The 60948-nt window shown below is 33.9% G+C and overlaps 7 protein-coding genes and 1 pseudogene across 9 annotated transcripts; 4 read left to right on the forward strand and 4 right to left on the reverse strand.

The window, feature by feature from the left end:
- Positions 1–3229: 3229 nt before the first annotated feature.
- LOC25496759 (putative pentatricopeptide repeat-containing protein At1g12700, mitochondrial) lies at positions 3230–4272 on the reverse strand (annotated as a pseudogene).
- A 7178-nt stretch (positions 4273–11450) lies between these two features.
- LOC120576115 (pentatricopeptide repeat-containing protein At1g62930, chloroplastic) lies at positions 11451–12059 on the reverse strand. Its single transcript, XM_039827111.1, has one exon. It carries the CDS (start codon positions 12057–12059, stop codon positions 11451–11453), a length of 609 nt encoding a protein of 202 aa, XP_039683045.1.
- A 7389-nt stretch (positions 12060–19448) lies between these two features.
- Positions 19449–20057, reverse strand: LOC120575818 (pentatricopeptide repeat-containing protein At1g62930, chloroplastic). The gene has a single exon (XM_039827112.1). The coding sequence runs from the start codon at positions 20055–20057 to the stop codon at positions 19449–19451; it is 609 nt and encodes a 202-aa protein (XP_039683046.1).
- A 4546-nt stretch (positions 20058–24603) lies between these two features.
- Positions 24604–28412, forward strand: LOC25496760 (putative pentatricopeptide repeat-containing protein At1g12700, mitochondrial). Its single transcript, XM_024786575.1, has 3 exons — positions 24604–24953; positions 26815–26919; positions 28043–28412. Exons 1-3 carry the CDS (start codon positions 24604–24606, stop codon positions 28410–28412), a joined length of 825 nt encoding a protein of 274 aa, XP_024642343.1.
- Positions 28413–29296: 884 nt separating this feature from the next.
- LOC25496763 (triacylglycerol lipase SDP1) lies at positions 29297–32672 on the reverse strand. Its single transcript, XM_013597464.1, has 3 exons — positions 31254–32672; positions 30702–30845; positions 29297–30241 (listed from the first exon to the last, which is right to left on the reverse strand). Exons 1-3 carry the CDS (start codon positions 32670–32672, stop codon positions 29297–29299), a joined length of 2508 nt encoding a protein of 835 aa, XP_013452918.1.
- An 8473-nt stretch (positions 32673–41145) lies between these two features.
- On the forward strand, positions 41146–42813 carry LOC25496764 (pentatricopeptide repeat-containing protein At1g62670, mitochondrial). The gene has a single exon (XM_024786576.2). The coding sequence runs from the start codon at positions 41146–41148 to the stop codon at positions 42811–42813; it is 1668 nt and encodes a 555-aa protein (XP_024642344.2).
- Positions 42814–46159: 3346 nt separating this feature from the next.
- On the forward strand, positions 46160–50100 carry LOC120576116 (putative pentatricopeptide repeat-containing protein At1g12700, mitochondrial). The gene is made up of 3 exons (XM_039827113.1): positions 46160–48121; positions 49120–49204; positions 49577–50100. The coding sequence occupies exon 1, from the start codon at positions 46160–46162 to the stop codon at positions 47858–47860; it is 1701 nt and encodes a 566-aa protein (XP_039683047.1). The 3' UTR covers positions 47861–48121; positions 49120–49204; positions 49577–50100.
- Positions 50101–56512: 6412 nt separating this feature from the next.
- LOC25480323 (pentatricopeptide repeat-containing protein At1g12775, mitochondrial) lies at positions 56513–60538 on the forward strand. 3 transcript variants are annotated; one of them, XR_003008480.2, is made up of 3 exons: positions 56513–58293; positions 59292–59349; positions 60070–60538. XR_003008480.2 is itself a non-coding variant. In XM_013587231.3 (2 exons), exon 1 carries the CDS (start codon positions 56652–56654, stop codon positions 58278–58280), a length of 1629 nt encoding a protein of 542 aa, XP_013442685.1. In that variant the 5' UTR covers positions 56513–56651; the 3' UTR covers positions 58281–58293; positions 60070–60538. The 3 variants fall into 3 exon arrangements, 1 of the variants encoding a protein (XP_013442685.1); XR_005646667.1 differs by having other exon boundaries at positions 56513–59349; XM_013587231.3 differs by lacking the exon at positions 59292–59349.
- The last annotated feature ends 410 nt before the right edge of the window (positions 60539–60948 follow it).

The following is a 60948-nucleotide window of genomic DNA, read 5'->3' on the forward strand; positions in this document are numbered from 1 at the left end:
CTCCGGCGCGGTGGCGCCGCCGCGATGACTCGCCGGCCGCCGCGCCGGAAACTGAGTTTCACGGTGGTGTTCTTGGAACCCACCGGAAACTTCATGAGAAAAAGAAGAGAGAGAAGAGAGAATACGTGAGAGTGGGAGAAGAAGAGAGAGAGAAAGAAAGAAAAAATGAAGGAAAAAGGAAAGAATGGGTATTTATACCCCTCTTCTTCAACAGATCCAATCAAGGCCGTTGATCAAATCAACGGCCGAGATTTGTTCCCCAAGGCCCAATCCTCCTCATTTTATTTCCTGCACCCCCATTTACTGCTCATACACCCCCAGCATCTCATTTTTTTTTAATTTCCTTTTCATGCATTTTTTTAATTTTCTCTCTATTAATCCAGAGTGCTCTGGTCCCCCGCATTTTTAATTTCTTTTTCATGCATTTTTATTTTTCTCTCTATTAATCCAGAGTGCTCTGGTCCTAATTACCTGTTAATATTATATTCTTGTTCAATTTAGTTATTCTCCAGAACAATCTGGTCCTTGTTAATTAAATTAATCCAGAGTGCTCTGGTCCAAAATTAACTGTTAATATTATATTTTTTAATTATAATTATTCTCCAGAGTGCTCTGGTCATTGTTAATTAAATTAATCCAGAGTGCTCTGGTCCTAAAGTAACTATTAATATTATATTTTTGTTAATCCAGAGTGCTCTGGTCCAAACTTAAATGTTAATATTTATTTATTTTTGTTTAACTTAATTACTCTCCAGAATATTCTGGTCCATGTTAAAATAATTTCACAATTTAGCTTAACTTCATTTTTCTCATTCTGCTTATATAATGTTCATATTTTTATTCAAAAACAACAAAAACATTCAAATATCAAAAATTCATAAAAAGAACTTTTCACAATAAACCTTGATCTTAAATCAAGTGACCGTCTTCTTATTTTATTTTTCTTAATCAAATTTCCAATCAATTCTAATTCAACTTCAAGTCAATTTTCTTCAATCTAAAAAACACAAATCAATTCTCATTTGCCACTTGGCTTTTTATTTCAAAATCTTTTTCAAAACTAATAAAAAACACTCAACCAATCAAACGTCAATTTCTACCCCGAACTACGAGGTTTTGATCCCTCACGGGTACGTAGGCAGAGGACCTTGTCCTTCCAAATCAATTAAAAAACATTTTCCTTTTTTTTCTCTTCAATTAAAGTCAATTTTCTTTTCCTTTTCAACTCATCATTCAATTCCATTTTCATCTTTTCAAAAGCAAGCAAGTTATAGCACAAGAAGTTAAATAAAATCAAGAGGTTCTCGTAGAGTACTACGAATATTTAGGGTGCTAACACCTTCCCTAAATATAACCAACCCCCGAACCCTAAATCTCTTCGAAATGGGTTGTTTGGAACTTTTTCCCCTAAAAAAAATTTGTTCAGTCGTGAGTAAAAAAGTGAGTCAAAGTCAATCAAGCGGCCTTGACATCCAAAAATGGCGCGACAATACTGATTCAATGATGATGATTCTTCAAAGAATCACTGAGAATCCATGAAAAATAGCTTGAATTTGTGTAGTTTCTGTTTCTGGAAAAGGTTAGGTTTACGCCATTGATGAATGTTGAAGCTTTTTCTGTTTTGATTTGTAACTGACAAGAGAGAGTGTGACTCTGTGTTTATGAGTTGGCACTTGATGAATGGAAAAACGTGTGAAAATCAATGCCACTGTGTTGCTCTTATAGCTGACAAGTGTACTGTTTGGCCAATGGAGAACTGACACGTATCCTGGACTTGCTCACTTGGGCGCTGCTTGCTATTTTTATTTAAGGACCAATCTGCAAATTGTGAAAATGACAAGGACTGGACTGCAAAATTAAAAAAACTTGGAATGAAACAAATAAAAAAACAGTTTGGACAAAAATGCAATTTTGGGACCTCAATTGAGGGACCAAAATGCAATTAAAAATAAAATTTTGAATAAAAAACAAAATTTGACCAAACGTAAAGTGAAACAAAAAATAAAACTGACAAAACGGACTAAAACGAACCAATGGCTTAAATGAGGTACTTCAAAGTAACCTCCCCATGCCAAAATTTTATGTGAAATGACCAAAATGCCCCTAGGGCTAAAAAAAAATGACCTAAACAGACTCAAATTGACTCTGACACTGACTCAGATGCAAGTTTGAAATGAATTTAAACAGGGTTTACTGATGAAATGTTAAAAATGAATTTGAAAAGACTCAGAGACAGTCACAAGGATGAAAATGGGTCCCACTGCAGGAAATGACCAAAATACCCTTCTGCATGACTTTTTGCAAATTTTGAAATAAACTGTAGAAAAAGCAATGTAATGATTCAGAGACACTTTTGAATGACTTACAAGACAAGTAAAGACATTTTGAAAGGTTTTATGCAAGAAAAACATAGGTAAAATTGTGATTGAAAATACTGCGAGGTGGAGACAATTCGAACTGTGCAGTTGAAATTTGTTAATTGACAAAGTTTGAAATGAAGTTGGGCCCAGTATTTTTAGGTCCAAAAACAGGGTATAACATTGACCAAAACCGTAGATAGTTTGGTTTGTAAGCTAAGTTGTACTATAGATAATTAGACTAGTTTATAAGTTCAAAGTATGATGAATATATAACCTATGAACAAGTAACTTGACTAAAATAATGTTTAAATCGATTTTTCATCCTGGAAGACGAAAGGTCACACATTGTTGAGCATAACCGTAGATAGCTTGGTTTGTGATTAAGTCTTGCTATTGTTAATTAGACTAGTGTATAAGTCAAAGTAGGATGAATATATAACCAATTAACAAGTAACTTGACTAAAATATTGTTTAAATCAAATTTTCATCCTAGAAGACGAAAGGTCACACCTTATTGATCAAAACCGTAGATAGCTTGGTTTGTAAGTTAACTCTTACTATAGATAATTAGACTAGTGTATAAGTCAAAGTAGGATGAATATATAACCAATGAACAAGTAACTTGACTAAAATAATGTTTAAATCGGGTTTTCATCCTAGAAGACAAAAGGTCACACCTTATTAACCACAACCGTAGATAGCTTGGTTTGTAACCTAAATCTTACTATAGTTAATCAGAATAATGCATATGCAAAAAGTAATTTAATACTAAGATATTTGTACTAAGATATGTGTACATGAACCAATATATATTAAATTACTTTAGGTTAAAACTAATATTTGAATCATAACGGTATATGTGTTGACAGTTACTTATAGCCCTTGACTAAAAGATCCTCAAAAATATTTTGTGCATCATTTACTCTTCCACCTTTACACAATCCATCAATAAGAATGGTGTATGTGTACATATTTGGTTGAATTCCCAGGTCTTTCAATTTTGTTAATAATGTGATTGCCTTGTCAACCTGATAGTTTTTGCATAAAGCATCCAATATAGAACTCTAAGTAATTATATCAGGTGGCTGACCTCTATCATGCATCTCATCAACTAGCTTCAAAGCATAAGAGATTTTTCCAGATTTACACAAACCATCGATAAGGGAATTGTAAGTTACCACATCAGGAATTAATTTTCTACAATGCATTTCTTCAAAGAGATTTATGGCTTCATCGACCTTTTTAATCTTACAAAACCCATTAATCAAGATATTGTAACTTTGAATAGCAGGATTCACTCCCTCCTTACCAATTTTCCATCAACTCGTCGGAGCAATTCAAGGGCTGCTTTTGTTTCACCAACTTTACACAAGCCATTAATCAAGGTTCCATAACCAACTTTGTCCAAATGAAATCCCATCGCAATAACCTTATCATGAAAGTGCAATGCTTGATGGATGTCACCTTTGAGACAAAGACCCTTGATGAGTGTAGTGAAGGTTATGGTATCTGGCTCGTAACCGTTTTTGAGAATCTTTGCCAAAACAGAAAAAGCAAAAGGGGTGTGACCCAATTGACAGAAAGAATTGATGAGGATGCTGCAATTGACTAAGTCAAGTTTGATTCCCACAAATTCCATTTTTTGAGAAAGGGAAACAACGTTGTGGTAATGTTTGGATTTGACGAGGGAACTTAAAATCTTACCAAATTTGATGTCAGGTGGAGTGGGATTCTTATGGAGCAAGTGATTGAACATGGAAACAGCATTATCAACATCATTGGTTGAAGTTGAAGAAGAGGATAAGGAAAAAGAAGGAATGAAATAGAAATGAGTGTTGTTTAGAAATTGAAAAGGATTAAAATTTTTGGGAAGAAAAAGAGAAACAGGAACAACACAGTACCTCAAAAACATTTTGTTGAATAATGAAACATTATTGTGACGTTGAATTTATGAAGAAGAAGGAAACATTGCTTGTTCTTCATCTGCTAAGTTTTAGGATGTCTTGATCTCAGTTTGTGGTCATTCTAAAAAATACTTTAAATAGTAAGAAAACATATTTATAGCAATAATGATTCCAAATCCATGGTTTTAACATAAAGTAATTTAATATATATTGGTTCATGTACACATATCTTAGTATAAAATTTAATATATATTGGTTCATGTTGTTGGAACAAAATGTGTTTCACAATGAACCTTAATGAGTTTTGATGATAACAAGGTATTAAAAATTGTCAATTGGTTATTACTAATAATTGTTTAAGTATACAGGACCAAATGCTAGTCAAGTAATTTCAATAGGTCTTGGAAGAACAATGGAAAGCAAAGGAATTCGTAGCATCTGAAGAAAACTGCGTCTGAAGCTTAAAGTGCTTCTGAAGCTGAAGTGCATCTGAAGTGATGACGTCATCAGAAGCAGAAGCTCATCAGAAGCAAGGTTTTCATCAGAAGCGATATCATCACCAGAAGCTACATTTAATCCGTAAATTCAAACTGAAGATCCAAGGTAGCTGTTGCTCATTTCAACCTTATCTAAGAAGAACGAAGAATTGAAAGGGAGGTATCAACGGTCATTTGGATAGCACTGAGTATTTGTCCTTCGTTAACAGAGTTGACAAAGTACAAGTGTACAACCACTACCTCCACTACTCTGTTTTGTCCACGCTACAAGACAAGACAACAGCTATGCCTGCAGAATTTGTGCCTTCAAGATGGGAATGAATTTGAAGCTAATTCCTCAAAGGACTACACCCAAATCAGGCAAAGGATTACTGGTGAATGATCAAAGGATTTGAAACGACTCTTTAGACGTGCTAATCATCTCAACGTCTCTTTCACACCTCTATATAAAGGAGTGAAGACTTGAAGTTTGTAGATAGAGATACACAAGTTAAAAAGCACCAAAACTCTGCCAATTTGATTCTACAAAGCACACTGAATTTCTGCACTGATTTGATACATCTTAGAAATTCAAAAGTCTAGAGTCTTTAACGTATTGTATTGTGAACACCACTGATTGTATATCAAGTGTTCAAGTCAAACTTATTTCATTGTATTTTTGTTTGATCAGAAGCCTCTTGCCTGCGTGCTTGAGCATTAGAAGACTCTTGCTTAGTGCTTGAGCATTGGAAGACTCTTGCGTGTGTGTTTGAGCATTTTTGAGAAGTTTCATACTTAGAGAGTATTGAACATTTTGTAATCTTTGTGATTATAGTGAAATCTCCTTGGAAGTGCAAGGGGGACTGGACTACTTCCGATTTGTGGAAGGAACCAAGATAACTACTTGTGTCTTGCTTTTCTTTTCTCTGCTTTGATCTTTTCCGCTGCATATCTGATTCTGATCATTTCATCAGAAGCACTCACAAACTGCTTCTGAAGTTTTATCAGAAGAAGAATTTTTAGAGAGAAGAAGAAAACACAATTCAACCCCCCCTTCTTGTGTTTTTCTCACCTTCACATGTACACATATCTTAGTATAAAATTTAATATATATTGGTTCATGTACACTAAGCTTGGAAGACGAAATGTCACACCTTGTTGACCAAAACCATAGATAGCTTGGTTTGTAAGCTAAGTCGTACTATAGATAATTAGACTAGTGTATAAGTCAAAGTATGATGAATATATAACCAATGAACAAGTAACTTGAGTAAAATAAGTTTTAAATCGAGTTTTCAGCATGGAAGACGAAAGGTCACACCTTGTTGACCATAACCGTAGATAGCTTGGGTTGTAAACTAAGTCTTACTATAGTTAATTAGAATAATGTATATGTAAAAAGTAGGATGAATATTTTTAGAGAGAGAAATGAGCTCATTTTGTTGAGAAATCACAAGTTTGTAATGAATTGTTCTCTTTCAATTCTTTCTTGCAAGGCTTCCATGATAATGAGTAGTTGAATCTCCTTTGTTAAGATTAGAGGTACTTGATCTTAGCTTAACATGTAATCTTCTATGAATTTATGAAGAAGAAGGAAACATTGGTAGTTCTTCATCTGCTAGTTTTAGGATGTCTTGATCTCAGTTTGTGGTCTCTTTTTGTCGGATGGATTCGCGGGAAACAATAATTGCGGGGCAAAATTTGACACATGACAACTTCCTTTTAAAATAAAATTAAAGTAAATTTCGCTTTCTTTTTTCCCCTATTCTTTTTTTTTTTTTTAAGAATTCCCCTATGGTGATTTCATAGTAAGATGGTACAATATGGTGATTTCATAACCAAGATGGTACATACTCCAAATAAAAAAAGATAACTATGTTTTCATTTTATAAGATAAAGAATTAAATTGGGAAAAAAGAAGAAGATAAAGGACGAAAGTGTTACCTAAAATTAATTTAAAGGACGAAATGTGTAATTTTTATAGCCCAGTAGTACTATTAAGTACTCCCCTGGTTTCCACTTTTTTTTTCCTTTCTATTGTCTTGTTTTAGGTCTATTAGAATCGGGTCCTCTTGCTTTTGGTGTTAAGTGAGTGTTTTTTTGGGAGGATGGTTTAAGGTCTGTAGTGATTTTCACCTTTGGATGTATCGCATATATATGACACCTTGTATTTATTTTTTAAAAAATTTAAATAAAACATTGTTCTTTAAAAAAAAACACTTTTATTTTATTACGAGCCTATTTTCACTTATAGAGCCCAACCTCCATATTCGTATGAACGCCCTGAATGATCTTATAAGGATCTCTTTGGTTCACGTTATAGGAAGACAAGATGTGATAAAACTATCATATCCTAATTGCTATTTGGTGCACCAATAAAAGATGATAACTTAAACTCATTTCTAATTGTATCATACTCATCATTTGCTATCTTTATCCTTAGTTTTTTTGGATTAACAACCTGATAGCATAAACTATAAATTATCAAACGTGTGTATCCTATTTCTATATTCTCACAATACCTTCTTCGACTGCCGTTGCATCTACCTTTCTTTATGTTTTTTTCTTTTTCCTCTAAAAAAATGTTTTGTTCTTTTTTTCATTTTTTTTTCTGATTTTCTTCCCAATCGATTTCAACTCCAACGAAATTTTGCTGCTTTTTTTCAACATGATAGCAAGCTCTACTACACCTTTCAAAACCTTTTTTTTATTCTTTTATTTTAAACAAAACATTTCTTTTCTTCTGTTTTTTTTTTTAATTGTTTAATCTATTTTGAGAAATTCTTGTGTAGGAACGAAATGGTCCTTGTCTTGTCTTTGTCAATGTCTTTTGTATATTATTTAGTGGTTAATGACATAATGCCTTTTGGATCTTTTTTTTTTTTTTTTTAAGAAATCAAAATGATATATAAAACCAAATGACTATCCTCCCGGCACAAGGTGTACCTGAGAAGAAAGCCAAAAATTACAAGAGTATTTTAACAACAAAAACAACAATTAGCCACAACCCACACATAAGAATGGGTTTTGGCACCAATGATGAAAACTATCCTGAAAAACTAAAGCATGAGCTTTGAACCACCAAATGCCTTTTGAATCTTATTTGGTACGTTAATGATTTAAAATGCAAAACAACTAATAGAGTCAGGAAAACATTTGACAAAGACAGAGACCATTTTGAGTTATTAATAAAGTTAGGGACCAATTTGAGAATTTGATACAAAGACAGGAACCAATTTAATAGTTTCCTCATTTTCTAATTATAAAACTTAATATCTACCAAAAATATAATCTTACCCCTTCTTAATTTTTTGATACGTCATTAAAATCATATCTTATAATTGAATATTTTTCAGCTTATTTATACACAAAAGGTAATGATTCCTCCGTTGTTTCTCTTTATAACCAATTGAATTTCTGTGTTGTTTAATAATTCATTGATATATAGGTAATTATTATTTTTTGCATGGGATTAAACCTGTATGTCATTATGTTGTATATTTTATATTGTATGCAAGTTGCTTGTTTATTTGCTTTGGAATTTAAGAAGGGATAAACCTGCTTTGGGGATGCTTTTTAAGAAGGGGTTAGAGCATATATGTCTATTTCAATTAGTTGAAAGGGAAAACATTTGATTGTAGCTGTTAGACATCTCTTATTTATAGAATTGAGTAAAATCCAACTTAAACATTAAAATATTATCAAGACTTATTAGGTCATCCACAACAAGCCGCTCATGTCACGCCCCAGATGTCGGGTCTTGGGCGTGGGTGTGTTAAGAGTTGGGCGAGTTATGAACTGATAAATTGTCTATATGTGGTAGGCATCACCTTATAAGCTATATTATGTAGGATTGAGTTAGCTTAACCGGAGGCTCGACTCTGAGGTAAAAATAGGCCCTAATAAAATAAAAAAATATAATTTTTTTATAACAACAATTATCGATTTAAATTGAAAATAAGATCCGTAAAAATTAAAAAAAAAAAAAGTCACTATTGTAACTAACACAGAAAAGATCAATATTCTAATCAATAATATAAAAATACAACTTCAAGCGAATATCTTTATCAATTTTCTAGGTTGTTATTATTATCCTTAATTTGTACAAAAGCAAAAATAAAAGGTTTATAATGTTTTTTTGGAGAGAATATTAATAATGTTTGTTCTTTCAAAGAAAAAAAATTATACAGTGTTTTTATTTGTAAAGATATAGCCAAATATGTTAAGGAGAATTTGGTTGAATTGGAGAGAGGATAGACGAGCCTCAAATCTATAATAAATTATGTCCAAAACAAAAAGTACTCTCATATTAAAAAAATAATTAAAGAAAAACATGAGTTAATTAAAGAATGAAAAAGGAAAAGAAAAATTGAGTTCCAAGGGTTGAGAACCCACAACCCTAAACACTTCCAACACACACATATCCGCTAAGCCACTTCAGAATGTTTGATACATTTAGCACACCATTTATATATATTATTTATTTAATGCACTATATACAAAAATAAAAGTATTTGGGCCCCCAAAATTTGGAGGCCCAACTCATTAGAGCTGTTTGCACCCCTAAAGGCCGGCCCTGACTTTAACCAAACCTTTAAGAGTAAAAATTGGCTACTTTGGAGATCCCTTTAACACAATTTGATTCTAGGTACTATTATTGTACGATTGTAATACTTGGAGAATAGAAGTGCAATTAAGCGCAAATTTCATGGTTGAAATAGAAAATCGTGTAATTTTAGGCGTTTTAGGATGCAATATTGATTGTGGAAAGGTGAAGGATGGTAATTTGTTGGTTAAAAATTTGTGACATAACAAAATTTATTCACAACATCCAGGATGGAGATAGAAGCTGATTACATTGGACTTCTATTAGTCGCATCAGCAGGCTATGATCCTCGTGTGGCTCCTAATATCTTAGAGAAAGTCATTGATCGTGATTCTATGCTTACAGATTATCGCACTACTCAGCATCAACCTCGCTCGCTCGAGCCGAGACAAAATATAGAGCCATATCGCTTACTCATTCTAAGGAAATAAAAAGAGCTGAATCGCTTGCTCAAGCTCAGGTAATGGATGAAGCGCTTACTATATATAAGAATGTAAGATCTTGACATGGGGTTGAAGGTTTTCTTTAGGACTACAATAATTGTTTTGTGAAAGTATACTGAAGAATTTAATTCTCAAAGTATACTGAAGAATCACTTCATTTTTTATTTTTTTTTAAAACATGTGTTCAATTTAACTTGCAAAAATGTTTTCTACAATGTCAGTAAGTGGAATATCTATCTAACTATAACAGTAATATGATTTCAGAAACAGTGGCTAGTAACAACATGTATATATTTTCAACTGATATTGTTGATATTGGCTTCAAATTTGTGGTCTGGAAGAACAGAGAAATCGTGACACGATTTTGGCATCGTGACACGATTTCGAGGTGCCGTGAGCTAGTTTGCAGGACGCCAAATCGTGGCACGATTTTGGGAAATCGTGACACGATTCAGAAACTTGCTCGTTAAGTATCCTTGATAAGGACTGGTCAATCCTTGGGTCAGACTCAAATCGTGACACGATCTTGGGAAATCGTGGCACAATTGCTTCAGAGGAAGACTAGTATATATTGTGTTCTTGTGCTTTTTTGAGATAGAGCTTGGAAGAGCTTAGAGAGAGAACTTGGATAACAAAGGAGGGAACCAAAGGGTTGAGTGTCTTTGTTGAGAGTGTCTCTTGGGTTGGGAAAAACATTGTAATCACCTTGGGTAGTGAGGAGTTCATTAGCTGGAAGGATCTAAAGCTTCCTCTAGTGTCTTCTCTTTAGGGTTCATATTCTGAGAGTGGGGAAATACATATGGGTAGAATCTAGGGCATGTTCTTGTGTATAGCTTGAAGGCTATTGTTTCTTGTAACCCTTTGTAACACTTTCTCATATTGGATTGGAGAGCTGCTCTCTCCCCCAAATTAGGCCATATTGGCTGAACTGGGTCAACAATCTTCTTGGTGTTTTGTTCTTCCTTTTCTTGCTTATCTTGTTTGCTTTGTTATCTCTTTGTGTGGTTTTTCTCTACACTAGTCTAGGGCTGTTTTTGTTGTTGTTAGCTTGGAGACCATTTGGCTCATAGATTATCACTACCTCTTGCTCCACACATCTTTGTTTTCATTGGTGTGAGTTTCAACCGGATTCACAACAGATATTTAAAACCTGAAGAAGCAAAAAGAGTAAGATAATAACCAGAGCATAAAAAAATCAGATATCATAAAAGGACCAAAAGCAAGTGCAGGCTTCAGGAGTCAGGAATATATACTGTCTGAGTAGTTAAACCTTGGATCCAAATAATACATATGTAGCAAAACCAAAAGCATCTATAGTTCTTGAACAACAAAAAACTTCTCAGAGAAGATGAAATTGCCGAAGTGTTGCTTAAATCAAAACAAACTCAATGACATGTCAATGCCCTCAACATATAAACTTATATAAATCAGTCAGAAGATTAAACACCAACTTCGCCAGTCAAAATATAATATAGAGAAATCAAAATGGAAGATATACGAGAAGTATATAGTTTTTGGTTAACATACTTAAAAAAGGCAATAGAAAAAAATTCTTTCCACTAGCAGAGGCAAGTACATAAAATGAAATGATGCTATCAAGTTGAAATATAAATATAATATAAAAAAGTTTATATAGCAAACAATTTGACCTAGTTTCAATCTTATAGTAGACCTCTTGTAATCATTTCACGAATAATTTTCTCCGCCTTATCATTTTCATCTTTATCAAACAGAGAACGGATGATTATTTCATAAGTTACAACGTTTGGAATGCAACTATTGTCTTTCATTTCTAACAACAAAGCCAATGCTTCATCAAACAAGCCCATGTTACACAACCCATGGATCATAGCGGTATATGTGTTGACAGTTATATTATAGCCTTTGACCAAAAGATCCTTAAAGATATTCCGTGCATCCTCTAGTCTTCCACCTTTACACAATCCATCAATAAGAATAGTGTATGTGTACACACTTGGTTGAATACCCTGGTTTTTAAATTTCGTTAACAATGCAATTGCTTTGTCAACCTGATGGTTTTTGCATAAAGCATCCAATATAGAATTGTAAATAATTATATCAGGTGGTTGACCTCTATCATGCATCTCATTGACTAGATTCAAAGCATGAGAGATTTTCTCCGATTTACAGAAACCATCAATAAGGGAACTATAAGTTACCACATCAGGAATAATTTTTTTGCATTGCATTTCTTCAAAGAGATTAATGGCTTCACCCACCCTTTTAATCTTACAAAACCCATTAATCATGATATTGTAGCTTTGAACTATAAGTTTATTAGGTAATTTCGATCCGTACAAACTTGAAATATTAGAATGTTATATTATTAGTAAGTGCTTTTCTTTAGTGGAAAATATAGCTTGACATGGTTACGAGAAAGGGAGTCAAACATCTATTTGAGCACATATCTATTCTAATGTGCATGTTCATTTAACCCACTTGGGTTGTGGAAGGTTAAGATGCAAGCGGTGTTGACACAACAAAAGTGTGTAGAAGCATTGAAGGGTGAAGCGGCTATGCCGGCAACTTTGACACAAGAGGAGAAGCGTGAGATGGTAGACAAGGCAAAGAGTGCTATTGTTTTATGTCTCGGAGATAAGGTCTTAAGGGATGTCGCGAGAGAAGCTACCGCGGCATCGATGTGGGTTAAGTTGGAGTCATTGTATATGACGAAATCTTTAGCTCATAGGCAACTCTTGAAACAACAACTCTATTCATTCAAGATGGTGGATTCTAAATCAATCTCGGAGCAATTGACGGAGTTTAACAAGATTCTTGATGATTTGGCCAACATTGAAGTTAACATGGAAGATGAGGATAAGGCTTTGTTGTTACTTTGTTCATTACCAAAGTCCTTTGAGCATTTCAAGGATACCATCCTTTATGGTAAGGAGGGCACTACTACTTTGGAGGAGGTCCAAGCGGCTTTGAGAACCAAGGAATTGACCAAGTTCAAGGACATGAAGGTTGATGAAGGTAGTGAAGGCTTGAATGTTACAAGAGGGAGGAATGAGCATAGAGGAAAAGGCAAGGGGAAGTCGAGGTCCAAGTCTAGGTCCAAGGGCTTTGACAAATCAAAGTATAAATGCTTTCTTTGTCACAAGCAAGGTCATTTCAAGAAAGATTGTCCGGATAAGGGGGGCGATGGTAGTCCTTCGGTTCAAGTTGCGGAGGCTTCAAATGAAGAAGGTTATGTGAGTGCGGGTGCACTAGTGGTTACAAGTTGGGAACCGGAGAAGAGTTGGGTTTTGGACTCGGGATGCTCTTATCACATGTGTCCTAGAAAGGAATATTTTGAGACTTTGATTCTAAAAGAAGGAGGAGTTGTTCGACTCGGAAATAACAAAGCTTGCAAAGCCCAAGGCATGGGCAACGTTCGTCTAAAGATGTTTGATGGCCGTGAATTCCTTTTAAGGGATGTGAGGTTTGTTCCCAAACTTAAGCGTAATTTAATTTCCCTAAGCATGTTTGATAATCTAGGTTATTGCACTAAAATTGAGCATGGGGTTTGTAAAATTTCACATGGTGCATTGATTACGGTTAAGGGGTCTAGAATGAATGGTTTATACATTTTAGATGGTTCAATAGTAATTGGTAATGCATCGGTAGCTAGTGTTGCATCTCATAATAATTCTGAATTGTGGCATTTGAGGTTGGGGCATGTTAGTGAAAGGGGTTTAGTTGAACTAGCTAAACAAGGTTTGCTAGGGAAAGATAAATTGGACAAGCTAGAATTTTGTGAGCATTGCATACTAGGCAAACAACATAGGGTGAAGTTTGGAAGTGGCATGCATCATTCTAGTAGGCCTTTTGAGTATGTGCATTCGGATCTTTGGGGTCCTTCTAAGACTCCTACTCATGGGGGAGGTTCATATTTTCTTTCTATCATTGATGATTATTCTAGGAGAATGTGGGTCTTTGTTTTGAAAAACAAAAGTGACACATTTGAAAAGTTTAAAGAATGGCACACTCTCATAGAAAATCAAATGGGAACTAAATTAAAAGGTTTAAGAACTGACAATGGCCTAGAGTTTGTTTCAGAGCAGTTTAATGAGTTTTGCAGGTTGAAAGGAATCAAGAGGCATAGAACCGTACCAAGAACACCGCAACAAAATGGTCTTGCTGAACGCATGAATAGGACTCTTTTGGAGCGTGTGAGGTGTATGATTCTAGGAGCTGGGTTACCTAAGAGTTTCTGGGGTGAAGCCGTGACAACGGCTGCTTATTTGATCAATAGATGTCCATCAACGGGGATAGACCTCAAGACACCTATGGAGGTATGGAGTGGGAAACCGGCAGATTACTCCTCTTTGAAGGTTTTCAGAGCTTTGACATATGCGCATATCAAGCAAGACAAGCTTGAGCCTAGAGCTTTGAAATGTGTCTTCATTGGTTATCCGGAAGGTGTGAAGGGGTACACGTTGTGGAAATTGGAATCTAGTGGAGGATCAAGAGTCTTGATTAGTAGGGATGTTACCTTTGATGAGACCCGTATGGGGATGAAGTGTAAAGACCTAGAGACTCTAGTACCGGAAACTATGGTGGAGAAAACTCAGTTTGAGGTGGAGATTCCAAATGAAGAAGAAGAAGATGTAGAAGATGAAGCTTCAACATCGGATACAAGTGGAACTCAACCGGTAGTGGATCCGGAGTATCTCTTGGCTAGTGATAGAGAAAGAAGGACCATTACGGCTTCTAAGAGATTCGGTTATGCGGACTTGGTGTGTTTTGCTCTAAATGTGGCTGAAGATGTGCAAGACTCGGAGCCTAGAAACTTCAAGGAGGCATTTGAGAGCAAAGAGAGCAAGTATTGGTTGAAGGCGGTGAATGAAGAGATGGATTCATTGGAAAGGAACCAAACTTGGAAACTTGTGAAGCTACCTAATCACCAAAGGGTAGTTGGATGCAAGTGGATCTTCAAGAAAAAGGATGGCATTCCGGGTGTTGAAGGTCCAAGGTATAAAGCAAGACTTGTGGCAAAGGGTTTCACTCAAGTGGAGGGGATCGACTACAACAAGATCTTTTCACCGGTGGTGAAACATTGTTCCATAAGGATACTTATGGCTATTGTGAATCAATTCAATCTTGAGTTGGAACAAATGGATGTGAAGACCGCTTTCTTACATGGTGACCTTGAAGAGACAATCTACATGGAGCAACCGGAAGGTTTTGTGGAGGACAAGTCTAAGGTGTGTCTTTTGAAGAAATCTTTGTATGGGTTGAAGCAAAGCCCTAGGCAATGGTATCGTCGGTTTGATGAATTTCTTTTGAAGACCGATTTTGTGAGAAGCGGATATGATTCTTGTGTGTACATGTTGAAGAAGAGTGAGAAAGTCATTCTCTATCTTCTTTTATATGTGGATGATATCTTGATGGCGAGCTCTAGCAAGGATGAGATTATGAAGCTCAAAGAAAGGTTAAATGGTGAATTTGAGATGAAAGATCTTGGTCCGGCAAAGAGAGTTCTTGGGATTGATATCGTGAGGAATCGTGACAAAGGCGAACTTTTCTTATCTCAACTTGGTTATTTGAAGAAGGTGGTGGAGCGTTTTAGAATGTTAAACTCTAAAACCGTGAGCACTCCCTTGGGGCACCACACAAAGTTGTCCATACAACAATGTCCTCAATCCGAGGATGAGAAGCAATTGATGGAAGGTACTCCCTATGCAAGTGGGGTTGGAAGAATCATGTATGGAATGGTTTGTAGTAGGCCGGACTTAGCTTATGCGGTTAGCATTGTGAGTCGGTTTATGGCAAATCCGGGAATTGTGCATTGGCAAGCTTTGAAGTGGGTTTTGAGGTATTTGAATGGGTCTTTGAAGGGCGGTTTGAAGTACACAAGGGCAGCTCAAGATGAAGACGCTTTGGAGGGGTATGTTGATGCGGATTATGCGGGCAATATGGACGCTAGAAAATCCTTATCGGGTTTTGTGTTTACTCTTTATGGCACGGCTATTAGTTGGAAGGCAAATCAACAATCCGTGGTGGCATTATCTACAACTCAAGCGGAGTACATCGCACTTGTTGAAGGTGTGAAGGAGGCCATATGGTTGAAAGGGATGATTGGTGAGTTAGGAATTACTCAAGAATGTGTGAAGATACATTGTGATAGTCAAAGTGCCATTCACTTGGCAAATCATCAAGTGTATCATGAGAGGACAAAGCACATTGACATTTGTCTGCACTTTGTTAGAGACATGATTGAATCAAAAGAGATTGTGGTTGAAAAAGTGGCATCGGAGGAGAATCCGGCGGATGTGTTCACCAAGTCATTACCTAGATCAAGATTCAAGCATTGCTTGGACTTGATCAAATTTGTCGAAGAGTAATTCCCTTTTGGAGAGAGCAGTATGGTGGTTGATGGTTAAACTGACATCACCACCAAATTAGAAGTCAAGGTGGAGAAATGTTGATATTGGCTTCAAATTTGTGGTCTGGAAGAACAGAGAAATTGTGACACGATTTTTGCATCGTGACACGATTTCGAGGTGCCGTGAGCTAGTTTGCAAGACGCCAAATCGTGGCACGATCTTGGGAAATCCTGACACGATTCAGAAACTTGCTCGTTAAGTATCCTTGATAAGGACTGGTCAATCCTTGGGTCAGACGCAAATCGTGACACGATCTTGGGAAATCGTGGCACGATTGCTTCAGAGGAAGACTAGTATATATTGTGTTCTTGTGCTTTTTTGAGATAGAGCTTGGAAGAGCTTAGAGAGAGAACTTGGATAACAAAGGAGGGAACCAAAGGGTTGAGTGTCTTTGTTGAGAGTGTCTCTTGGGTTGGGAAAAACATTGTAATCACCTTGGGTAGTGAGGAGTTCATTAGCTGGAAGGATCTAAAGCTTCCTCTAGTGTCTTCTCTTTAGGGTTCATATTGTGAGAGTGGGGAAATACATATGGGTAGAATCTAGGGCATGTTCTTGTGTATAGCTTGAAGGCTATTGTTTCTTGTAACCCTTTGTAACACTTTCTCATATTGGATTGGAGAGCTGCTCTCTCCCCCAGATTAGGCCATATTGGCTGAACTGGGTCAACAATCTTCTTGGTATTTTGTTCTTCCTTTTCTTGCTTATCTTGTTTGCTTTGTTATCTCTTTGTAGGGGTGTACATGGGTTGGGTAAACCCAAAAAACCCGTCAAACCCACCCAAAAAAACTCAAAAAAGTGGGTTGGGTTGGGTGATTGGGTGGATATGGTTTTAAAAAATGAAAAACCCATAAAAAATAATGGGTTTTGGGTAAAACCGGACCCATACCCAATAAACCAACTTACCCAATAATTTCCAAATTCTAATTTCATTTTCATAGGGAGGAAGAAGAATAACAAATGTTTTGATCATAAATTTAGTTTAATTTCTAAAATTGACACAACACATCCTCTATATTGAAAATAAAAAAAATATTAGAGTTACAAATTATGATGTTGCAATTATAGTTACTTTGATGTTAAAGCAATTTTACGTCATCCAACTTTATTTTATTTCAAGTATTCGATGATCAAATTTTTTATTTAATATTAAAATTTATTATTTTATGATGCTAAAATATAGTGAAAATAGGTTATATAATTATTTTAAGAAAATAAAAAGTTGAAAAATTTTTATGAAAAAAATACAAGGACTCGTAGTTTAATCATTTCATATTAACAAAAAAAAATTTGGGTAACCCACTACCCAACCCAAACCAAACCAGAAATTAGTGGGTTTGCCCAAACCCACCCATTAATTTAACGGGTGGATATTTTACCTAACCCAAACCGGAGTACCCTATATGGTTCGAGTCTTGGGTTTGACCAAATCCAACCCAAATCAACCCACTTACACCCCTATCTCTTTGTGTGGTTTTGCTCTACACTAGTCTAGGGCTGTTTTTGTTGTAGTTAGCTTGGAGACCATTTGGCTCATAGATTATCACTACCTCTTGCTCCACACATCTTTGTTTTCATTGGTGTGAATTTCAACCGGATTCACAACAAATATTTAAAACCTGAAGAAGCAAAAAGAGTAAGATAATAACCAGAGCATAAAAAAATCAGATATCATAAAAGGACCAAAAGCAAGTGCAGGCTTCAGGAGTCAGGAATATATACTGTCTGAGTAGTTAAACCTTGGATCCAAATAATACATATGTAGCAAAACCAAAAGCATCTATAGTTCTTGAACAACAAAAAACTTCTCAGAGAAGATGAAATTGCCGAAGTGTTGCTTAAATCAAAACAAACTCAATGACATGTCAATGCTAGGGGTGGCAAAAATACCCATGCCCATGGGTACCCGCGGGTAAAATCCATCACGGGCACGGACGGGTAGCTAAACGGGTATCCATGGGTATAATTAACGGGTATTTGACTACCCATTATTATATGAATACGGACACGGATTTGATGGTATCCATACCCACGGATACCAATACCCAATAATAAATTAACTTAATTACTAAAATATCCTTATATATCTTATTATTAACCTATTTTTAATTTTTTTTAATTTATATTATTAAGTTGACAGATTAACTTTTCACGTTCTTTCCCCAATCCATGCCTTTATTTTTCTTCAAATCCCATTGAAACCATTATTTTTCTTCAATTCCCATTGCAACCATTATTTTTCTTCAATTCCCATTGCAACTATCCTTCTTATTCTTTAAAACATAAGTCTTTACTCTTTAGTCACTCACCTCTCCCTCTTATCTTCTCATTTGCTTCTTATATGCTAGCTAGTGTCACTGAACCAATCCCACTGCTTTTTCTTTTTCTTTTTCTTTTTCTTTTTCTTTTCTAGGTTCTACAAAATCAAAGTTTGAGAACATTGAATTCAATTCAATTTTGGAAGATATGGATGGTGATATTGACATAATTGGTGAATGACATTGTTAGTAAATGTTATAAATTTTATTTCAACTATCATTGTCATGTTGATTATTTGGATTTTTATTTAGAGATTTATATGTTTTTATTGCAGAAATTGGGAAGTCAAATGAAGTTATTGAAGTTTGGAATGCATGCAAAATTTAGATGTTTATTTGGATATTTTAATGTTTTTATTTTACTTCATGAATTTGTATGAATTATGTAAGAATTATGAATTTTCTATGGATTATGATTTATGAAATTTTGAATAGATTATGTATGGATGTTTAAAAGTAGTTGAAGTTTTTTGTTAATTAAAAAAAGTTATTCTTTGTTCCAAAAACTAAATAAATTCAAAAATTCATGGGTACCCACGAATACCCATGGATACTTCAATACCCATGGGTACCCACATAATGGGTACCCATGTGGGTACGGGGCGGGCATGGGTATCATGTTTATCCAACGGGGTGGACACGAGTATCATACTATCCGTGTCCATGGGTATCCATTGACATCCCTAGTCAATGCCCTCAACATATAAACTTATATAAATCAGTCAGAAGATTAAACACCAACTTCGCCAGTCAAAATATAATATAGAGAAATCAAAATGGAAGATATACGAGAAGTATATAGTTTTTGGTTAACATACTTAAAAAAGGCAATAGAAAAAAATTCTTTCCACTAGCAGAGGCAAGTACATAAAATGAAATGATGCTATCAAGTTGAAATATAAATATAATATAAAAAAGTTTATATAGCAAACAATTTGACCTAGTTTCAATCTTATAGTAGATCTCTTGTAATCATTTCACGAATAATTTTCTCCGCCTTATCATTTTCATCTTTATCAAACAGAGAACGGATGATTATTTCATAAGTTACAACGTTTGGAATGCAACTATTGTCTTTCATTTCTAACAACAAAGCCAATGCTTCATCAAACAAGCCCATGTTACACAACCCATGGATCATAACGGTATATGTGTTGACAGTTATATTATAGCCTTTGACCAAAAGATCCTTAAAGATATTTCGTGCATCCTCTAGTCTTACACCTTTACACAATCCATCAATAAGAATAGTGTATGTGTACACACTTGGTTGAATACCCTGGTCTTTAAATTTCGTTAACAATGCAATTGCTTTGTCAACCTGATGGTTTTTGCATAAAGCATCCAATATAGAATTGTAAATAATTATATCAGGTGGTTGACCTCTATCATGCATCTCATCGACTAGATTCAAAGCATGAGAGATTTTCTCCGATTTACAGAAACCATCAATAAGGGAACTATAAGTTACCACATCAGGAATAATTTTTTTGCATTGCATTTCTTCAAAGAGATTAATGGCTTCACCCACCCTTTTAATCTTACAAAACCCATTAATCATGATATTGTAGCTTTGAACTATAAGTTTATCAGGTAATTTCGATCCGTACAAACTTGAAATATTAGAATGTTATATTATTAGTAAGTGCTTTTCTTTAGTGGAAAATATAGCTTGACATGGTTACGAGAAAGGGAGTCAAACATCAATTTGAGCACATATCTATTCTAATGTGCATGTTCATTTAACCCACTTGGGTTGGTCTGGTGGTATTGGCTTGGGGTCTGGGAGTGTGCTCCTCTTCGAGGTCTCAGGTTCGATTCTTTCCGGTGCCAATTTAGGTAGGTTAATTTAGCTTCCTCAAAAAAAATTTGCATGTTCATTTAAAGCGTTGTAGTGTAGGTGAGTTGGTTGTTATTACAGATTATGGCAGAATCATTCATTTTCAGATTATAGGCCTGCAGCACTGGGGGATATCAATGCATGTTTTATCACAGTAGAAATTTATTTCTTGTCTTTGTTTTCTAATAATGGTCTCAAAGCTAATGACAGTGGCTTTATGGTATTGGATTCTTATTTTATCTAAGTTCGTGTTTATAGCCACATAAGGTCCACTGCCACACACTTATGAGGATTTCCAGGAAATAATTATTCAATATCACTGCCCTGAATCTGTGATTCTTACTAGGTTTGTCAATATTACAAGGCGATTCCAATTTGTTTCCTCTCTTTGTGATTGATTTCATGCTCCTTGTTCAAAGCTTCGTCTAATTCCTGGCCTTTGTTTATACTTGTTTTGCTAATATATATTGTAATACTGCTGAAACAACTGTAAGGCCTTGGATATCCGAACTTTCCTTACATAAGGTGCATTCGATGCTCAACCTAAATGCTACCCTTAATAAAAATATCTCTCAACCACGTTTCTGTAACACCATAAGCTGAGTGGCCACTCCGACTTTAAGGATACATGTTTAATGGAATGATGGGGCCATTTGGCAAGGGAGGTTGCGTATCCATACTAGAGAGGATACCTTGTTTCAAATTATCAATATTGCAAAAAATAGAGAACATGGGTGAAGGAAAGTTAGATTTTTTGAGTGAAAAGAACACAAAATAAAGTATATAGTGATGAAAATTTTGTGCTGGGATCCCGAATATTGTCTCTTGAGGTAGTGTGTGCCCCATTATCCCTCAAATGTCTGCGCTTCTTCTGTTGTTTGCTCCAGATTCTGTTCTGGTTTTTCTTAGTCATTCGACCGAGCAAGATTGTCTGAGGCCTTGTTTCTCAGGTTCTGTTTCTGGTGGTTGTTTTGCTGTTGTACTGTCTTGTTTTGTGGCCTTCACGGGGTTCTGGTTTCGGCTACAACATGCTGTGTTTGTCTGTTTTGCTTACTATGGGTTTCGGGTTGTTTTTTTTTTGTATCGATGTTTTGGTAGTTTCAGCATCCTAGTAGTGGTTGTTTTTTGCTGTGTTTCTCTTCGGGTATTCCGTCTATATACCACATCCGATGTTTTGTATTTCCCTGTGTGGCAAGATTGGTGCATCTCGTGCAGGTTTTGCTTTTCAATATACTTTGCTGATAGCAAAAATGAATGTGAAATTTATGCAAATAATATAATTTGTTCTGCATTAAGCTTTTAGTAAATAAGTGGATACATTGCATAAGCATTAAATTGTGATTTTCTAGGTTGAACTCTAAAGAACAATAGGTTCAAATAATTGACTTTTCTGCTGTTAATAATGCAGTTATTGTTACTTAAGTGGAGGCATTGCATTAAATGTTTAAATAGATAAGTAGCTCCCAATTGATTAAGGCTTGATTGACAAGGTAAAAGTTTTGGTTAGGTGAACATAAGCGACTTCATGAGAAATCCATGGTTTGTGGATTAGTTGCTTTATGCATTGTCATTTTAAGGCAAGGTTTTATGAGATTGAGGGTAACATATACCACTGTCTTTCCCTCCTCATTCTTTAAAAACTATGTGTTGATGTCTGTTTGTCCCTTCGTAATTTTGTTTTTCCTCTCACATTCCTTCTAAATACTTGCAGCTAGAAGATTTTGTTACTTTAGGTGAAGCTATTAAAGATGGTGTTGCAAGCTTGTCAAACAATTGAAAGTACAACCAAAGATTTTTGTTTGAAAATTTTGTGGAAAAAATTATTAGTAGGTTTGGTTAGGATATCTTATTTCATTTTCTTGTTATAAAAAATTGTTGATCCAAATATAATGTTGTGATTTGCTTGGATTTTGTAAAAATACTTGTGATGTGATTTCTAGATTCAATGTGATGGATTGACTACAAAAACACTTATAGATAATCCACTTTTTTTAATCTATTTCAATCGGTAACTTTTTATGATAGAGTCATAATTTTAGTCTAGACAACTTTAGGCACTTTTTACAACGTCTCAAAAATTATAAATGTGACATTTTTCTAATATTATTATGATTTAAAAAGTGTTAGAAAAATATAACTAAGTAACATTTTTTAAAAGTTACCAGTAAGACTGTAAAATGTTACTGAAGGTCTTTAGTAACATGAGTTCACCTAACATTGTTCAAATGTATTGTAACAACTTTCAAATTGTTACTAAATCTCAATTATGTTGTATCGGATACACTATGATCATCCATGGTATTGTTGACTATTACTCAATTTTTACATAGATCTGCTGTTACTTTCCTAAAACCAAAATTAAATAAAGGTTTCAACAATAATTATACATTTATATGATCATCCATTTGATTATTTTCACTAAATTGAGTTTACTATACTTTAAAAACATTTTTGTTTTGAGTCGAGAGAAAAGAGCTATCCGTTAGATGGAGCCACCCCTATGGAAAGGCCACCATTAGGAGGAGAGGCTATCAGCGAGATGGAGCTAGTTCTCGATTCACCCATTTTGATTATTTTTACTAAATGGAGATTTCTATATTTTCTTTAAAGACTTTTATCAAGATTTTCGACAATATATTTTTAAAGGCTTTTGTTATGATTTTCAACGATATATTTTCTAAAGGCTTGTAATCTTATGTTCACCTCTTTACAACATTGAGATTAGAAATACTCTATTCATGATATTGATTTTCACGTACAATGATACAAAGTAATTGCAAGCAGAAATATTCATGTTGCTTCTAAATGTTAGATATGTGATGGCTTGTAGTAAGGTTGTACCAGAAGGATAAACTCACGGTTTAAAAGGTGTTGTAAAACATTTCCCTAATAGTTTGGTTCATTTTATTACAGTTTGGTTAAACAAGCTACAAGCAGCATATTTGTTATGTCGGCGACATTGGACTCAGAAATATTTTTATTTGATTTTAGATTAATAGAATTTTATACGGTTACTAGTTTGTAACTGAACATTAGCTTTTGAGAAACTTAATTACTCGTGCTCATGTGTGTTTCCCTTCTAGTTGGTGGTGATTGTTGTCTCCTCACTAAGTCTTTATGACTTACCCCTTCTTCTTACATTTTTTTCAGATTTAAAGTCAAGTGCGTAGAAAGCTGGTAGCAGAGTTAAAGATCTGTCAATGTAATTTTTTTGGGTAGGTCTACTCTATGTATAAACTGAATGGTCGATGTATCTGCAGCTATTGGTAGTCGACAGATGTTTTGTTTTGAGTTGTATAAACATCTAGTTATGTCACTTTGAGATTTTGCTGATGATACAAGTATATAGACAAGATTCATATCTTGGAAAGTATTCAAAATATAGAGGATACTCTGTCGAAATTTCAGTGGATAACATTATAAGTGAAAGTCAATTTGAAAATTGTTTAAATTATAGTTTGTCAAGGGTCGTCAATAGGCTTTCCGGACTAGGAAGCTCTAGTTCGTGCGCCGATCACGAAATTGAATTTGTTGGGGTCGTGACAATTATTTCGTCAATTTTTTTGTTTATTATTATTATTATTATTATTATTATTATTATATTCACTTGATTTCACCAACTACACCTCTGTTAACTCTGTCTTGGTTAGAGAAAAGGGACATGTGTCACTTGATCCAATAAAGAATGCAAAGAAGGTTATCCTAACGTCGGTCTGCTTTTGGCCCGGATAAAGAGAAAGGATGAATGATGTGAGAGGTAAGAAAGAAGTTGATAATAATATGTAATCTATCCATCTGAACTTCTTCCCCTTCTTCTAGAAATTCTGTTCTTTTAAGTACCCTTCGTTTTACCACAAATATCATTTCTCTTGTAATTTATACAATTGAATCTTCCCTTATTTGAGAACCACATTGATTGGATTTCATTTGGTACATATAAGAACCCTTGCACATTATTATTTCTCTGACTTCCAATATAAAGAACCAAATCCTCCCATCATTTTCCTATTAGAATGTTGTCTTTTTCAAGGCTAAGGAACAATTTCTCTCTTCCATGTCCCAACAATTTCATTCTTTGTAGTTTTATGCTACACTCTCAGCCTAATTCCCATTTACACAATGATGATGCTCATGATCATTATGTTTCCTGGTTCAATCGCATGCTCAATATGAAACCTACTCCACCCATCTTTAAATTCGGTAAGATCTTAGGTTCCCTCGTTAAGCTCAATCATTTCCACACTGTTATTTCCCGCTTTCTCGACTAATGGAACTCCAAGGAATTCAAACTGATGTTGTTAATTTGAGTATCTTGATTAATTGTTTCTGCCACCTCCATCAACTCAATTATGCTTTTTCTGTTTTGGCGAAGATTTTCAAATTTGGTTATCAACCTGATACCATCACAATGACTACACTTATGAAAGGTCTCTGTCTTAGTGGTCAGGTTAGGAAAGCATTGCACTTTCACGATGATGTTATAGAAAAGGGATTTAAATTGGATCATGTTAGTTATGGAACCCTTATCAACGGGTTATGTAAATCGGGAGAAACAAGAGCTGCCCTGCAGGTTCTTGAAAAGATTGAAAGGTTGAACGTTAAGCCTGATGTTCTCATGTACACCATAATCATTGATAGTCTCTTTAAAAATAAGCTCGTAATTGATGCTTATGATTTATATTTTAAAATGCATGTCAAGAAAATTTCTCCTAATGTTGTCACTTACACGTACAACTTTAATATATGGCCTTTCCATTGTCGGTCAATTGAAAGAAGCAGTTTGTTTTTTCAATGAAATGTTGTTAAAAAATAAACCCGAATGTGTATACCTTTAATTAATATATTGGTTGATAGTTTATGTAAGAAAGGAGAGATGAAAAAAGTTAGCAATGCGTTGGCTGTAATGATAAAACAAGAGTTGAACTTAATGTTGTTACTTAATAGTTCTTTAATGGATGGTTATTTCTTGGTTAAAGAAGTGAACATGGCCACATATATTCAAAACTATGCCTCAAAGGGGAATGATTCCTGATGTTCAGAGCTACACTAACATGGTTGATGGATTATGTAAGAATTGAATAAAATGGTGGATGAAGCTCTGATTCTCTTTAAAGAAATGCATTCCAAAAGTATGACTGCTAACACCGTCACATACAGTTCACTTATTGTGAGTTTTTGAAAGGTCTGTCATATTCAGCAGATACTCATTTCCTGGATATGGTTCCATGAGTATATGTTTACTTAGAGCAAAATTACATTTTTGGACTTTTTTAGTTGAAAAATCAAAATAAATTGAGGCATAGTCACAATGCTACGAAACATTCAGATCGTCTAAATGTTTGTTTTTATAGAGGTGTTTGCAAAAAACCAACTCAAAATTCGATTTCTTGATCGAGATTTCTTTGGTTTTGCTATTTTAGTTTTTTGTGCTTTAAGAATTCATTATTATTTCGTCCCTTGGTGGAAAATTATAATTTTACGAGCAAAGACATATTTTAACATCCTAACCATTCCTGTAAAAAACCATGAAAAAATTAAAGAACTATGTTACTTTTTCGGACTTTATATCTATCGTGAAAAATATTAGGTTCAAGATAGGAAGAATCTCAAATTATAAAGACAAGATCTGTATTTCTTTAGTACAGAGTCATTAGTTACACTTCGTGTACATTAACATGCTCAATTTGAATAATTAACTATATTTTTTTTAGTATACGAAATGACTCAATTTTTTATTGTTTGACAAACAACCCAATATTAATTGAAAGTAATGTTATCATTCAAATTAATTTAGTCACGATTCAAAACGATTATAAAAATTATTTTAGTCCAAAAGTAAACCTTCAACCACACGTCAAGCTCTTACTTACATTCTTATATATAGTAAGAGCTTCATCCATTACCTGAGCTTGAGCCAGCAATTCTGCTATTTTTCTTACCTGAGCTTGAAAGAACAATTCAGCTCTTTTTGTTTCCTGAGCTTGAGCATGCAATGCAGCTCTGTATCTTGCCTCGGCTCGAGCGAGCGATCCCGCTGTATATTATCAGGAGAGATGCCGAGTAGCGATAGTCTGTAAGCATAGAATTACAATTAATGACTTGCTCTATTTTACCAGGTTATAATCATCCATTCCTACCAAGTTTTTAGTTATCTTTATATCATTTCTTGATTTTTAGTTTTCAATTCTGATGTAAATGATTAATTTAATCTGTTTCATATATATGAATAACGTTCTTTCTCAAGTTATTTCAGAGAACTTACAAAAATAAGCTGAAAAATCTTATGCCATTAATTAAAAATTCAATTAAGCTAATCCAAACAGGTCGTATGACCAAAAAAATGACGTTTTTTTATTATTATTTTAAAGAATTGTATTCTAGTAAATAAATTGTGGGAAGATTTTAAGAACTAAAATTAGTTCTGAAAAATGACAATTATTATTGTTATTTTTAATAAAAAATGGAATGACAATTGCAGTGACTTGGAAGTGGATTTTGGTTCTGAAGAGAATGCTTCTATTGTATATGCTGCCTTAGCTGTTGCAGAACCAAATCCTCTCATTATTTTCTTAGTGCTAGTTTGGTTCAGCTTTTTCCTAGTCCAGAATCACTTCTACAGCCTCAAAATTGAAAAAAAGCAATTTGTCACATGTTTGGTTCAGCTTTACAAAAGCAATTCTCTTCTCCAAAAGCAATTCTGGTTGAAGCTACAATTTCTAGCTTTTGAGTTAACCAGAATCAATTCTCCATTAAATTTTATATTTTAATTATTACAACCTATTATTTTCCTTTATTGTCCTTCATCAATTATCCTTTTTGTTTGTATTTAATTTGATAAACCAAATTTAATCAAAAAAGTTAACATACCAAATTAGCCCAAGAAAATATTGATGGTTATGAGTTACAAGGTACAATTTCTCTCTTCCAACTGGATCATTATAGCTAAGGGATTTAAACTGGATCATGTTAGTTATAGAACCCTGATCAACGAGTTGTGTAAAACGGGAGAAACAAGAGCTGCCCTGCAGGTTCTTCGAAAGATTGAAAGGATTCTTGTTAAGCCTAATGTGCTCATGTACACCACAATCATTGATAGTCTTTGTAAAGATAAGCTCGTAATTGATGCTTATGATTTATATTCTGAAATGATTAAGAAAATTTCTCCTGATGTTGTAACCTATAATACTCTAGTACACGGATTTTGCATTGCGGGTCAATTAAAAGAAGCAATTGGTTTTATCGATCATACGTTGTTAAAAACATAAATCCGGATGTCTATACTATATTGGATGATGGTTTATGTAAGGAAGGAGGGTGAAAAAGCTAGAAATGTGATGGCTATTATGTTAAAACATGGCGTGGAACCTAATGTTGTTACTTATAGTTTTTTAATGGATAGATATTTCTTGGTTAAAGAAGTGGATAGAGAGAAATATGTATTCAACACTATTTCTAAAAAGGGAGTGAAACCTAATCTCCACATGTACAATAAAATGGTTGATGAAGCCGTGAATCTCTTAAACGAAATGCATTCCAAAAGAATGACTCCTGACACATTCACGTACACTTCGCTTATTGATGGACTTTGCATATCGGGGAGAACCTCTGATGTTTGGGATCTTATAGATGAGATGCATGAAAGAGGTCAACCTGCTAATGTGATCACTTACAATTCTTTATTGGATGCTTTGTGCAAAAACCATCAGGTTTGACAAGGCAATCACATTATTAACGAAGATCAAAGACCAAGGTATTCAGCCAAATTTGTATACATACACATTACTTGTTGATGGAATATGCAAAAATGGAAAACTTAAGGATGCAAAAGCGGTTTATCAAGATCTTCTGATTAAGGGATATCATTTAGATGTTATAATGTATAATGTGATGGTTAATTGGCTCTGTAAAGAGGGTTTGTTTGATGAAGCATTGTCCATATTGTCAAAAATGGAACACAACAATTGCACCCCTGATGTTGTAACTTACGAAATTGTTATCCGTGCTTTATTCAAAAATGTTAAGAATGATAAGGCAGTGAAACTTCTTTGTGAAATGATTGATAGAGGTCTACTGTAATCTAAAACTAGTTGAGATGCTTTCAAGTTACAATTTGCTTTTTTGAATTTGAAAATGACCATCTAATCTTTTTTTATTTTCATAGTAATAAACAAAAAATTAGTGCAGTTGACTCAAGATTACATTTGTTTTCATTAAAAGTTGTACTTTTCTTATAACTGAATTACTATGACTTGTCTTTCTTCACTTCCTCTCCTTTGTCCTCTTGTAAATCTTACAGAAGGGTGAATTAGCAACTCTGAAATCTACCTATGAGTCTCATGGATTGAGTAAATTGGAATTCAAATTAGGATAACTTGGTGGGATAGGAGTGTTAATATCAGCCGTAGAGCCAAACATGTTTGTATTATTTGAGAGCAACATACTTTGGTTTTCTATTGTCTCCATATTTCATTATATGCATTCGACATGATCGAAAAATCTTTCATTATTTGCCTAATTCTTATTTTTACTGCATTGTTGCCTAATTCTGGTTCAGATGCTATAAGTATGATCATAGAAATATTTCATTATATGCATTCGACATAATGGAAAAATCGTATTGTTACTTACAACATTTCAATGTGTTGCACGGATTAAAATACACACTGCAGTGAATCTAAGATGCCTAAAAATTAAGAGAAAATTTGATGTTGACAGCTTTTTTGTTGTCCAACACCGTATATAAATACCGCATAAATATTATTTCATTTTTTGATTAGTTTTCTTCTCTCAAAGTCACATCTATGATGCCTAAAAATAAAAAATAAAAAATATAGAGAACTCTGACAAGACTTTATTTCATGCTATTAACATTTTGGACAGCTAAAACACCAAATTATCAAAGTCACCGAGGTAAATCATTCTTATAACTGAAACTATCACTGTCGACGATGCTCTTATCCTTACCCGAAATCTGTTCTGGATTTATCTATGGGATTAGAATCTGGTGTTTCAGTTAAGGTCCTAGCTGCTGGGGATTCGTTATCTCCGTTTTCGGAAGCTGAGCTAGCAGCATCATCCATCTCCTTCTCTGGACATTCAATGTGGAGACACTCAGCAACTTCATTGTTATAACTATCGTAGTCATGACTTCGACTTGAAGCTGTAAAGTCTTCTTTCTTGACAACACTAAACACAATTCCATTAAGCATTCTTTCGTGCTGCAAAAAATCACCTTCAGTTAGAATTATGCTAGACCCATTCATGACAACCCTGTTGCCATTTTCTCTTGGATCGGATTCTGAGTTCTCGGAGCATCTATCCGGTGTTGTTAATCTTGGACTGTGATACTGAAAATCACGAGGGCTAAAACTAGCTCCCATTCCTCTATTTAGTTCAGTATCAACGTCTAAGTTTTGGACAAAGTCGATGAACCTATCTGCCGAAGTAGTTCTCATCAAAGGACCACCAGATCTGGTCCAAGTATTCAAGTCAGCACTTTCGGATTCACTGTCACTTACATCATGCATGTTTCGGTGGTACTTTGAATTTTTACCAGTGGATCCACCGGAACCACTAACCCCATGATTAAATGAAGCAGCAGTGTCTGCAAGAAAGTCTTCAAGAGATCCTGTAGAATTCTCTCGCGCAATGACATTCCATGATGGAATTCTTTTTATAGCACTGAATTTGGTACTACTTGGAAAACCATGAGAAGCAGAAGCGGCTCTCTCAGCACTTCTTTTGAGTCTTCTCATATGATTGAGAATTGCAACACACTCGTCGAGAGCAAGCTCAATTCCACAATTAGCTTTAATGGCTGAAAGTTTCTCCCAAGTGCATCTTCTTCCTTGGTTAGCTGCCTTTTGAAGCTCCGCATGAGAAGGGTTTTGGATAATTTTTGAGTACTGATACACGACACAGGAAACATACATAAGTTTACCATTATTTCAGTAAATCCTCTTTAATAAATGATACATAAACTCCTTAATTTATTCAAAATGAAAGGGACTCTTTGGCTTAAGAGTATGTTTTCTGTCTTCTTCTCTCATTTTCCCTTTTAATTGAAATCTGGCCATTGTTTTCAACTTTATTACATGCTTTCGAAGATTTTTACAGGAAGCATAAAGACAAGAAAACCAAAAAAGTTGTATTCACTATTTTCTACACAAATCTTCGAAAACTGGAAACAAAATGAGAACTTTTTATCAAACAAGACATAAAAAGTTCATAATTTTTATAAGAATATATTTAAATTTAAAATGACCGCTAATACTTTTTTCTTAAAATTGATATATCAAGATGAAGTTATTTCTTTTATCTTCAAAGAAATATCTTGTTTGTTTAATTGTTCTTGAGCCTCTATACCTGAGCAAGAGTAGCCGGCATAACAACTGTTACATCACCCTCCCAATCTTGAGCAAACAACTTTGCAAGTCCGCCTAATGGAAAACCGAGTTCCAGTATTTGATTGCATCGATGTTTCACCTCCATCTCTACCAGATGAGCCAGCTACAAAATAAAAACCACAAGGGTTATTATAGTTACATACTTAGAATGTTATAGCAGTAGCATACTGCTGTGCAGGTCCATTGGCTAACATGTACGATGTCTTAATGCAATAACTGTTGAGAGATACCACAAATTTTCGTAATCAAGGTGGGGAAAACAGTATATAAAATTTTATCGTAGTGGTTTGGACGTGAGAATTTTATACGTGCATTATTATCAATTCTATGATTTTTTTCGTTCTACATATACCATTAAGTCGTATTTTTTATAAGGAACGGACAATTTGACTTAATGGGAAATGTAGAAGGGAAAAATCATATAAGAAAATAATACAGGAAATGATAGTTCAGACACATCCATATGCATCTATTATCGTCCTTATATAGAGATTCAAGTCCATGAACATACCTTGGCAGCAAAATTACCTCCATAAGCTCGTACAAACTCTTTCAGTCTCAACAATGGTGCAATATGAGGATTGGCCTGACTGACAATAAAATGATTGACATTGAACAACTCTTTCAATTGCATCATAGGAAGATCAATTTCCAAGCTACCATCCCTCCAACGACGCACCTGTGAGGAACCCTCTTCAGGTCCCAAATTAAACGGAGGATGGTAAGGAACAATATTTCCACTTCTATCCTTTGCCATCAATTCTTGAGCCTCAAAAAGACCAGGAAAGGCGCAAGAAGCTGTGACTGCACTCCATATAACAACGTGGGGCGAAGTCAAGTAGTTAAGGCATCTAGGCGGCTCATGCTTTCGTGGGGAGCAAACTGTAATCCCAAGAACTCGACCTGTCATATCGTAAGCTTCTTGAAATGTAAGGTTGCTTGTTAGATGCCTCAACATAATCTGCAACTGTCTGATCTCATGAACTGCACCGAAAGTTGTGACCCTCTTCACGATCGTAAAAATCCCACCCATTTGATCAAAAAACTGTAAGGAGTGTAATGAATCCTCAAAAAAGCTTTGAAGCTCAGGCCAAGACCTAGTAGCAACAATAGAGCACATGATGGATCCTACACTTGAACCAGAAATTATCCTAGGCATAAGCTTATGTTCTACAAGCGTTTTAACTACACCCACATGAAAAGCTCCAAGAGAAGCACCCCCACTTAAGAGCAAAGCAGTCCTCCCAAATGCATGTCTAGTTTCATGCATGAAAGCAAGCTTTTCTTCCAACGCAAGTTCCTCCGTATCAGAATGACAAACCATTCTCAACTGAGTGGAAACCTCATCAATATACTCCTTAATCTGTCTAGGCACATGAAGCCTACCTTTATGAAGCTCAGGGTTACACATATTACCTAGATTTCTAATAAGATCAGCTCTCATACAAAATATAATATCTCTAAGACACCCCTCTTGTCTGCGATGTCGTAATTCTTCAAGCTTGTTCCTTACCAATTCTACATCATAAAAATCTGATTCATTCATCTTTGGTGTCTCCTTATCAAGCATTCTTGATGCATGAGCCCACTCCTCATATGTCAAAGCTCCTCTCATCATATTTCTCCAAAATTTCCTCCTATATGCTAATTCAGCCCTTACCTTAACATTACTGTAACGTCTTAACATGAAAGCAACAATTGCCATAATGGCTAATATCCCCCGAGGGTTTCTTGGATGCAACGATGATATAATCGGTCCCCAAAATTTCCTAAGCCTATAAAACACATCCAGTAACTCTACATATAATTGATACCTTAAATGTGAAATAGATTTGCAGAAAAGAACCCTGAAAGCAATTGTTCGGCCAAAAATTCCCGAAGGGCCAATCGGAAAAAGATCAACGGAAGCTTCATTACTTATACCGTCCATTGCTAACTAGGGTTTGTTTAAATTTATGTGTATTTTTTTATATGGAAATTGGTTTATAAAGGATTTGAATTACACTTTGGATCTAATATACAATGATGAAATTTGAGAAGGGGTCCTCCTTAAAAATTAGTGGATAAAATGAATAAAAAAAAGGACGTTATCATGCATGCATGCATGCATCAAAAATATTATAATAAGAAATTTCTTGAATTCATTATCATGCATGCATCACAATTATTATATATTTGATGGTTGAATTGAAGAAATGAAGGGAACAAAACATACACAAATTTGGATTAAAATGAAGGAAATAAAAAACATGAATCAATTAACATGCACAAATTTGGATATATGGTAAAGGGGATAATATAAGAATAATAAGAAAAAGTTCCCGCTAAGCCATGAAATGAAGGAAGAAGAGGCTTAGCGAGAACAAAAGTCTGAATGAATGAAGAAATGAAAAAAGAATAAGGAAGGTATGAGGAACATTGGGATTTTGGAGGTTGGAATAGTTGTGGTGATGCTTTTGTACAAAGTTTTTGTTTCTATTTAAATTTAATATTAATTATAGTTTTGTCAATAATAACCATGTATATTTATTGCAAAGACAAACATCTAAATCTAAACTATAAACAATTGGTAGTTTACATATAAGCCAAATATAAAAATGTAAACCTCTCAGTTTTCAAGAATTGAATCTATGATTGACTAAAGTTGATCTTCTTTCAATGGGAATCAAACGAACACTGCAACAAGACGTGAAATCAAGCAATGCCGCACAAGACGATGAACAACTCAATGCCACACTTGGACAACAAAATCACGAAAAAACTTAATATATGTGTAAATCACTTGTTTAGAATAAAAGAAAGGGCAAAGAAGATGCAAGGGGTTATTCTAGGTCAAAAATGATTTAAACCTTTTCTCGATGAGTAAAAGAGAAAGAGAACTTAAAGAAAAGATGGAGTTTCTTTCAGTTAAAAAACTAGGACTAATGAGGAGCATCTCTCTACGCCGCCGTCATAAGTTTCTGTTTCATTAATAATCAAAGTTAATATATGTGTAAATCACTTTTTTTTTTTTTTTTTTGAGGGAAAAGTGCTTATAGCATTTCATTAATAATCAAAGTTTCAATACAATTGGGTATATGAAAATAGATAGCGGGACTAGCGAGAAATGTGGCTTCCTTTGCAAGAGTGTGAGCCACCACATTAGCTTGTCGCCTAACAAACTCCACCCTAGAGTTGGTAAACTTGGACAAAAGCAAAGACCGGGAAGCTGTGATGATGTTTCCACATTCCGTTATGTCTTCCCGACCCGAATAAAGACCATCTTTTGTGGTTTTAGAGTCGACTTTAAAATCAATGTTATCAAGGTGCATATCGCTCGCCCATTGAAGCGCATGGTAAAGGCCCAAAGCTTCCCCAATGTCAACCGGATAGACACCAATAAAACTAATTGTTCTAGCCAACACGAAAACTCTCCCTTCGTCACGGATGCAAATACCAATTCCTGTTTTATTACGGTGACTAGAAAATGCCGCGTCAACGTTACACTTCATACGACCATGCTCGGGGGGCTGCCATCGGTGCTGGACAGCAGCTGGAACATCGCTGGCAGCAGCACTAGCAGCTACTAGTTGAAAAGCAGCAGGAGCAGCATCTGTTTCAGCAGGGGCAACAGCTGTTACAGCAGGAGCAGCATCTGTTACAGCAGAAGGAGTAGTGTTAACAGCGGCTAAATGCGTACCAGCAGGGGCTGCAGTCAAGTTTCCAGCCGCAGGGTCATTCGCAAGTTGCCATTCGTCCGTCAAGGACCACGCTCTATCCACAACTGTTGCACAAGTCTCCGTAATGTCTTCCCACAACTTTATGTTCCTATGCTTCCAAAGGCTCCAAAAAATTGCTGCCAGCCGTTGGGAGAGCGTAACAGATAAAGATTGTAACAAAGCAAAAATGGCCTCAATGGCCGAAGGCGACGATGTTACCGCACCTTGAACCTCTCGCCATAAACCTGCCATAGACCAGACCTGAACAGCAAAAGGGCACTCAAAAAATACATGAGTTATGGCTTTAAGTAATTTGTGGTGTTAATTAATCATTTTGATGCCTATTTTTAAGTCAACTCACGTGTAGCATTTATATATTAAAATTATTAACAAAACATGAATTAAATGTGAATTTTTTATGTTTTTGCCACTAAAATTCATATTTAATGATTTGTAAAATATTCTAATTTGTTTTGGGACAAATTCTTATAACGTTATAAGCATTCCTGGAAATTTTCGTTAAAAAATATGAATGCTACACATAACTTGGCTTAAAGGTTTGGACCAACAGTGCTGATGAAATTTTATTTTGGGATTAAAATTCAAAGAAATTTTTTAGAAAAAAATATTTTTTTTTTTTATATTTATAGGAAGCAAAAACATATTTAATTTGTAAAAAATATATAGTATTTCTTCATCTTTTATTTGTTAAAATTAACCCAAATGCTAATTGTCGCCCTAATTTTAACCTAAATTCAATGCTTGCTTTTACTGTATTACCACTGTTTAAAATATCTAATTGCAGAAATCTCCTATTTTTATTGAAGTTATTTTTTTATTTATAAATCATCAGTAGATCTTTTATTTATTAAAGTTAACCCGAATGCTACTTGTTGCCCTAATTTTAACCTAACTTTAGTGCTTGCTTTTACTGTATTACCCTGTTTAAAATATCAAATTGCAGAAATCTCCTATTTTTATTGAAGTTATTTTTTTATTTATAAATCATCAGTAGAGTACTTTTACAAATTATTCATGTTCACTTTTGTATGACTTTTATAGGATCATTGACCTCTTTGATTAATAGAGACGTGAGCTTGCATGGAAGAAGTTTATTATAATGTGCTATCAACCACATTGGTGTGCAAGCAAACTATTGGAACTTCCTAACATTGTTTATCACATAGACATATGAATAACATGCTAAACTAAGTAACCATGGTATTTTTTTCCCAACATGTATCATTGAGTTAGGATATATTTTTCTTCTCTGTCGCATAGGATATATACCACAAAATCTCCACAACTTCAAGCATGGAGGCAAGAGTAGTAACTTTTGATGTATTCATATGATGATGTATTCATATGAATGTACGTTATCATTTTGCTTTTGTCTACTATTTTTACATTATATATGTCTCGTGCGGCAACACGGGTGTAAAGTCTAGTATCTTATTATTGTGAAGCGTGTGAGTTAAGAGTTAAGGAGATGAATGTTCTAAGTTCAAACCGGACGAAAGCGAAAAAATCTAATCTAACAAATAATTACTTTTTTGATGAAGTCTAATAAATAATTTACTAATATTGGTAATTTTAAAAAAAAAAAAAACAAAATTTATAATGTTCGATCTCAATCCAATGACTATTGATGTGTCAAATGTATGAATGCATCAAATTTTTTAGGGCGGGAATCTAATTATATGGGAAACAACTCATTCTTTGAATCCTTCATTTTATTTATTGTTGAGCCTCGAAATCTACCCTATAAACAACAACTTTTTGCCAAGTTGACTCAAACATCTAATTGTTATGAAATTTTGATCAATTATATAGATAAATAATACATAGATACAAGTTGCCTACCCGAGTATTTGATTTGGCGAATGTGTCGTGGGCGTTGCCTACCCAAGTTCAGCTTCAAGATGCAATGTCCTACAAGTTGTGTGAGTTCTGGTGGCATGCATGTGGATCTTGCACATATTTAATTCGAGTGTCCTTTTACTATATAGACTTGGCGTACGACTAGTCTCTGGAATGCGGATTTTATGAACGACAATATTGAAGGAAGTAAGGTCCTTAAAACGCATGCCACTATGGTTTTTATGAATTGACAATTTGTTGATGTTATACATTAATAAATGGCTAATTCTAATATTTATCAAATGTGTGAAAATATGAGATAATGTGGATAAGTGATTAAAAAATAGACAATAAGCAAGTTGTATTTACATGATGATGTGCACATATGTATTAAAGCAATAATTACATTTTACAATTAGGCGAGACATATGTACTATTTGTTTTGTGCAAGACAAATGTTTATTATAAAGATAAAGATTAACATTACATAGTCAATATCAACATTGGATTCACAAATCATAAACTTCAATCTTTGTCTTTTTTTTTTTCTCTTTTTATTCATATATGTTAATCTCTCAAAAAAAAATCATATATGTTACATAAATTGCTCTAAAGCAATCACTATGAAAAGACAAAGTTATTGTCCAAATAGGGATTTTTATTAGGCATGTCAATAATAGATCTTTTAGTATCACAAAAAGAAATTGAAAACCAAGAAGTAACAAGATGAAACATAATAAACTATAAACAAATATAATGATCATGTTTGGCTGAGATTTCCACAGCCATCTCTTATGTACATGGAAGAATCAAAATGACAACTCTAATATATACGGCTTATAACGCCTTAAGAGATAGCAAGGAGAGAATAAAGATTAACAAGCAATTCCGGAGAAATTGCGGCTTATTTAATCAACCGAATTCTCTACTAAACAATATACATCTTCCAACTGGTCCAATTAGGTTTCAACTTTTTTTTTATCATCATTAGAACCCCTTGACTTCCATAAAGATAGGTTGTTTTGTTGAAGATAACAGCCTGGCCCATATTCTATTCAGTTATCACAGCATTATTTTGTGATTCTGTGCATAGCTTTGCAACAAAAAATGAGAGTTAGCAGAGAGAATACCATTGTTTCAGCCAAAACCAAAATGTGTGAAGTGCTGATATAGCATTTAAAGTTACCATGAATAAAAATGCTATTTAGTAGTATAGAAAAAAAATCAAAAATTGAACTGAACCGTATATGGAGCTGCACCGAAAGAACCAGTCCTAATATTAGACTCAGTTTGGTTTTTGGTTTTTTAAACTGTTCAGTTTGGTTTTTGGTTTTTTAAACTGTTCCAAAGTCAATTAGTAATAACAATTTGGTACAGATCAGTTCAAAAAGGTACAATTCAGTTATTTGTAATGTTAGTTTTATTCGGAAACATTGTCTCAGACTGTCCTTTCACCAAACCTTTATACTAATTGATCCGGTTCAATTTTATCGAACTGTTGTAACTTGTAACAGACCAGTTAGGTTCAGTTCAGTTTTCTTTCCTGAACCGACCGAACCATGATTAATCGTGTAATGTTATCTATTAGAAACAACAAATATCATAACCAATGAACTCACGTAGAACGTATATAACTTTGTCTTCATTTGATGTAGCCGGTGTAACCTGACATTGCTCTGATGAACAGCACTTTGACAAGAAATGTGCAGTACAAATTGTCTACTTGGGACAGCTTGGATCATGTAGGTTGGATCTGTAACACAGAAACAAAAATAAAATATTTGGAACTTTTTGCTTCTCCTTTATTGTTGATGCACACATGCTTTTTTTTACAAACTTTAATAAACTGTCCACGTATGTACTTGCAAGAGTAGCATACATTGCAATAAATCCGTCACACTGAATCAACGTTGTCAATTGTGAATCGCGGAAAATAGTGGTTGGTTTGTTGCAGGTATAAATAAATAATTATGTCTGCTTTTTCATCTGTAAGTGTTGATTGTTTGTATATTTATATGTGGTTGTCTTTGTTGCAGGCTTGGGTGTATCATCACTTCAAGCGTATGGGCAACAAGGATGTGTGGGGTGGATATCGGGAAGGTAGGCATCCACGCGCCATGCTTTTTGCACCACGGGTGGGTTTGTCTGCACCAGACGAGTACAGAGGGCATCTAGATCAGCTGGATCTGGCGGGCGTTGTCATGGCCTTATATGGAGAGCACCGTCGGGCATGTCCGTTTGAGCAGGTCAGTCTTTACTCTGGATGACTCAGATACAGTAACCGCAAGGTGAGATATCTGCCGGAGCGGGTGCTTCGTCAGTTTGGGTACGTGCAAACCGTCTCCAAGCATCCATATGAGAGTGCACTTACACAAGAGACCTTAGTGGATATCACCTACGCATCAAATGGTGGAAGAGGGATACATCAAATGGTTTTACACAATCTCTCATCCACGCATGATTCTTCCAAACCATAAGGTTATGGTTTCGAGGCCACCAGAGCAGGAGGCCCTTGATGAGATTGCTGCTGAGGAGGATGGAGAGCATGTGTTCTTAGAGCTAGGCGGAAGGTTGGGCCGTATCAAAGACCATGTATGTGATGTAATGTCTAGTGGTGTGTGGTGCTCCAAGGGTCTGAAGCATGGCAACATTTGGAGGAAGTCTTGAGAGAGGTTTATGGTGGCAAGGTTTATCGCCGTAGGCATAATATTGTGGGTGGCAGGGTGTAGTCATTGGATAATTTTAATTTTTAATAATGTTATGTTTGAATATTTAGTGATGTAACATTTCGAAAATTTTATTTTTATGTTTGATTAATGTTATGTTTGAAAATTATGCTCTGTTGTAATTGTTATTTTGAATTAAATTTTATGTTTTGAATATGGTCAATGCATGGTATGTCGTTTAAAAGCAACCTAAATACGCCAAAACATGCATGTTTCAGACAAAACAAACCACTACTATCTCTATGCTGATGCAGTTCAGATTATATAATCTGGATTGTTTTAACACATTGTAGATTATATAATCCGAAAACATCTTTTTTCATCCCAAATGTTGACTTTTTACGGGGTCATTAACACATTTCGGATTATATAATCTGGAATGCGTAAAACCAATCCGAATTATATAATCCGAACCCAATCAATGCACTTTAGCATAATGATCCTTCAAGGTGCTACAAGCTCAAAAGGCACGAAAAGTTTCGGATTATATAATCCAAAAGTAGTCCGGATTATATAATCCGGACTAGGGGTATTTTTGAAGAAAAAAGATAGGGCGTCCTAGAAACAGACAGGGTGGGAATAGTGATAGTCAAATATTTATGGACAATTTGTTCCTATATTTTTTTTTTCTTTCTAAAATCTGTAAATTAAAAATTTCATTTTTTTTTTTGACAAGAAATTAAAAATTTCATATTCTTTTCTACTTCTTTAAAAAAAAAAAAAATCTTTTTTACTTTTTCTTTTCCATTTCTTCTTCATCTATTGTAAGATCAAAATCATATAGCTTCTTTGTACTTGTGTCCCAAACAGAATTAAATTAAATCATCTTCCTTCTTCTTTCTAGTTGTTTTTGCTAGTTGTGTAGTGTTTTGGACTTCCCAAATGTTTTTTTTTTTGGGGGTACCGTAATATTTTATATTTTTAAGTTATATTTGTTGGTAAAATTGTATTTTAGATTTTCTGGTACTATTTTGTTTGGTTACTATTTTTTTTTGGTAACTATGTTATGTATTTTTTATTTTCTGGTACCATTTGCAATAAGTAAGCAATACTAAGCATTATTCTTCGGTATGGTAGTCCACTGGTGCAAAATGAAAGTAAAATTAGTTATGTGGAGTTTCAAGATATAATGCAAAAGTACATGCAGAGCCTATTGAATCAGTAGAAGCTTACAAGTCTAGAGCATATGAATGCTTCTCCATACAACATATGAATGCTTTAACAAGTCAAACAATTTTATGTATAATTTTGAAATTCAAATACAAAAAACATTAAGAGCTGTTTGCTACGATTCTATGGAGCATTTGGAAGAGCAGAAATCTCAAATTATGGCAGCAGGAAAGTGAGAACAGTCACAACATTATTGAAAGAGCAAAGCACTTGCTGGAAGGATGGAGATCTGCCAACAGAAAGAGGTTAGTGGCGCAGCAGACTGTCATAACAGCTGCTGTCACGCTGCCACCTGCTGTGCAGAATGCGAACAGCAGTTCTGAAGGTGTCCGTTGGAAGAAACCGATGCGTGGAAGAGTGAAATGCAATGTGGATGCCTCGTTTTCGGCTTCTATGAATAGGTGTGGTATTGGAATATGTATTCGTGACGAAGAGGGGCAGTTTGTTCGCGCAAAAACATTGTGGTTCTCACCTATGTGTTTAGTGGATGTCGGAGAAGCTCTTGGATTGTATCATGCTATGAGGTGGGTTAATGAATTACGGCTTCCAAATGTGGATTTTGAAGTTGATTCGAAGCGAGTGGCTGACTACTTTAATCGGGGCAACGAAGATATCACCGAATTTGGAGCTATTATGAATAGCAATATACAGTTTTGTTCCACAAGTTTAACAAACTCTCATGTCGAGTTTATTAGGAGGCAAGCGAACGTAGTTGACTATGAGGTAGCTCAGGCAGCTACTTCCTCATCTAGCTTCCGTATTTATAATGATGTACCGCTTTGTATAAACGAGTTGATTGCTAATGAAATGCTATAAGCTTAATTTTCTAAAAAAAAATAAAAAATACAAATACAAAGACCAAATCCAACGAAATTCACCATTCTTTTAGAAACTGAATGCAAAAGCTAAGACCAAATCCAACATTCATTTACACTGTCAGTGTTTAGAAATGGCATTCACAATCGTTGCAACGAAACTTACTATGACAAAGTTATCATCAATGTTAAGGTACGCAACTCTCTATCTTCTTCCCACTCCCAATTCGTATCTTCTTCGTCGATTACACATTCAGCCACTTCCTTCGTTCATTAATAATGTTGATGATGCCGTTTCCTCATTCAATCGCATTCTCCATATCAGTTCCACACCCGTCTTTGAATTCGGTAAAATTCTATCTTCACTTGTTAAGTTGAATCAGTTCAACACCGCTGTTTCATTTTCTCATCAAATGGAACTCAAAGGAATTCAACCTGACATTGTTACATTAAGCATTTTGATTAATTCTTTCTGCCACTTGAATCAACTCAATTACGCTTTTTCTATATTGGGTAAGATTCTTAAGCTAGGTTATCAGCCAAATACTGTAACTTTAACTACACTTATCAACGGTCTTTGTCTTAATGGTCAAATTAGGAAAGCACTTTACTTTCATGATCATGTTATAGCAAAAGGATTTCATCTTAATCATGTTAGTTATGGGATCTTGATCAACGGGTTATGTAAATCCGGAGAAACAAAAGCTGCCCTACAGTTGCTTGAAAAGATTAAAGGGTTTTTGGTTAAGCCTGATGTCGTTATGTACAACACAATCATTGACAGTCTCTGTAAAGATAAGCTTGTTAGTGATGGGTATGATTTATATTCTGAAATGATTGTTAACAAAATTCATCCTAATGTCATCACTTACAATACTCTAATATATGGTTTTTCCATTTTGGGTCAAATGAAAGAAGCAGTTGGTTTGTTAAATCAAATGTCGATGAAAAACATCAGTCCGGATGTTCTTACTTTCACTACATTGGTCGATGGTTTATGTAAGGAAGGAGAGGTGAAAAAAGCTAGAAATGTGTTGGCTGTTATGATAAAACAACGTGTGGAACCTGATATTGTTACTTATAGTTCTTTAATGGATGGTTATTTCTTGGTTAAAGAAGTCAACAAGGCCAAACATCTATTCAACACCCTTTCTCTAAGGGGAGTGACTCCTAATGTTTTTAGCTACAATATCATGATTAACGGATTATGTAAGAATAAAATGGTGGATGAAGCCGTAAATCTTTTCAAAGAAATGCATTCGAAAGATATGATTCCTAACACTGTAACATACAATTCCCTTATTGATGGACTTTGCAAATTAGGGAGAGTATCTGATGTTTGGGATTTTATAGATGAGATGCATGATAGAGGTCAACCAACCGACATAATCACTTACAATTCTTTATTTGATGGATTGTGCAAAAACCATCAGGTTGACAGGGCAATTGCATTATTAAAAAAGATCAAAGACCAGGGAATTCAGCCAAGTATGTATTCATACACTATACTTATTGATGGACTATGCAAAAACGGAAGACTTGAGGATGCACAAGAAGTTTATCGGGATCTTACGATTAAAGGCTATCATTTAGATGCTAAGATGTATACTGTGATGATTAATGGGCTTTGTAAAGAAGGGTTTTTCGATGAAGCATTGTCCTTACTCTCAAAAATGAAAGACAACGGTTGCACTCCTGATGGTGTAACTTATGAAATTATTATTCGTGCTTTGTTTGAAAGCGACAGAAATGATAAGGCGGTGAAACTTATTCGTGAAATGATTGCTAGAGGTCTACTCTAAAGAGTAAAACTAGGTAAGATGTTTTCTAGGTACAATTTGTTATTATAAATTTTAATACAACCAACCACTTAAAAATTAAATTGTAAGGTTCATATTGATGTTTAACAATAGTTGATGATCTGTTTTTTTTTTCTTTCTACTCTTAGCATTCTATTAGTTTTTTAATGTTCAGTAACTGAGATTGTTAAGCTAATACCTCACCAATGGTTTCCTCAAAAAGAAAAATATATACCTCACCGCTAATATATGCAGATATGAACATGAATTCTTTCTCAATCTGCTGAGTCACTAATGCTTTTATTTGATTCTCTGTTTTATTAATGTGGTTCTTGCCATAAAATTTGGATACTTAACACTTTTGATATCAACTTCTAGTTGGGCAGTTACTAGTTGCTTGAGATTCTTAGGTCAGACAGACAATAGATTCGCAAAAAGTTGGTTTGAGTGAATGTTGCCCTAAGTTAGTTGTAAACATATTCATGATTTCTCTTTTATTGCAGGTTGTTCTATTTTTCTCTCTTGTGATCACAGAACAATATTGTTTACATGTTCTTCATTCTTGTTCTTGCTAAATTTCTAGTTTTATAAGTTATATAACTTCAATGCATATACAGCTATAATTGTTGGTCTGACCTCTTGTGTTAAGGCTTCTGTTAGTTTAGAATCAAGTAAATTAGTTGGTAGTTCGGCTTCCTAGTCAACGTATAGAGGTCTAATTAATCAATTAAATACATTTTTCTTACTTCATTTGCATTTTTAACTCTCCAGTGTCGGAAATCCAAAATCTGTTCAGCAGCTTTTGCCTATCATTATATTTGATTGCAAAAGCAGCTGTACTGTTCTTTCCAATTGCATAACAAACCGAGTTCTGATCATCAAGACTCTAATCTATTTTAAGTCTAATAATAAAACGTCTGAAGCTAGTCTATAAAACTACAATTATGCAGCTGTATAAGTTTAAAAAAAAAAAGCAGTTGCATGTTTATCCCTCCCAATTTCTGTTAACTGAATTTTTTGTGCGTGTTTATCATTCTGTTTGATTGGAAAAGCAGCTAAGAGGTTTAGTACAAACTGTTATATCATTGGTTTCAAATGATGAGTTTGAGAAAAAACCAGTTTCTTATAGCCTGAGTGTGATTTCTTAAGCTAGGAAAATGTGTTGATTGCCCGATTTTGTCTAACTGATCAACCTGGCTTTTGCGAAAAAGATTTTGAAAACAATCATCAAAGAGAAATGGCATGAATATGATTGAAGGTGCTTGTTGGTTGTATGATTAATGCTTAGTTTGTTTCTGAGTTTGATGGTAAACCTGTATTTGGTTTAACACTAGGGATTTATTTAAGGCGTTTTCTTCGGAGCTTTATAAATATAGATATCAATCTACTTTCTCAGTCTCCAATACTAAAGTTATTCATGTGTGTGCCTGTCAATTACTTAAGCACCTAATATATGGTGCATAAATCTAACGACTAATGATATCAACTTATTGATTATAAGCTTCTGTTTTAAGGTCTTACTGTCTTGGTTTTTCAATCGCACCCTTGCTGCATTCACATGAAAACATCTTAAACTATAAGAATTACTCATTTAAATTTCCTGTCAGCATCTGCTTTTACCGGTGAGTCCGTGACCAATTGTTCTTCAATTCAACAATTCACTAGTATGCAGTCTTTTTAGCATATACATCTTCTGATCTTGTCCGAATATCAATTCCTCCGATCAACTGATACAGATGGTCTAACAGTTCCAATGCTTTATTTCATTCGTTTACACTATCAATGTTCGCTTTCTCCTTTTTGATTATCAATGCAGTCATTATTTCCATACATTTCAAACTAACAAAGTTCATTTGCAGACAAAGCATTGAGCATACAAGTATTTGTATGTTCTCATTTGCATCACCACATCTGCTAAAGACCAAATTACCAGCAACAAGTCTTTGCATTCTAAAAGAATTTGTGGGAAGGGAACCATGGAGTAAGTTCTAGTTAAACTCAGGAGTTGCAAGAGATGTAGTGTAGTAGACAGGATAAGGCACTGGGAAGCTGATTGCAATTTGCACAGAGAAATAACCTGAATTAAACTGAATCCAATTGGTGTTCTTAATGATAAAAAAAAAAAAAAAAAAAAAAAAAAAGGCTTCTGATTTTGGATTGAATTTGTCTTAGAATTTGTGTTGTCAGATGGTCACAATTCCAAATACCATTTTGGAAAAGATTTTAAGCAAGGGTTGGAATTCACAGGCTGTGAACATAGAGGGATTAAATGAATCTCAGTTAACTGGTGGGATTCACATGTGTTACTTTTTTTTTCTTTCAATAATTTACCTATAAATAATTTAATTTTTCTAAATAATAAGATAAAATTTTATAATTACTATTATTTTAGTTGGTAAACGTGGAAAGATGGACATGTTTTTTCTCATCTTGACGCTAGTATCATTTAGAGAAGTGTTATTTGAACAATCAATTTGGTGATAACTTATTTGACAACCATACTTTACAAATAAAAAAATGGTATTGGTACGGAAACCATAGCATTAGAGAGATAAAGTAAAAAATTATGTGAGTATGAGAGAGAAAGTTGTTGCAAAAGTTGTCACTAAATGAATGTTCAAATATCATTTTTCTATCATTTTAATAGGAGTGATCAATCTCTCACAACGTCATGAATAGAAAATGAATCCAAACTTATAGAGGTGATCACAGTTTTAGTTGAAAATGCCTCAAATACAGTTACATAGCATCCCATGATAATAAACCTACGAAAGAAAAATAATCATTTATATTTTTTTTATTCCACACAAACATCAAATTATCAAGGAAGTTGAGTCTCGGGGAATGTGCTAGTAGCATATCACGTGATGAATCAAAGTTTGAACCGTAGAGATACTCACATTTTCTGTTTGTGCGAAGGTTTGCTCGAAAATACTTACATAAATTTAAGCTAAATTTAAAACTCAATTTTTTTACTCAAAAAAATTTAAAACGAATGTCAAAATTATTTTATTAATTTTTTGTGATGGCTAGAGTTTGAACTCAGACCTTTGCATATATTATGCATTGGTTTTTTTTTTTTTTCATTATTTATAAATAGACGAAATGATAATAATTATTTTATTCTATGATGATGTTGTGAATATAACTAAAAGTTATGGATTTTTTTTTTCTCGAGGAAATCACCAGCCTTTTATTAATATTTGAAAAAGAAGCCTAGCTGTATCTTGGCATCATCAAGAGACAAGAATCGTTCTTCTGGAAAAACTGATTCCAAATCCAAAATCCGTATACACTGTCAGTGTATAGAAACGGCATTCACAAACGTTGCAGCCAAGCTCAGTTATCAATGTTAAGGTACTCGTCTCTCTTCTCTGTTCCTTCTACTCGCAATTTGTTTCTTCTTCATCGTCGATTACACATTCAGCCTCTTCCTTCGTTCATTCACAATGTTGATGATGTTGTTTCTTCATTCAATCGCATCCTCAACATCAACCCTACCCAACCCATCTTTGAATTTAATAAGATTTTATCTTCTCTTGCTAAGTTGAATCATTTCAACATTGCTATTTCTTTTTCTCAACAAATGGAACTTAAAGGAATTCAACCTGATATTTTTACTTTAAGCATCTTGATTAATTGTTTTTGCCAACTAGGTCAAATCAATTTTGCATTTTCTATATTGGGTAAGATTCTTAAACTAGGTTATGAGCCGAATACTGTAACTTTAACTACACTTATCAAAGGTCTTTGTCTTAATGGTGAGGTTAGGAAAGCCCTTTACTTTCATAACGATGTTATAGCAAAGGGATTTTATCTTAACGAGGTTAGTTATGGGACATTGATCAACGGGTTATGTAAATCCGGAGAAACAAGAGCTGCCCTGCAGTTGCTTAGAAAGATTGAAGGGTTATTATTGGTTAGACCTGATGTCATAATGTACACTGCAATCATTGATAGTTTCTGTAAGGATAAACTCGTAATTGACGCGTATGATTTATATTCTGAAATGATTGTTAAGAAAATTTATCCTAATGTCGTCACTTTCAATAGTTTAATCTATGGATTTTGCATTGTGGGTCAATTCGAAGAAGCAGTTGGTTTGTTCAATGAAATGATACTCAAAAACACCAACCCCAATGTGTATACCTTCAATATATTGGTTGATGGTTTATGTAAGGAAGGAGAGGTGAAAAGAGCTAAAAGTGTTTTGACTGTTATGATAAAACAACATGTGGAACCTGATGTTGTTACTTATAATTCTTTGATGGATGGGTATTTCTTGGTTAAAGAAGTGAATAAGGCCACATATGTATTCGATACACTTGCTCGAAGGGGAGTGACTCCTAATGTTCGTAGCTACAGTGTCATGATTAATGGATTATGTAAGGTTAAAATGGTGGATGAAGCTGTGATTCTCATTAAAGAAATGCATTCCAAAAGTTTGACTCCTAATACTATAACATACAATTCCCTTATTGACGGGCTTTGCAAATCGGGGAGAATCTCTGATGTTTGGTATCTTATAGATGAGATGCAAATAAAGGACTTGGGAGTTAAGCCAGATGTCTACACATATAGTATATTAATTGACAGACTGTGCAAATCTGGAAGAATCGCTGATGCTTGGTATCTTATAGATGAGATGCACGATAGAGGCCAACCAGCTAATGTGGTCACATACACTTCCTTAATAGACGGTTTGTGCAAAAACCATAATCTTGACAAGGCAATTGCTTTATTTACGAAAATGAAGGACTTGGGAGTTGAGCCAAATGTGTACACATACAATATATTAATTGACAGGCTGTGCAAATCTGGAAGAATCGCTGATGCTTGGTATCTTATAGATGAGATGCACGATAGAGGCCAACCAGCTAATGTGGTCACATACACTTCCTTAATAGACGGTTTGTGCAAAAACCATAATCTTGACAAGGCAATTGCTTTATTTACGAAAATGAAGGACTTGGGAGTTGAGCCAAATGTGTACACATACAATATATTAATTGACGGACTTTGCAACTGTGGAAGACTTATGGAGGCGTGAGAAGTTTTTCAGATACTTCTAATTAATGGATATCATTTAAATGTTTGCACATATAATGTTCTGATCATTGGGCTTTGTAGAGAGGGTTTGTTTGATGAAGCATTGTACTTGATGTTGCAAATGGAAGAAAATGGTTTGACTCATGATGTTGTAACTTATGAAACTATTATTCGTGCTTTGTTCAAAAACCGCAAGAATGATAAGGCAGAGAAGATTCTTCATGAAATGATTGATAGAGGTCTACTTTAAGAGTAAAAGTAGGTTAGTTATTTCCTAATTACAATTTTTTATTTTGAATTTGAATACGAGAACCCATTCTTTATTTCCTTTTATTGTCACACATAAAAAGGAAAATTGACCACACAACAAGCTAACTACCATTTTATTTTTGGGACAACAATAATGGATGACCAGTGATCTGTTTTTGCTTATTTTGATTGACTTGACATCTTGATATATGAGTTGGCAAATACTCAGTTACTTATGGTATCGTTCTTTTAGTATTTTAAGTTTTAGTGAGTCAAACAATTATTGTTATTGTCAGATGTAAATCATAACAATAATATAGAATATTGGTAACTCTCAATTGATATTAAGCTAATGCCTCCCCAATTCTCAGATTAGAATATAAAGTATGTATGTATAACTTTATTGTGTATGTATAAAACTCATAAGTACATAACCAATTTATACAACTATTTTACCTTTTATATATGGCAATTATAAATTGGCTGTATCTAACAATTGAAATTATGGAGTTATGATGTCTATTTGCGGATCAAAGTTTGACAACATTAGTTAAGGTTCAACAATGATAAATTAGCTTTGATTTTTGACAGTATAGGTAACAGTCTACTTTCCTGGTTTAATTATTCCAATTAGAAACTATATATTGATGTGCATATCAGTTACTATAAGGGTATTCAATCAATTATATTTACATATCCATGGATGATTACATGTAAGGGTATTGAACCAATTATATCTACATATCCAAGAGATGCAACATACTTGTTTCTTATAGGAAAATGATACTTAATAAGAGAGAGACATTCAATGAAGAAAAGACGAAGTTGTTTTTTGGTATTTGAACTTTGACCGTCTGTGATTTCCGCTAAAACATCTGTGTATTCAATTAAAGTGCAACACGTACTGATTCGTTGTTTTTCATGTGTGTTGGCATCGTACTATGTAGTGGTGATGTTCTTATATCACTTTTTTAACGGTCTATGACACTTTAACATTCATATATTTTTCAGGCTGATCTACTTGCATATGACATTTTCTGGGGTTTTCGTCACTACTGCGATGGGTAGATAAAGATCATCTGATACTTTAATAAAGGTTAAAATTTTAGCAATATTTGTCTGTGCAACTTCTGGTGAACTTTTATAAGGCACTTGTTATGATAATTTATCAGATAAAAAATGAAATAGATTTCTCTGACTTTATTATCCCTGGTAGGATGACTCTGTTGATGTATTTATATGTTTCTAATTTTCTTTTTTCTAATTGAACCGTAATTTCAACTCTCATAGTATATTCTTCTTTAGGTCCTTCCTTTTACTATTGTTTAGCTCTCTAAGTTTAGGACCTCACTTATGGTTTTACTATGTATAACTGTTTTGCGTATTTTGAACTGTTTTATCTCTTATTCTTATTCTCTATTTGATATGAATCTGAACTTTGTATATTATTGTTATGATGTAAAAACAGTGCGGTCCCTATTTATATAGATGCATATCAGTAACAGAAAACCAGCTAAGGAATAAATGTTCTGTATTAGAGAACTAACTACTTAGAGGAAGCAAAGTCAAGGTGGTTGAGAATATGAGGAAGGAGCAGCCACTTAAAATCTTAGTGCTATTTGTTTGTCCATCTGTCGATGAACATTGGTTTCTTATAAATTTGACTTTTGAAATGTTTTGTTGGTTTTGATCCTACAACAGATTGGTTTACATGTTAGTGTATTGTTGTTATAAGTTCAAATTTGTGGGACTTTTGAATCCCCTCAATTTGCTAGTCTTGGTATGCAAAAGTCTTCTTGGACTAGGCTAGGCTGACACTACTTGAAAGGAGACTGAAGCACTAGGGAATAAAATGGGGCAGAGTAGTTCACATACCGACATCTAATTTTCCATAAGATATAAGAAATAGATGAGATTTTGTATAAGATTTAATAATTATGAAAACTTCAGTATAATGAGTCAATTAATCTACTTACTATATTATTATTATTATATTTATTATTATTTTATTATAAAATTAAGTTCCTAGGATTTTACCATTTTACCCCTATGAGGGCCATTTTAGTAATTTCCAATTGATGGGGGTGTGGTTAGTGCCACCTCATCATTTTTAGGGTGCATTTCCCATTTTGCTCTTCACCATTTTTTTAATTATTTTATAATTTTTATATTTTTAATAAATTTTATAATTTTTATATTTTTAATAACTTTTAACTATTTTTCAATTTTTATTTTTTTTAACTATTTTCTAATTTTTTTCCTCCCAAATTCAGTTGTTTTTACACTGCCGTTGTGGGAGATTAAGATACCGTTTAACCCGGATTTTTTTTCAATGTCTCTACATTTTTAAGGAGAAGTTAGGCCAAGTACAATATAAATTAAGTACTTACTAAAAAAGGTACTTTTTTTAATGCATAAAATTGAATGGATGCTACTTCAAAAAATTAATTCTCGACAATTTATTTCACAAGCATCTCTCTTCAATTCACGTTGTGAACCTTTTCTTTTATTTTATAATATTATATTTTAATATTTTTTTCTTCCATTTAATTTTTTTAGTCGTTCCATTTAATTTTATAAAGGAGGTTTCATTTAATTTTATTACCTTTTTTTCAAAGAAATTTTATTATCTTTTTATCATTTATATATTTAATTTAAATATCGTTTAATCCTAACAACCCCACAAATATTTTTATTCACGCTATCATTTAATGATACAAAATATTTGTATTTTCTTTCTTCAACCGCACAAATATACAGACACACATATTAGCGTTTAAAGTAATACTTTATGTGTGTCTGTTTTTTTTTTTTTACGCTAATGCGTATAATTTTTATAAAATTTTGATTTTAATTAAAAGTAAAATTGTAGATGTCTTTTCTTCAAAAAAGGTATAAATTCCTAAAAAAATTATGCTTATCTTTTTCTTATTCAAACTATGCATATCTTTTTCTTATTCAAAAAAAACTAAACATTGCAAAATAGAAAAGGTTCGAGGCTGCTCATCAACCTACATCATTCGGTTGTTAAGAAGTTTAAGACTTAGTAAGTTTGCATTATGATTTCACAATACAGTGTTAGAATAACTTATTATTTCACAATCCGATATGATTGTTTTTTGACCATGTTTCTTGAATTGTTGTCGTGACCTTAACACTTCTCAAGCTCAGAGTCAAAGCTTCAGTTAGAACTTAAGTCAGAGTTCGACTTCTTCTCAACGTACTTCGTACAACGATTTTTCCAAACTGTCTCAAGTTAGGCCAATTGCTGAATTTATAAACTTAGTCAATGTCTGCTTTTTTTTTTATGCACAAACATGCTTTGAGTTTTTTTACGCACAAATTAAAAATACATATTGCATTATTCTTTATTTCATGTGCATATTTTGTGTTAGGAAACATATTACATCACTATTTGGAAAACAACTAAATTCAATCCTATCCAGTTTGGATTGTATTATGAGAGTTGCTCCTAGGAGGGGCATTTTAGTAATTTTCTATTGATGGGTGTGGTTAGAGGTGTCAAATGGGTTGGCCCAGCCCGGCCCGGGCCCGACCCGTTTATGATTGGGCTGTGAATTCTAGAGTCCTGTCCGGGTGGGCCATGGGCCAGCCGGCCTGGCCCGTTTATGTTTTATTTTTAAAATTTATTCACTTTTTTTTTCTATGTATTTTCTTATGTATTAGTTACTCACCATTATTTTTTTTGCTAAAATATGATTGGATGGACATAAAAATATAAATAATTTTTATATTAACATTGAATAATAATTAAACTCTAGATTATTCTTTCAATTAAATCAAATTAATAATTTATAAATTTTAAAATCTTAAAACTGTAAACTAAATTCATCCATATTTATTAAATTTATTTATTTAAATATTTTATTGTTAATAAATTTTAAATTAGTTGATAATGTTTTAAAAAAATAAAATTAAATATGGGCTAATGGGCCGGCCCAACTTTTGTATGGCCCAAATGGGCTTGGGCCGAAAAACCCCGAGTGCATTTTTTAGTTAGTTTTTTAGGCCCGTCCCGGCCCAAAAATATGGGCCAATGGGCCGGCCCATTTTTGACAGCTCTAGGTGTGGTTAGTGTCACCTCATCATTTTTAGTTAGTCTATGAAACTTGCAATCTCTTTTATAAACCGAACTATTATGTAACGTTAATCTGCACATTGTTGGTTCCTTCATTGGTTTCAATTAGTATCATGTTAATTATAATGTTGTTTTCCTAATCTCTTGAACAAAATAAAACATGCTTTTTTCATACAGCAAACCTTTATAATACTTTGGTAAATGTTTTAGAAATGTACATATATATAACTTCTAATTAACACTGCAATTTGTTTTGTACCTAACACTTTTCAAATGAGATATCAATGATATTTCTAAAAGGAACACAGAAAACAATCACACTCATTGATAAACAAGCTCAAAAAAGGTATAAGTGTCGCTTGATAACGACAAAGAGAGCCAGTTATAAAAAATACTTAGGCGGCCAATGGTTCAAATTTGCCGAGAACATATGTTAGAGGTAGGTGATAAGTTAATTTTTGATCTAGAGAAGCCACCGAAAAATATGCACGTTCAAGTCGTTCCCAAATAAAGATTTGGTGTTCATGATCCGCACTTTCAACATATCACCTTAACTCTAATCCTAGACTAGATTATATTCACTCACCGATGCTACTTCTTTGCTTGATTTCTTTTGATGTAAATATGAGTATAAATCTTTTTTTGGTAACTCTATAACAAAACACTCTTTTTTATAATTTTGGATAATATGTAAACTCACATATCATTGGTTTCTTTATTGGTTCCAATTGTTTTAATCCTAAATATTATGTTAGTTTGTATTCTCATAAACTGATTATATGCTCTCTTAATCAGCTCATACATATTTTATGATGAATCACAATGTTATGTCATTTTAATATCTCTTCTTTCGAATAATTTTTTTATCGAATACGTTATTGAACCCGTGCGAAGCACAGGTTTGTAACTAGTAAATTATGAAAACTTCAGTATAATGAGTCAAAATTTATATTGGTAATTTATTTTTTATTTTTTATCAGGTAGCTTAGTGGCTAAATTGGTAATTTTATTATTGAGATAAATTTAACGGTTTAAATTATAAGCAATACATATTTTAGTATAAGTTTTACGGATGTAAAAAGTTGGATCAAATGTAGAAGAAATAATTTTCAATTATATACCAATAATTTTAGTGTATTGTCTCCTAAACCACGCCTTCACACAAAAATGAATCCAAAATTTACCATCCAACCCTACATGGGAAAGTGTATGTCTCCTAAACTCTTCGCAGAAGAATGAGGGTAAATAAATTTTATCTCCACCAAATGTGTAATTCTTTAAGTAAGAGATTTGAGTTATTGATAATAAAAATTAACAATTCATATTTCTATTTTGTTTTTAAAGGTTTTCTCCCTTAGAGATACCTTTATTCGAGACATTAACGAATATTGATGTAGGTACATAGTATCCATTCAAATTATTGAATTAGTCATGTATAATAATACATTTAAACTAACAAAGTTTATTTGTGGGCAAAGCATTATCCATACAAATTATTGATTTTTTTTTGGTAGAATTATGAAATAATAATAATTATTGCAAACTCATACACATAAATAGATGTGTTAGATTTCATAAAAAATAAAACAGATGTGCCAAATTGAAAACTTTGTTATCGAGAAATAATATTCATACAACTTAGAAATAGTTTATATATATATATATATATATATATATATATATATCAAGAATTACTTACACGTGAATAGAAGACAAACGGACAACAAGTTGTGCCGCTAAACATTTTTCGATGGTAAAATCAATCTTTGTAAACATAACATTCATGGGCCTATGAAACGTGACATTGTTATGCATGCCCCTTTAACAACTTCTAGTGTTAGGAAATCGAAAGTGTTAAAAGCAAATGGTATAAAAATATGTTAACTGTCAGAACACATTTTCTCATGTTTGGCCATTTTACTTGACGCAACTTTTAGGTTTATTTGTCCTACCGTAAAAGTCTCAATCCCTAATCCCACAAGTGGTGAAACCCCAATCAAGTCCACACTTGCATATTTTTCTCATACTCATCTGTACACCATAACATTTGCATCCCTAAGTGTTGATCTTCTATTTAGTGGATGAGTCGGTTCACAACTATTTTATTACAACTTTTAGACAAAAAAATTTCTCATACTCATTGTTTATTGATATGTGATATTTTGACATCCAATTATAGTTGTCCGGGTGGACACCGTATGCATTTTTTTGCAAATTAAGCCTGGCATCCAGTTAAAAAAAAAAAAAAAAAAAAAGGTACATAGATAGTATGTTTCTACGGTTCTCCCGCAACTTAAGGTTGTTCAAATAACTTTAGCCTTGTTTATTCTCTTTCTTCCTTTTTGGTATTGTTTTTTTATAAATAAGAAGATAAAAGAAGAAGGTAATTCAAAATGTTGTCAATCGTACCTATCTCATACTAATGTATCCCTTAGTAATTTTATAGTATTTTATTTTAGCCAAATTTTAGTGATTTTCTAGAACTTTCTATTATTATTTTGTTTTGTTTTATTTTGGCCTACGGGTTTGTTATTTCTTTCACTATATAAGCAAAACTTATCCAGCTTAAGAGACACACTTTTTTATTCATTAATAATATTCGAGATTTTCTCTCAATTTTTGGTGGATTCCGAAACCCTAATTTTGATAGGTTTGTCGCTTGCAACTCTATTTTCACAAGTTTGTCGCTTGCAAACTTGTTCTTTTCTATATAGGTTTAGCGCTTGCTAACCCTTCGCTTCCGTACTGCGTCAGTTGGCATCAGAGCCGGTTTTCCCATTTCTTTCGTGAACGTGATTCAATCATGGGAGATCAACCAATTATCAGGGCAGATTTTGAAGGTTTCACTGCAACCATTACAACCATGAATGAGGCCATCAAAGCTCTTGCAGAACAGATGACAACGTTGACGGCTAGGGTGGACGACCTCGCCAACAACAACAACAACAACAACAACAATAGAAACGGCGACCACAATAGAAACATCAACAACCAAAACAACAACAACCGCAACAACAGGGGAGGAGGACCAACTTCGAATATTAGGGTTCGTTATGTCAGCAACCTTTCTGATGATGATTTGAGTTTTGATGAGGAGGAAGTTGTGATCGATGATGGGAGTGAACGTGGGAATCACCAAGATTGCGTTAAGGCTGATATTCCCCTATTTCATGGAACGATGGGAGTAGAAGAATTCTTAGACTGGAAGATCGATGTTGATAGATTTTTCAATGGGGGGAAAAATAAAGTTGTTACAGATAAACGGCGAAGAGTCAAGGTTTTCAATGGGGGGATGATGTGATGGTGTTTATGCGAAAAGAGAGATTTCCTGTTGGTACCTACAGCAAGCTACAACCCTGCAAGTATGGTCCATTCAAAGCGACTCGCAAGATCAATGATAATGCATATGTGGTAGCACTTCCAGATTCCATAAACATTTCCAACACTTTCAATGTGGTAGACATTCATGAATGTCATGCAGATGAAGTCCTTTATCAAGATGAGAACTCGGGGTCGAGTTCTTCAGAGGTGGAGGAGACTGATGTAGGAGGGCTTCCTTAGTAATTTTATAGTATTTTATTTTAGCCAAATTTTAGTGATTTTCTAGAACTTTCTATTATTATTATTATTATTAGGCTTAATTGCACTTTTCCCCCTATCTTTTGCCAATTGTGCGATTTTGCACCCCCTCTTTTTTTTTGAGCGATTTTGCACCCCATCTTTTTGCCCCCTTTCTGATTTTGCACCTCATCTTTGTGTTCAATTGCACTTTTGTCCCTTATCTTTTTGCTAATTGTGCGATTTTGCACCCTATCTTTTGCCCATTTTCCCCTCTTTTAATGATGATTTTGAACAAAACACAGTTGGCAAAAGATAGGGTGCAAAATCGCTCAAAAAAAAAGAGGGAGTGCAAAATCGCACAATTAACAAAAGATAGGGGGAAAAGTGCAATTAAGCCTTATTATTATTATTATTATTTTGTTTTATTTTATTTTGGCCCAGGGGTTTATTATTTCTTTCACTATATAAGGAGAACTTATGCAGCCTAAGAGGCAAACATTTTTATTCATTAATAATATTCGAGATTTTCTCTCAATTTCTGGTGGATTCTGGAACCCTTATTTTGATAGGTTTGTCGCTTGCAACCTTATTTTCACAAGTTTGTCGCTTGCAAACTTGTTCTTTCATATCTAAGTTTAGCGCTTGCTAACCCTACGCTTCCGTACTGTGTCACATACTCATGTTTTTAAGCATTTTTATTTATAAAAAGAGGTATAAAAAGAAAAAAAGAAAGAAAAAAAAGAAGGTAAAACTCATTATATTGGCATCATAATTCCACCGAATTAGATGCTCAATGTAAAAGCTAAACCAAATCGAAAATTCATTTACGCTGTCAGTGTTTAGAAACGGCATTCACAATCGTTGCAACCAAGCTCAGTTATCAATGTTAAGGTATTCGTCTCTCTTCTCTGTTCCTTCTACTCTCAATTTGTTTCTTCTTCATCGTCGATTACACATTCAGCCTCTTCCTTCGTTCATTGACAATGTTAATGATGCTGTTTCCTCATTCAATCGTATTCTCCATATGAAGAATCCTACCCCACCCATCTTTGAATTTAATAAGATTTTATCTTCTCTTGCTAAGTTGAATCATTTCAATATTGCTATTTCTTTTTCTCAACAAATGGAACTTAAACCAATTCAACCTGACATTTTTACTTTAAGCATCTTGATTAATTGTTTTTGCCACTTGAATCAACTCAATTACGCTTTTTCTATATTGGGTAAGATTCTTAAACTAGGTTATGAGCCGAATACTGTAACTTTAACTACACTTATCAAAGGTCTTTGTCTTAATGGTGAGGTTAGGAAAGCCCTTTACTTTCATAACGATGTTATAGCAAAGGGATTTTATCTTAATGAGGTTAGTTATGGGACCTTGATCAACGGATTATGTAAATCCGGTGAAACTAAAGCTGCATTGTCGTTGCTTAGAAAGATTGAAGGCTCGTTGGTTAAGCCTGATGTCGTTATGTACAACACAATCATTGACAGTCTCTGTAAAGATAAGCTTGTTAGTGATGGGTATGATTTATATTCTGAAATGATTGTTAAGAAAATTTATCCTGATGCCATCACTTACAATACTCTAATATATGGTTTTTCTATTTTGGGTCAAATGAAAGAAGCAGTTGGTTTGTTAAATCGAATGACGTTGAAAAACGTCAACCCCAATGTTTACACCTTTAGTATTTTGATTGATGTTTTATGTAAGGATGGAGAGGTGAAAAAAGCTAGAAATGTGTTGGCTGTTATGATAAAACAAGGCGTGGAACCCAATATTGCTACTTATAGTTCTTTAATGGATGGGTGTTTCTCGGTTAAAGAAGTGAACAAGGCCACATATGTATTCAACACTATTGCTAGAAGGGGAGTGGCTCTTGATGTTCAGAGCTACAGTGTTATGATTAACGGATTTTGCAAGAATAAAATGGTGGATGAAGCAGTTAATCTCTTCAAAGAAATGCATTCCAAAAATATGGTTCCTAACACTGTAACATACAATTCCTTAATTGATGGACTTTGCAAATTAGGGAGAATGTCTGATGCTTGGGATTTTATAGATGAGATGCATGATAGAGGTCAACCAGCGAACATTATCACTTACAGTTCTTTATTAGATGGATTGTGCAAAAACCATCAGGTTGACAAGGCAATCACTTTGTTAACGAAGATCAAGAACCAAGGAATTCAGCTAGATATCTATACATACACTATACTTGTTGATGGACTGTGCAAAAATGGAAAACTTAGGGATGCACAAGAGGTTTATCAGGTTCTTCTGAATAACACCTATCATTTAGATGCTAGGATATATACTGTGATGATTAATGGGCTTTGTAAAGAAGGGTTTTTTGATGAAGCATTGTCCTTACTCTCAAAAATGGAAGACAACGGTTGCACTCCTGATGGTGTAACTTATGAAATTATTATTCGTGCTTTGTTTGAAAACAACAGAAATGATAAGGCGGTGAAACTGATTCGTGAAATGATTGCTAGAGGTCTACTCTAAAGAGTAAAACTAGGTAAGATGTTTTCTACTTACAATTTGTTATTATGAATTTTAAAACAAGCATCCAATATTTATTTGCTTTTACTGCAACTTGAAAAGGAAATTGGACTCTTCAGCAAGCTAACTACAGCTGAAGTCATGTGTTGTAAGGTTCATATTGATGTTGTAACAACTAACAATAGTGGATGATCTGTTTTATTTTATTTTTTCTTCTCTTGACATTTTATAGCTGGAGTATGTTTACACCTTATACTCAGTTCTTTTAGCATTACATTAGTCTTTTAATGTTCAGTAACCCAGAGTGTTACTGTTCTAGTAAAAAAGAAATCATAACTAAATATTATTGAATAATTGTAGATCTCAATTGATGTTAAGCTAATACCTCACCAATGGTTTGGTCAAAAAAGAAAAAAAAAAATACGTCATCAATGTTTACCTTAGAATAGAAGCAGATATGAACATGAATTCTTTCTCAATCTGCTAAGTCACTAATGCTTTTATTTGATTCTCTGTTTTATTAATGTGGTTCTTGCCATAAAATTTGGACACTTAACACTTTTGATATCAACTTCTAGAGGGGGAGTTACTAGTTGCTTGAGATTCTTAGGCCAAACTAACATAGATGTGCAAAAAGTTGGTTTGAGAGAAATTTTCCCTAAGCTAGTTGTACACAGACATCTTCATGATTACATGTTCTTTACTCTTGAACATGCCAATCCCTAAGTTTGCTAAATATCTAGTTTTATAAGTTATAACTTCAATGCATATACAATTAATCTGAAATGTTAGAAAGCTGATTTATGTATGACCATACATAAATCTGAAATGTCAGTAAGGTGAAATGTATGACCATACATTTCAGTGATTTATCAAAGTATCATCCCCAAATACTACAAGAATATCCCCATAGTTGAGATTAAACAAGCTTCATGTATCTGAGGTATGAATGTAGTAATATTGAGAATTCCATTCTATCCATTTCTCAAACTCACTTTTCTTTTATGATCTCAGGCAGTGCCGCTATTCTACAATGGTTTTTAAATTATTTATTTCCTAGGCAAAATACATGGTACAATTTTGCTTCTTGTTCTGATTTTGGAACTTCTTTTGTTATTCTAATTTGATTTTTTAATACTTTATATTGTGCTTAATCTCCTAGCATTTGTTGCTAGCTTTGATATTTACAACCATGACTTCTCTGTTGTCACAACATTTGGTTTTATGTATTAGTTTTAGTATTTTTTTGAATTTACTCTTGCTTGTAGTGCATGTCTTGGAAGTACTTTTTACCTCATACAAAGGATTATTATTTTGGGTTTCGTGATTCATTTATCATGTTTTAGCTGAAAATAGCATACTGATGTATGTGTCCACTCTTTAGTTGATAGCGGCGGCCTGTAGAGGCCCTTAGACGCTATGCGAAACATCGCTGTGTTGCGTTTTGAGTAGCGGATTCAGGGCTGATACAGTGAAGCAAACACTCCATTGTCCATTGGATTTGTCTCAGTTGCATCTACACTTTTTTGCACATATTAACATGTACATGATTGCCCTTGACTGGGTTTAAGCCACAGTTGTATGGTGATAATTTCTCAACATGATATAATTACTCTTTGATGTCGTCTAAGTTGTTTGAAAGTCTGACTTACAAATGATATCCCTAAAATCAAGATCCCAAGTGATTTGTAACCCATTAGAAATAGCACGAAGCTCCGCATTAATAGGTATGCAGTCTTTTTCTTTCATTCAATCACACTATCAATGTTCATTCCTCCTTTTTGCATTGCAGTAGCCAGCCGCGACAACGTCACTCAATTCACTAGCTTGTGTATCGACGTCGACATTCTTTCCTACATTATTTAAGTGGATCACTGAATAAACCATGGAGTAAGTTCCAGTTAAACTCAGGAGCTGCAGGAGGTGTAGTAGACATGATAAGGCACTGGGAAGCTGATTGCAATTTGCACAGAGAAATAACCTGAAGTGAAGTGAATCCAATTGGTGTTGTTAATGATATAATGGCTTCTGATTTTGGATTGAATTTATCCTGCAATTTGTGTTGTCAGATGGTTACAACTCCAAATACCATTTTGGAAAAAGATTTTTATGCATGAGTTGGGATGCACATGTTGTGAACATAAAGGATTCACATGTTGATGTTCATTTGTTTAAATTGATAGAGTATATCATTCAAGATCGTTAAAAACGTACGATCAGTATTGGAAATGAACGGAGAAGTGGTGGAACGTGCGGAACCATTAAACTCACAACATTCAAGTATGATTACCTACCATGATAAACCTACTAAAGAACATAAGGATTCAAGGAACATAGAGGGCATCATACAAAAGAAAGACATTACCACATCCAATTCATCTTCCAAGTTAAAATATTTGTTGGATTAAATGAATCTCGGTTAACTTGAGGAGATTAATCTTCCAAGTTTTTTTTTTAGGGAAGATTAATCTTCTAAGTTGCGTTGGGATGATACATTTATTCAATTAAATAATATATTTTTTTAAATCTCTATTCTTTTACTTAAAAGTATATGAAGTTTTAGTGTTTTTTATTACAAAAACAAATTGATGTTCATTTTTTTAAATTGATAGAGTATATATCATTCAAGATCTTTAAAAACGTAAAGGATAAATATGCAAATAAACTCGCA

Source organism: Medicago truncatula, chromosome 6, assembly GCF_003473485.1.
Source record: "Medicago truncatula cultivar Jemalong A17 chromosome 6, MtrunA17r5.0-ANR, whole genome shotgun sequence".
NCBI lineage: Eukaryota > Viridiplantae > Streptophyta > Magnoliopsida > Fabales > Fabaceae > Medicago > Medicago truncatula.

Coding starts and splice junctions, on each gene's coding strand:
- LOC120576116 (XM_039827113.1), top strand. CDS start 46,160: ATGTTAAGGTACTCGTCTCTCTTCTCTGTTCCTTCTACTCGCAATTTG.
- LOC25480323 (XM_013587231.3), top strand. CDS start 56,652: ATGTTAAGGTATTCGTCTCTCTTCTCTGTTCCTTCTACTCTCAATTTG.
- LOC120576115 (XM_039827111.1), bottom strand. CDS start 12,059: ATGATTAATGGGTTTTGTAAGATTAAAAGGGTGGGTGAAGCCATTAAT.
- LOC120575818 (XM_039827112.1), bottom strand. CDS start 20,057: ATGATTAATGGGTTTTGTAAGATTAAAAGGGTGGGTGAAGCCATTAAT.
- LOC25496763 (XM_013597464.1), bottom strand. CDS start 32,672: ATGGACGGTATAAGTAATGAAGCTTCCGTTGATCTTTTTCCGATTGGC. Junction 30,846..31,253: donor GAGGTAATTTTGCTGCCAAG/GTATGTTCATGG, acceptor TTTATTTTGTAG/CTGGCTCATCTGGTAGAGAT. Junction 30,242..30,701: donor TGCCGGCTACTCTTGCTCAG/GTATAGAGGCTC, acceptor GTCGTGTATCAG/TACTCAAAAATTATCCAAAA.
- LOC25496764 (XM_024786576.2), top strand. CDS start 41,146: ATGGCATTCACAATCGTTGCAACGAAACTTACTATGACAAAGTTATCA.
- LOC25496760 (XM_024786575.1), top strand. CDS start 24,604: ATGGAACTCCAAGGAATTCAAACTGATGTTGTTAATTTGAGTATCTTG. Junction 24,954..26,814: donor GTTAAGCCTGATGTTCTCAT/GTACACCATAAT, acceptor TGACAATTGCAG/TGACTTGGAAGTGGATTTTG. Junction 26,920..28,042: donor ATTTTCTTAGTGCTAGTTTG/GTTCAGCTTTTT, acceptor AAAAACCATCAG/GTTTGACAAGGCAATCACAT.